The following is a 68837-nucleotide window of genomic DNA, read 5'->3' as shown; positions in this document are numbered from 1 at the left end:
ACTGAGCACGGCCTCGCCGCCGCCTGTCCATCGGAGCCGCCTTCGCCACTGACTGATGCCATGTTTGGAAACCCGCTACGTCTATTTATGTGTGTATGAGACAACGGGACCAAGTCACCGTTGTATTTATAGTGTGAACCATCTGTCTCCATGAATACATTTCACTTCAGCAATTTTAACATGGCGTTGATGACTACCTGTTCCGCTGTAAAACGGTGGGTATCGATAGCCGTCGGCCGCTAAGGAAGGGTCCATCTCGTCAATCCATTAGATGCATAGGTTCGGAACTGCTCTGAGACAATCTTGAGACGGGAAGGAAATTTTTGTGGACGGAAGGAAGAAAACAAAGGGAGAAAACAAGTTTGCACCCTACGCGGAAAAGGAAAGCATCACGAAATCATTCAATAAAGCAGCCGCGGTAATCATACGCTTGTTCTGAGCACAGCATTTCACGCAGCAAAAAAACTATGTCAAAAGCTTCCTTCAGCTTCGTTCTTGTAAGGCATGTTTTCACGTGGACCTAAAGGGCCAGCAGTATGGACTCAATACTATCTACTGAAGGGCTACCACGTGTTCGGCTGGGTCAATTTGGCACTCACAGCTTTTCCGAGAGTAACTTCATAACGGCGTGGCGCAGCAATACCAAGCTTTTTTACAGCCAACTTGTTGGTATTGAAAACCACATATGTCTTATAAGATCGATGATCTGCACAGGTCAAGGGCAAACCACGGCTGTCAGCGCCAGCACTCTCTTAGCAGCGATTTCACGACAATGCAACAGCGGAGCGTTACACGAAATAACGCCATCTTAAGAGGGTGTCAGAGAATTAGAAGCTTGAAATATTTCATTGACTTCGGGCCATGCATAACGGTAAGACCAGTAACAAAACCAAACTGCCTTTTCCGAAAAACTAGCTTCATCGGTACTTTTTGGCGTCATTTCAAATACCTCTATCACGACGTCAAGAGATTGCTGGTTTTCACTTCACAAAGGTCCAAGAAATTCACTGACAGAATATGAAGTATTGCTTGGAGGAACATGTCACCCGAGGTAGATCCTGACGCCCATTGTAAATTAAAACCTAAATATGCAAATAACCTCGTCGAATTTTAGTCACCTTAAGCATCTAAAAATGGGCTAAGGTTACGGACCTGACATGAACACAAGTGACATATTCTTTAAAAAAAACTAGGGTAAAGCCGGTTGGGTGAAGAGGTACGAGGGACGTTTGAAGATCACTCTTGCGTTCCACCTTGTTTCACCCGAAGGTCACGACGTAAAAAACTACAATTCTGACACAAGCGAGTCTACGCACATCCCTACCTACTCCATGAATCTGCTGGTTCTAGCTGTCTTAAGTTTTGTCATATCCGAGGGAGGGGTCAAACTGACCCGCCATCTCAACCGAGTACGTTACATTCAACCGGTTACCCATTCGCCCGCTTTAAGGGGGTGCTCAACATTTGTATGAGGATTTGGGCTGAAAGATCCATCTTAAAGATCATTTGGTGCAGCTCACAGCGCTGACCTTCTTAAGGCCTAACCACTCTAGTTTCCGTGAAACACACCAGCAAACATGCGACACAATTTCATGCAGACTATTTCAAGGTCACCCAGGCATCCAAGACGGGATCATAACGTCGTTCAAATCCGCTATTCCATTGGCCATGTCATTCCATCAAGAACAAGAGAAATATAAGCATCGAGTCTTTTATATCTGGCATTTGTGGGCAGGATTTTATTATATATCGGTCATCAATTGCCCAAACAATACTGTGCAAGGTACGTAATGAATCGATGGCGTATTGAGGAAAGTATTTAGTAGCGAAAGTGTGTTTTCTAAATCAGTCTTCTCCACTTTAAAGTATGCCAATGGCTGAGCGTCAGCGTCTTCTTCGCTTGAGCAGGGTGAGCAAAATTAACTCCTTTCCCCATGAAGCAAAAACAAATATTTTATAAGCTAACATTAAATTAGCTTCGTAAACACAAAACTCCTAGTGTCATTAATCGCTGGCGTATTCCAAAACGGCTTTGAAAAGTACACCATCAACAGTTTTCTTTCATGACCTGCTGCCTGGGATTTACCGCTTCCTTTCTTTGCAACATTTCAACACTTCAGACGTGGAATACTACATTACAAGCTATTCTACAGTCACGCACATGCCCACCACAAAAGCCTATCCAGGACCACGGAGAAGACGTTGGATGGGAACGATGATAGCGGCCCCGAATCACAATCCATTCCGATCACAGTTAACGCATCCGACATCCCGTCGAGGCCGCCTGGGGCGAGTACACCAGGTAGGGGGAGGGGAGGGAGCGACCTCATAACTTGTCCTGACCAGGGTCGACGGGCCACCGTCTCCACTATATAACCCAGCACCGGCCGGGACAGGCCATCACAGCAGCTGCACCTACCGACGAGCGACAGCTCCCCTCCCCATACCACCATACTAATCATGAAGATGGTAAGTCTAAGTGTCATAAACTCTCTCCGGTCTCAACACGAATCTTGGATTGCGAGGTACTGAAGCTGATGACATACTGACCTGCGCCGAGGAAAAATAGAGCACTTTTACACAGGAATCAAGAGGAAACATTACGATGGTCTATTATCCTTTCTGATTTGTCACATATTGCCAAGATCAAACAAAAACCGGATGAACTATGTATAAGATGTTGTTTCAAGCTTCTCTCCAGTGATTTCTAAGCCATCATGTTCCAGCAATCATCATATTATCGCCTGACGCTTCCGTTGCCTTCTTTACTCACAGCTGGCTCTACTGGCGCTGGTGGCCGCTGTCGCCGCCGACTCGCAGCCTCGCACAAGCTACGGCGCCGCCCCGGCCGTGCGTACCGTCGCCGCCCCCCTGCCCCTGGTTCGCATCCTCGAGTCGACCAGCACCAGCGACGACCAGGGCGGCTACGCCTTCCGCTTCCTCTCCGAGGACGACATCCAGCGCCAGGAGGAGGCGGCCGACGGCACCGTGTTCGGCTCCTACAGCTACATCTCGCCCGAGGGCGTGCCCGTCAGCGTGCGCTACGTGGCCGACACGCTCGGCTTCCGGGCGGAGAGCGACGCGCTGCCCACGCCCGTGCCCACCGAGTACCCGACGCCCGAGGTGCCGTCCACCGAGGCGGCGCCCGAGGTGCGCACCGTGCAGGAGGGCTACTCGGCGCCGGAGCGGCAGGTGGTGCGGGCCCAGCAGCCGGCCGTCGAGTACGAGCCCGTCTACGAGTACCGGCCCGTCTCCCAGTGATACTGAGCACGGCCTCGCCGCCGCCTGTCCATCGGAACCGCCTTCGCCGATTGACCGACGCCATGTCTGGAGACACGCCACGTCTATTTATGTGTGTGTGTGTGAGAACGGGACCAAGTCACCGCTGTATTTAAAATGTGACTCATCTGTGTACATGAATACACTTCACTTCAGAAATTTAAACATGGCGTTAAGGACTATTGTTCCCAATGGTGGGTTATCAATACCTGGGAATATCAATACCCTAAGGAAAGCTTCAGGATGTTGAGACTACCGATTGATGAACAAGCAACTAACTGTGGTACGGCAACAAGACCTTAGTGGATGAGGGGAGGAAGGCAACCAGACATCAAATTTACCACGTGCAAGGAAGAGCATCACTATCATCGAACAAGTCGATCATAGTATCTTCATCTTTGTTCTGTAAGCATCATCGTTCGTGAGATGAATGACGGATTCAATTAGGTTATTTAGCGTTGCTTGATGCAGCGCGTTTTAACGTGGAGAAAAGGTCTCCGCGGCCCTTAAAAGGCCACAAGATATAGGGATGGCACGGTCAAGTCATGATTGGTTCTTCCTTTACCATCTCCGCCACCATCCAATATCACAGACGTTAAATCAGCGAGCTACAAACATCCTACAACATAAATCCGTTCATAGACACCACACAGACATGACTTCTCGCGGAACCAAGCCGGGTATCGCGAAGGTGTCTGAGCGTAGAAAGACCTACCCATCAGAACGCCAACTATTTTAGTCACAAAACAGCCCAATAAGTCCCATACCTTCACTTGCGTTTTGAGTCTTGAAGGCATCAGCCAAATCATTTTAGCATTCTCGATTAAGTAGCGCGACTTTTAGTTGAGTCGTTTAGTCATGGTCCCTACTCTGTTCTTCACGAAAGACGGCGATGACAGCAAGCTTCATATCGATACCCAAATCCAAAACCACTGAAAGTTGGTCGATATTTCATGTTCAATGAACAATTATCTGCATGTGCACCACGATAAGTAGTTCAGCGCATTTGCGAGGAGCATTATGCGCATAGAGAAGACAGAAACAACAGCCTTATTCCTCAAAGAAAAACCACGAGAATAGAAATATACATGCGTTGACATTTCGGTAGCATGCCCTTGTCGAAACAAATAGAAGTCAATTTCTATGTTTTTAAAAAAAATCTAATTCAATAAATATTTTCTCTGCTTTTCCTTTCGATAAAGGCGTGTTGCCTCAATATCAGCCCATCTATATTTCCATTCTCCTGGTTTTTCTACGAGGAACAAGTCTATTTCTACTGTCTTATCCATTTGCCTCACATTAAAAAAAGGGAACGAAATAGGGGAGTATCATTAGCGACATTCTCGTACTGGGAAGTATAAACACAACCATTTATATGATTGAGGTTTTAAGGAAACCCAAACATCACTGGTCTCGTGCATTCCATAATGCCAACTTTTACTACCATGATTTTTTTTTGCCACCTCCTGCCATCCCGATAAAGTAACACCGACATTGACAAAGGTCAAAGATGATCAACCCTGACATTGGCAACAGTCACGTCGAACACAAACAGCTGCTGCTTGGATGCCAGGACTTGACATCAATGCCATATCGAAACAAGACATTTTCTGCGACTGAATACCACAACTACATGCGTCGGTAAGAGCTGCTCGACGAAGTGATAAACACCATGGTAATTTTGCAAATATTGTATGCAGCGGCAGAAATTGAAAACGGATAGGCTAGCAAGCTGCACGCAATCCCAAAGGCATTTTTGTATCAGGGAGAGATCTGATCAATGGTGAAGTGAACGGGTATGCACGGAAGGGGGAGGGAGCGATCCTTCTCCCCCCTTAAACTCTCAGGTCTCATATTAGAACAGTGAATGACTGCTCACAGAAAGCCAAAATTGGCGTGATTAATTCTGACTTACTTATGTCATCTTTCCTCTACTAATACCCCCAGCACCCCTGAGTTCGATGTCCCAAAACCCGAAATCTGACACCATCCCACGCGTATATCCACCGATAATGCAGGAGTATAATGGAAGCAAATCGTGTAATGTCACGTTTAATGTGCATACAAACGCCCTTTGTGTGTGTGTGTGTGTGTGTGTGTGTGTGTGTGTGTGTGTGTGTGTGTGTGTGTGTGTGTGTGTGTGTGTGTGTGTGTGTGTGTGTGTGTGCGTGCGTGCGTGCGTGCGTGCGTGCGTGCGTGCGTGCGTGCGTGCGTGCGTGCGTGCGTGCGTGCGTGCGTGCGTGCGTGCGTGCGTGCGTGCGTGCGTGCGTGCGTGCGTGCGTGTGTGTGTGTGTGTGTGTGTGTGTGTGTGTGTTGATATGGATATGGTTAACGGCGGGAGTGGGTGTGCGGTGCATTAACTAATCCTACCAATCAGCGTAAGTTAATATCCTCCATGGAAGTCTTCAGTTCCATGAACGAGCGGAGTCATCCACTGCGTTATCTCTGGCAAATACCTGATTGTCAACCGTTCTCAAAAACCGTTTTGGCCCAGTAACATATTCATAGCAAAGGTGGCCGCACGTCTGGATGACGGAATATTTCGCTACTACTGACACGACATAATGTCTGATGGTGAAAGCCAGATCAACGGCTATATAGTAGCTAGAAAAGATTTCTCGCAAACACCGGTCACTGTGCTAAGAACACTTAAGCGATGAATGTAGCTGTCTTTCATGTAGCAATAAAGAGCTCTGACTGACACATATCTGGATAAAAAGCTTAAGATTTCATGAGTAGTGAACTGGAAGTAATTGGTGGATTCTTTTCTCATCATTACATGCCTTCAGACGTGAATGAAGTAATACAATTCAAGTTACTCCACAACGGCACGCGCACAACCACTAGCATACCCTTGCCTGGATCATGGTGAGACCATGTGATGGAAACGTTGATAGGAGTACTGAATCGAAATCAATTCCTGTCACAGGTGACCCACAGACGTCTTGTGGAAGCCCACTGTGGCGAGCATACCAGGGACGGGCAGGGGGAGGGGGAGGCAGCGACCTCAGAACTTGTCCTGGCCACTGTCTAACCAGGGTCGACAGGCCACCGGCTGCACTATATAGCCCAGCACCGGCCGAGACAGGGCATCACAGCAGCTGCACCTACCGACAAGCGACAGCTCCCCTCCCCATACCACCACACTAATCATGAAGATGGTGAGTCTGACCACTGGTTATGAACATTCTGTGGGTTAAATTTGACGGCAGTGATGGATTGCGAGGACCGTGATCAACTGTTTCATGCTCTGTGCATCAATACAACTCAGCTTTACTGCTCCAGAATAAGATCAACCAAGGACAAAATCTTGCACAATCTTCAACGTCATACCTTGCCAAGGTCAACTAAAGAGAGTGTGGAATGCTACGCGCATCATTTCAAACATTTCAACACTTCTTCAACAACGCCATCTCTGAACGATCACTGTCTGACGCTTCTAAACGCCACTGTTCACAGCTGGTTCTTATGGCACTGGTGGCCGCCGCCGCCGCCGACTCGCAGCCCCGCACCAGCTACAGCGCCGCCCCGGCCGTGCGTACCGTCGCCGCCCCCCTGCCCCTGGTCCGCATCCTCGAGTCGACCAGCACCAGCAACGACCAGGGCGGCTACGCCTTCCGCTTCCTTTCCGAGGACGACATCCAGCGGCAGGAGGAGGCGGCCGACGGCACCGTGTTCGGCTCCTACAGCTACATCTCGCCCGAGGGCGTGCCCGTCAGCGTGCGCTACGTGGCCGACACGCTGGGCTTCCGGGCGGAGAGCGACGCGCTGCCCACGCCCGTGCCCACCGAGTACCCGACGCCCGAGGTGCCGTCCACCGAGGCGGCGCCCGAGGTGCGCACCGTGCAGGAGGGCTACTCGGCGCCGGAGCGGCAGGTGGTGCGGGCCCAGCAGCCGGCCGTCGAGTACGAGCCCGTCTACGAGTACCGGCCCGTCTCCTAGTGAGACCGAGCACGGCCTCGCCGCCGCCTGTCCTTTGGAACCGCCTTCGCCACTGACCAACGCCATGTTTGGAGACACGCTACGTCTATTTATGTGTGTGTGAGAGAACGGGACCAAGTCACCGCTGTATTTATAGCGTGACTCATCTGTGTACATGAATACACCTCATTTCCGCAATGCCAACATGATGTTTGGTGGTTGTTGTTCAAAGGTAGTGAGCATCGCGAGCATCCGGCTTGCTGAGGAAGGCCCCAGCGATTCAAAGATGACGCTGAGAATCGATAGGTTCCTATTGCTAGAAAGCAGTGAACTTCAAGATATTTTGATTCCTTGCGCAAGACTTTTCTCCCTGTCACCTCAATAGATTGGAAAGTCGGCGACTGGTTGGGACGGTGGGAGCCGGGAGCACGGCCTTTGCGACAAATATATGAAATTACATATTTCTCACTGTGCATGCAAGGTGACCGGACACAACTTGGCATCACAGTTAATCGCAGGACGCAGTAAATCCAGGCATGCAATTCTTTGCATCGCAAATGGTCGTGTTCTCATCTTGGTAAGATACCTGTGTTCGACGCAAGTTTTTGGGGTCGGCTCAGGACTGGCATCAGTTATATCGCATGCAACGTGGGCTAGACTGCACTGAACCTGACAGGTGGCAGACTGCACGTGCCATGTGGCAGCCAGGTGCATCCACAGGAAAATAGTCACATTTCCAATAGCCAGTACTAGCCATGCCGTCAGCGATGACATGTCAAAAATTCAACATCGGAATGGAGTTCTTACAATGGCGGTTAGCTGGGCTAGGTTACAAACATATTGTGAACTTACCTGCTTACCTGAACTTAGTAAGTATTACGAATTACGATTGTATTTCCCACAAACAAGCAAAGCAAACATCCACTTCACACGACCCAAGACCCAAGTACACGACCCAGGTCAGTAATGACCTGGACTCAACTGAACTGAACTCTGAAGGACCGAACTAGAGATAGGCATACAAAAGCGCCGAACGTCGTTTTCCCCAGGAGGCCTTGACTCATCTCATCAGGTCACTCTATGACGGATTAGGAGTCAAAACAGGTTTTCGCGCTGCGTAGAGATTAAAGTGCTGAGCATCTTTTTAACCGCATTCCAAGACAATTAAATTGGTAGGTCAAAGTCTCATTTGGAAGTTGCGTGGAAAAATTATTGAAATAATCCCAGGGACGTCACACTTTGCGATGTATCCTCCACATATGAGACGAGACGACCTTGCCACCATTCCTGCTTAATTCATATAGCCCCAGCAATAACATGCTTACGGCTGTTTAAGAGGCATTGGATGAGGGGTCAGGTAGGAATGATTTCATTGCTGTGACGATTGATAAAGGCAAACATGGCTTGCCCTCGGCTTTGTAGGTGCCAGAAAAACTCCCGCAGATTTTAGCATAAGATATACGTTTGCATGATGCCTGTACCATGTCAGCCCGTCTGGTTCTTGGCTGAGATTGGGCAAAGTTCTGTTCAGAATCAGCAATACTGAGAGACTTAACATCTGTTGGCGTCACAAATTGGGTAAAGGAGAATAAACTAAAACCGGAAGGCAGCTTGTCAACACGACGTTAGCAAACCCGCAAACACCCAGTTACGATGCCAAGAGGCCTGTTGAAAACCAGTGCCCTCTGTTGGCACGAGGACGTTACAAACTCGGAGGCTGCTGTGGGCATAAGCTTAACAAGTTCAAATAATGTTTTCACCGCTCAAAGCGTGCCGCAGAGCTGCCCTGTGTGTGCCTACCGATAACGAAGTTTTGCTGGAACATATCCAGCGGCGTGCGGGACCAAAGGCATCATGCAATCAGAAGGTAACACAACACACAAATGCCATCGGCATAGACATGTTGTAATACCATCAAAACGTCTTTAGTCTGCCTCAAATTATGAAAATAATTTTAGGTATGAAGTAGTTGAACCACGGCCAGATGGGGTGCCCAGAAAATACCAAATTATCTTAACATTTCTCTACAACATTTCTGCTGTTAATCTTGACGACTCTCCGTTGAGTCACTTCAATTCCCTTCGGCAGAGTCAATGGAATCTGGGCCCCCAATGGCGATGGTATTCAAGACCAGCATCACTCCAACTACCATGACCTCGTGAACGATGTTCCAAAACAAGACATGTGCGCCCCTTTGTTGACAGCCGTACGTCAATACGATGATTTCAGGCGAGCATTAAACGTTCAGGCGCGGACACGTTTTGTTCTTCTCCACTGGTGACCGGACTAAAAGTCTGCGTCTCCCATCAATGCACGCCATGAACGTAATTTGACGAAGTCACGTTTCTTTGTCCAAAAATAAAAAAAAAACAAATTAAACGGAAAACGTCTTGCAGAGCATGGCTACGATGAAAACGGCCTTCCCAATAAATTTGAAATCATGTTCTGAAATCCTCTTCCCTAGTTGATCTGCAAAAAGACGGCTCAGCTGATCGTTTATCTATAGCTTCACGGCCGCCCCATATCAGCTCAAAAACGTGCCTAATAAGGTTCATATAGTGGTTAGGGCTGAAAGCTGAGTCGTATTTTACTCTGCTCATCGGCGTTGATGTTCGAAACAAGCTTCAATCTTCAGCAATATCCAGTGCGTCAAAACCGTACAAGACCTGACAAACTACACTTCGCAAAGATAGCTTACAGATGCACACGGTGACATAGACGAATTTCTTTACATTAATGGCAGCGGTATCCAAGTTCGGACGAGAGCTGGACGCCCCGCTTCGACCCGTCATTCCTCCTCACCATTTATGCTCACACCTTGCAACAGGCAATGGACGGGAACATCAGTCGTGTGTTCCGAAGCAATCATCCCATGATCAGAGATGACCCACCTCAGGACCAATCAGAGCCGGCTGTGACGTCACAGTCGCCGTCGGCGCTAGGGAGCATCTTGGGGTGGGGAGGGATGGCCCCATAACTTGTCCTATCCACGGTCGAAGGACATCGGCTTCACTATATAAACCAGCACCGGCCGAGACAGGGCACCACAGCAGCTGCACCTCCTGACTGGCACCACCTCCCGTCCCACACACAATACTCAACATGAAGATGGTGAGTGTCACTACGGGTGTTGGTTTCCTCTAAGCTGAATACGATGAAGGTTTTAGATGGCACAGCGATGTCGCCATTTATACCCGGACCTGGGCCGAGGGAGACCATTAGTTTGGTTGCACTAGAGTAAAACCAACATTAACAAACATCCACCATTTCCAAACCCTTTCCAACATGTCAAACATTGCCAGGATCAACTAAAAAAGGATACCTTAGGCAGAGAATGTCACTTAGTGCCTTCATAAATTTCTGTAACTCGGTCCCTTCGAACGATTACGAGCCAACCACACGACGTACACGTCTCCTTTTTTACTCACAGCTGGCTCTTCTGGCGCTGGTGGCCGCTGCCGCCGCCGACTCGCAGCCTCGCACAAGTTACGGCGCCGCCCCGGCCGTGCGTACCGTCGCCGCCCCCCTGCCCCTGGTCCGCATCCTCGAGTCGTCCAGCACCAGCGACGACCAGGGCGGCTACGCCTTCCGCTTCCTCTCCGAGGACGACATCCAGCGGCAGGAGGAGGCGGCCGACGGCACCGTGTTCGGCTCCTACAGCTACATCTCGCCCGAGGGCGTGCCCGTCAGCGTGCGCTACGTGGCCGACACGCTGGGCTTCCGGGCGGAGAGCGACGCGCTGCCCACGCCCGTACCCACCGAATACCCGACGCCCGAGGTGCCGTCCACCGAGGAGGCGCCCGAGGTGCGCACCGTGCAGGAGGGCTACTCGGCGCCGGAGCGGCAGGTGGTGCGGGCTCAGCAGCCGGCCGTCGAGTACGAGCCCGTCTACGAGTACGAGCCCGTCTACGAGTACCGGCCCGTCTCCCAGTGAGACTGAGCACGGCCTCGCCGCCGCCTGTCCATCGGAACCGCCTTCGCCATTGACCGACGCCATGTCTGGAGACACGCTACGTCTATTTATGTGTGTGTGTGAGAGAACGGGACCAAGTCACCGCTGTATTTAAAATGTGACTCATCTGTGTATATGAATACATTTCACTTGAGCTATTTTAACATGGTATTGTTGATGAATGACTGTTCCACTGTAAAACGGTACGCATCAAAGGCCTTGGGTCCTTGAGGAACGGTTCACCTTGTCAATCCATTACATGGATAGGTCCCAAATTACTTGAGATAATCCGAGGCGGCACAAAGACTGTTATAGACGGAAAAGCAGTCGCCGTAATCAAATGTTTGTTTTCAGCACACCATTTAATGCAGCGAAAAATAAGTCCAAAGGTTTGTTCGGCTTCGTTCTGGCGAAGCAGGCTTTCACGTGAACCTAGAGCCAACAATATTGACTCTGTGCGATCTGTTCAATGGTTAATACGCGTTCGGGTGGGTCAATTTGATACCTTTTTTCTTCACGAGACTAACTTCCGAACGACGTGGAGGAGCAATGCCAAGCTCTGTTTAGCGTAGGTAATTGAACAGGAAATTCTTCGGTATTCAAAATTACATATGCCTCATAAGACCGATAATCTGCACAGGGCAAAGTCAAAGCCATACCAAAGCTGTCAGCGTCGGGAATTTCTGAAGGGAGCTTTCAAAATGATGCAAGGACAGAGTTTTACACGAAATAATGCCATTTTGAGTTTCATACAAATAAAAGGTTGAATGTTCCATTCACCGTCGGGTATGGATAAAGGAAAGACCGATAACAAAACCAAACTGCTTTTCTGGAAAACTACCTTCATGCTGTAGTATTTGGCGCTATTCTAAATCCCTCTATCATAACGTCAACAAACTGGTTTCGACTACTTCATAAACGTCCGGAGAATTCACTGACAGAAAATTTATTCTTGCTTTGAGGAACATGCCGCCGGGGATAGATCATAACACCTATTGGAAGTTGAAATACACAAATAAACTCGAGGAATTATGGTCATTTCAACCCTCTAAAACTCAGCAAGGTCACGGGCCTGATTCAACCGGTCGCCAGGTCGTGTGCTTTAAGGGAGTGACCCACATTTGTATGAGGTTTTGAGCTGAAGTAGTCATCTTAAAGATCATTTGGTGCAATTCACAGCCCTCCCCATATTAAGACCTAAACCGTTCTAGTGTCTGAGCTATACGCCTGTAAAAACCGCAAATAATCTCGTCCAGACTACTTCAAAGTTACCCAGGCATCCACGACGTAATGTTAATGCCGTTCAAATCCTGTCATTCCATTGGCCATGCGGCAATCAAGAGCATGAGAAACATAACTGTCGAGCTGCTCATATCTGGCGTTCGTGGGCAAAATTTCCAGACATAATGGCCATCAATTGACTCTCACTCAACGCTGTGCAAGGTGTGATGGCGTCATCAATCAATGGTGTGCTAAGGAGCATAATTACTAAACAGAAATTGCATTTTCTAGATCAGCCTTTTTCACTTAAAAGCATACGAGTTTGAGTGCGAGCGTTTTTTTTTCACGTGAAAACGTGAGCAAAGTGAACTCCTTTCATCGCGAACTGAAAACAAATGTTTATAGCATTATATTAAGCCAAGTCATAGAAAATCAACACACCAAATGCCATTAATCGCTGGCGTATTCCAAAAAGACTTTAACACGCGTTGGGGTGGGGGTGAAACTGACCCTCCGAAGGTTTTTCTGGAATGGTTTTCGAACGGCGCGGCGCAGCCACCGCAAATTTTGCATGATCGTAGATAATTGAATACCGGATCATCTGACATAAAAAAGTTAGATGTACCTGGTACGTTCACTGACGTATGATAGGTCAAAGTCAAGCCATAGTTTCAGCGAAGGCAACTTCCAGGGAATCATTCAATCTGATCCAATAACGGAGTGTTAGGTGAGGCCATACATCTCTGAAATACTTTCTTAGGCAACACAACAATTCAATAAAAAAATTGCATTGACCAAAGGTCAGATCTTAAGGTCAGACAAAAGTGAAAGCCAACCCGTTTTTTTACTCTAGAGCATGCTGTATGGGATAGCTTTTAGTGCCCATTTCGAATTTGCTCATAACGGGAACCGCATTATACACCTTCCACAGACTTCATGAAGGCCAGCATAGGTCACTGACCTAGAATGACCAGGTCAACATTTTGTTTTTAGGAGCATACTGCCTAGCGTAATCCTTGTCGCTTATCCAAATGCAAACCCAAAGCAGTCTTGTTGGACTTTCGTCACTATGACCTTCAAAAGGTCAAACAAGGTCACTGACCTTCGATGATCACGTACATTTTTGCTCAGAACAGTTATCTAGGTTTTAGAAGCTCTTTGGAGACCAACCTGAAATTTAACATCGCTTGACCTTATTTGACCCGAACATCATGATCTAGGAATGTCAGACTTTGACCTAAGTGAGTTCAGGTACAGGTCAACACACCGTCACTTTGGTGCCTCTAGTCCTCTCAGTCCCTGAGATCTCAGGGAGGGGGGGGTCAAAGTGACACCCCACCCCAGCGAATGGTAATCAACCGGCCACCCGGGTGCGTGTTAGTACTACGTTAAAAGTTTGCTTTCATGACCTGTTGCCTGAAATTTATCGTTTCCTTTTTTGACAACATTTTATAACTTCGGACGTGGAATACTGCATTCCAAGCTGCTCTACATAGTCACGTACGTGCCCGCCACGACAACCTACCCAGGACCATGGGGAAGACGTTGGATGGGAACGATGATAGCGGCCCTGAATCGCAATCAATTCCGATCAAAGGTAACGCATCTGACGACCCGTCGAAGCCGCCTGGGGCGAGTACACCAGGTAGGGGGAGGGAGAGGGAGCGACCTCATAACTTGTCCTGACCAGGGTCGACAGGCCACCGTCTCCACTATATAACCCAGCACCGGCAGGGACAGGCCATCACAGCAGCTGCACCTACCGACGAGCGACAGCTCCCCTCCCCACATCACCATACTAATCATGAATATGGTGAGTGTAAGTGTCATAAGCTCTCTCTGGCCTTAACACGAATCTTGGATGGTGAGGTACTGAAGTTAATGACATACTGACCTGCGTCGAGGAAAAATGGAGCACTTTTACACAGAAATCAAGAGGAAAAGTAACGATAGTCTATTATCATTTCTGATTTGTCACACATCGCCAATATCAAACAAAGAGCGAATGAACTATGCATTAGATGTCATTTTAACCTTCTCTCCAGAGATTTCCAGCCATCATGTAGAGGCAATGATTATGTCACCGTCTGACACTCCCGTCCCCTAAATTATTTACAGCTGGCTCTACTGGCGCTGGTGGCCGCCGTCGCCGCCGACTCGCAGCCTCGCACCAGCTACGGCCCCGCCCCGGCCGTGCGTACCGTCGCCGCCCCCTGCCTCTGGTCCGCATCCTCGAGTCAACCAGCACCAGCGACGACCAGGGCGGCTACGCCTTCCGCTTCCTCTCAGAGGACGACATCCAGCGGCAGGAGGAGGCGGCCGACGGCACCGTGTTCGGCTCCTACAGCTACATCTCGCCCGAGGGCGTGCCCGTCAGCGTGCGCTACGTGGCCGACACGCTCGGCTTCCGGGCGGAGAGCGACGCGCTGCCGACGCCCGTGCCCACCGAGTACCCGACGCCCGAGGTGCCGTCCACCGAGGAGACGCCCGAGGTGCGCACCGTGCAGGAGGCCTACTCGGCGCCGGAGCGGCAGGTGGTGCGGGCCCAGCAGCCGGCCGTCGAGTACGAGCCCGTCTACGAGTACCGGCCCGTCTCCCAGTGAGACTGAGCACGGCCTCGCCGCCGCCTGTCCATCAGAGCCGCCTTCGCCACTGGCCGACGCTGTGCCTCGAGACAAGCTACGTCTATTCATGTCTGCGTGGGAGAACGGGACCAAGTCACCGCTGTATTTATGGTGTGATCTAATTGTGTACATGAATACACTTCATTTCCGCAATGCCAACACGACGTTGTTTAGTGGTTGCTGGTGTTCAAAGGTAGTGAGCACCGCGAGCATTCGGCTTGCTGAGGAAGGCCTCAGGGATTCAGAGATGACGTTAAGAATGGATACCTTCTTATTGCTGGAAAACAGTGAACATCAAGATATTTTGATTCCTTCCTTCCTTCTGCTTGTCCACTCAATAGATTGGAAAGCCGGCGACTGGTTGGGACGGTGGGAGCCGGGAGCACGGCCTTTGCGACAAAGATAAGGAAGTACAAATTCTTTGCATCGCAGGTGGTCGTGTTCTCATCTTGGTAAGAGACTTGTGTTCGACGCAAGTTTTTGGGGTCGGCTCAGGACTGGTATCAATCATATCGCATGCAACGTGGGCTAGACTGCACTGAACCTGACAGGTGACAGACTGCACGTGCCATGTGGCAGCCAGGTGCATCCACAGGAAAATAGTCACATTTGCAATAGCCTGTACTAGCCATGCTGTCGGCGATGACATGTCAAAAATTCAACATCGGAATGAAGTTTTTACGATAGCGGTTAGCTATCCTAGGCTACAAACAAGTTGTGAACTTACCTGCTTACCTGGACTTAGTAAGTATTACGAATTACGATTGTATTTCTCATAAAAAACAAAGCAAAAATCCACTTCACACGACTCAAGTCCTCCAGTCAGCAAGGAACTGGACTTAACTAAACTGAACTCTCAGCAACCGAACTGGAGATAGGCATACAAAAGCGCCGAATGCCGTTTTCCCCAGGAGGCCTTAACTCATCTCATCAGGTCACTCTATGATGGATTAGGAGTCAAAACAGGTTTTCGCGCTGCGTAGAGCTTAGAGTGCTGAGCGTCACTTTAACCACATTCCAAGACAATTAAATTGGTAGGTCAAAGTCTCATTTGGAAGTTGCGTGGAAAAATTATTGATAAAATCCCAGGGACGTCACACTGCGATGTATCCTCCACATATGAAACGAGACGACCTTGCCACTATTCCTGCTTAATTCATATAGCCCCAGCAATAACATGCTTACGGCTGTTTAAGAGGCATTGGATGAGGGGTCAGGTAGGAATGATTTCATTGCTGTGACGATTGATAAAGGCAAATATGGCTTGCCCTCGGCTTTGTAGGTGCCAGAAAAACTCCCGCAGATTTTAGCATAGGATATACGTTTGTAGGATGTCTGCACCATGTCAGCCCGTCTGGTTCCTGGCTGAGACTGGGCAAAGTTCTGTTCAGAATCAGCAATACTGTGCTTGCTGCTTAGAAATTTAAATAAAGAACATTGTGCTCGTAGCGCAAAAATATTTATAACCAATGCTGCATGCTGTGCATTTGAAGATACTGAAAAATGACGTCAATTTGCCTACGGCATGCTGGGTTCTACCATGTAGCCATTCCCTTTCAGCCACATGAATCACCGCCACAGCATTGTCAGCAAAGATCCGCTTTCGCTTCAGCTCATGAAATGTCCAAAGAGTGTGGTTCAGCTTACGAGTCAAAGCGGCATTTTTCCTAGCGGGCCAACTCAGCTCACGACTCGCCCCCAAAACCTATTGACTCAAGAGCCGATGCATGATTCAGCTCGAGTCGAAATAGGCCTTCTTGGTACACACACATGCGCACACACAAAGCATGAGTGGAACATCGCATACGTAATGATCTGCACCTCATGTCTTCGGACCGAACATACAGCCCTTCGAATGAATATTATACACACGGCAAACCTTCACACGTCTTTTGGTTTACCATGCGGGGAGGAGACTTAACATCTGTTGGCGTCGTCACAGATTGGGAAAAGGAGAGTAAACTAAAACCGGAAGGCAGCCTGTCAACACAACGTTGGCAAACCCGCAAACACCCAGTTACGATGCCAAGAGGCCTATTGAAAACCAGTGCCCTCTGTTGGCACAAGGGCGTTACAAACTCGGAGGCTCCTGCGGGCATTAGCTTAACAAGTTCAAATAATGTTTTCACCGCTCAAAGCGTGCCGCACAGCTGCCCTGTGTGTGCCTACCGATAACGACGTTTTGCTGGAACATATCCAGCGGCATGCGGGACCAAAGGCACCATGCAACCAGAAGGTAACACAACACACAAATGCCATCGGCATAGACATGTAATACCATCAAAACGTCTTCATTCTGCCTCAAATTATGAAAATAATTTTACGTAGGAAGTAGTTGAACCACGACCAGATGGGGTGCCCCGAAAACAACAAATTATCTTAACATTTCTCTACAACATTTCTGCTGCTAATCTTGACGACTCTTCGTTGAGTCACTTCAATTCCCTTCGGTAGAGTCAATGGAATCTCGGCCCCCAATGGCGATGGTATTCAAGACCAGCATCTCTCCAACCACCATGACCTCGTGAACGATGATCCAAAACAAGACATGTGTGCCGCTTTGTTGACAGCCTTACGTCAATGCAATGATTTCAGGCGAGCATTAAACGTTCAGGCGCGGACTCCTTTTGTTCTTCTCCACTGGTGACCGGACTAAAAGTCTGTGTCTCCCATCAATGCACGCCATGAACGTAATTTGACGAAGAACCGGTTTCTTCGTCCAAAAAACAAAACAAAAACAAATTAAACGGAAAACGTCTTCCAGAGCATGTCTACGATGATAACGGCCCTCCCAATAAATTCGAAAGCAGGTTCTGAAATCCTCTAGATGCTTACAGATGCACACGGTGACAAAGACGAATTTCTTTACATTAATGGCCGCGGTATTCAAGTTCGGACAGGAGCTGAACACCCCGCTTCGACCCGTCATTCCTCCTCACCATTTATGCTCACACCTTGCAACAGGAAATGGACGAGAACATCAGTCGTGTGTTCCGAAGCAATCATCCCGTGATCAGAGATGACCCACCTCAGGACCAATCAGAGCCGGCTGTGACGTCACAGTCGCCGTCGGCGCTAGTGAGCATATCGGGGTGGGGAGGGATGACCCCATAACCTGTCCTGTCCACGGTCGAAGGACATCGGCTTCACTATATAAACCAGCACACACCGAGACAGGGCATCACAGCAGCTGCACCTCCTGACAGGCACCAGCTCCCGTCCCACACACAATACTCAACATGAAGATGGTGAGTGCGACTACGGGTGTTGGGTTTCCTCTAAGCTGAATACGATAAAAGTTCTAGATGACACAGCGATGACGCCATTTACACCCGGACCTGGGCCGAGGGAGACCATTAGTTTGACTGCGCTAGAGTAAAACCAACAATTAATAAACATCCACCATTTCCAAACCATTTCCAAGATGTCCAGCATTGCCAGGATCAATTGACAAAAGGATACCTTAGGCAGAAAATATCATTTAATGCTTTCATAAATTTCGGTAAATCGGTTTCTTCGAACAATTACGAGCCAACCACTTGACGTACACGTCCCTTTCTGCTCACAGCTGGCTCTACTGGCGCTGGTGGCCGCTGCCACCGCCGACTCGCGGCCTCGCACCAGCTACGGCGCCGCCCCGGCCGTGCGTACCGTCGCCGCCCCCCTGCCCCTGGTCCGCATCCTCGAGTCGTCCAGCACCAGCGACGACCAGGGCGGCTACGCCTTCCGCTTCCTCTCCGAGGACGACATCCAGCGGCAGGAGGAGGCGGCCGACGGCACCGTGTTCGGCTCCTACAGCTACATCTCGCCCGAGGGCGTGCCCGTCAGCGTGCGCTACGTGGCCGACACGCTCGGCTTCCGGGCGGAGAGCGACGCGCTGCCCACGCCCGTGCCCACCGAGTACCCGACGCCCGAGGTGCCGTCCACCGAGGCGGCGCCCGAGGTGCGCACCGTGCAGGAGGGCTACTCGGCGCCGGAGCGGCAGGTGGTGCGGGCCCAGCAGCCGGCCGTCGAGTACGAGCCCGTCTACGAGTACCGGCCCGTCTCCCAGTGAGACCGAGCACGGCCTCGCCGCCGCCTGTCCTTTGGAACCGCCTTCGCCACTGACCAACGCCATGTTTGGAGACACGCTACGTCTATTTATGTGTGTGTGAGAGAACGGGACCAAGTCACCGCTGTATTTATAGTGTATCTCACCTGTGTACATGAATACATTTCACATCAGCAATTTTAACATGACATTGTTGATGAATGACTTCCGCTGTAAAACAGTGGGCATCAAAGGCTTTCGGCCCCTGAGGGAGGGTTCATCTTGTCAATCCAGTACATAACGAGGTCCGAAATTGCTTGAGATAATCTGAGACGGCAAAGAGACTTTTATACACGGAAAAGCAGCCGCCGTAATCAAATGTTTGTTTTCAGCATACCATTTAATGCAGCGAAAACTAAGTCAAAGGGTTTGTTCGGCTTCGATCTGAGGAAGCATGCTTTCACGTGAACCTAAAGAGCCACAATATTGACCCAGTGCGACATGTTCAAAGGTTAACACGCGCTCGGGTGGGTCAATATGACACCTTTTTTTCTTCACGAGACTAACTTCCGAACGACGTGGAGGAGCAGTGCCAAGCTCTGTTTACCTGTAGGCAATTAAACAGGCAATTCTTCGGTATTCAAAATTACATATGCCTCATAAGATCGATGATCTGCACAGGGCAAAGTCAAAGCCATATCATAGCTGTCAGCGCCAGCAGTTTCTGAGCAGAGCTTTCAAAATGATGCAAATACAGAGCTTTACACGAAATAATGCCATTTTGAGTTTCGTACCAATAAAAGTTTGAATGTTCCATTCACCGTGGGTTACGCATAAAGGTAACCCCAATATTAAAACCAAACTGCTTTCTGGAAAACTAGCTTCATACCGTAGTCTGGCGCTATTCCCAATTCCTCTATCACAACGTCAACAAATAACTGGTTTCCACTTCGTAAACGTCCGGGGAACTCACTGACTGAAAATTAATTTTTGCTTTGAGGAACGTGTCGCGAGGGATAGATCATGACGCTTATTGTAAGTTGAAATATACAAACAACCTCGAGGAATTGTGGTCCTTTTAACCATCTAAAACTCAGCTAAGGTCACGGGCCTCATATGAACACGAGTGACTGCTTGCTAGAACAAAAACAACTATGGTAAAGCTGGTTGGGTGAAGAGGTCACAGGGGAGTTCAAACATCAATTTTGCGTTTGACCTTGTTCGACCGGAAGGTCACAGCGTAAGAAACTTCGCTTCTGACACAAGTGAGTTCACGTACATCCCTACCTACGCTATAAATTTGCCGGTTTTACCTCTCTTGGTTTTCGAGATATCCGCGGGAGGGCTTAAACTGACCCGCCCCGCGCCCAAGTGCATTATATTCAACCCATCACCAGGTCGTGTGCTTTAAGGGAGTGACCGACATTTGCATGACGTTTTGAGCTGAAGTAGTCATCGTGAAGATCATTTGGTGCAGTTCACAGCCCCGCCCTTATTAAGACCTAAACCATTCTAGTTTCTGAGCTACACGCCGTAAAAAAGCGCAAATAATTTCGTCCAGACTACTTCAAAGTCCCCCAGGCATCCACGACGCAATGTTAAGACCGTTCAAATCCTGCCATTCCATTGGCCATGCGGCGATCAAGACCATGCGACATGTAACTGTCGAGCTGCTCATGTCTGGCGTTCGTGGGCAAAATTTCCAGACATAACGACCATTAATTGACTCTCACTCAACACTGTGCAAGGCGTGATGGCGCGATCAATCAATGGCGTGCTACGGAGCATACTTACTAAACAGAACGATTAGTTTGGGCGCGAGCGTTTTTTCAGGTGAGAACGTAAGCAAAGCGAGCTCCTTTCATTATGAACTGAAAACAAATGTTTTACAACATTATACTAAATCATGTCATGAAAACTCAAAACGCCAAATGCCCTTAATCGCTAGCTTATTCCAAAAATATTTTGATTACCACGCGCTCGGGTGGGGGTGAAACTGACCCTCCGAAGGCTTTTTCGAAATGGTTTTCAAACGGCGCGGCGCAGCCACGCCAAGTTTTGCACAATCGTAGATAATTGAATAGCGGATCATCTGACATAACACATTTAGATGTACCTGGTACGGTCACTGACGTATGATAGGTCAAAGCCAGGCCTTAATTTCAGCGAAGGCAATTTCCAGGTACTCGTTCAATCTGATCCAATAACGTGTTCGATGAAGCCGTACATCTCTGAAATACTTCCTTAGGCAACACAGCAATCGAATAAAACACTGCATTGAGCTAAGGTCAGATCTTAATGTCAGACAAAAGTCAAAACCAACCCGTTTTTTACTCCAAAGCTTGCTGCATAGCATAGCTTTTGGTGCTCATTTCGAATTTACTGATAACAGGAACCGCATTATACACCTTCCATGGACTTCATCAAGGCCAGGATATGTCACTGACCCAGAATGACCCAGGTCAACATTTTGTTTTTAGGAACATACTGCCTGGCGTAATCTTTGTCGCTTATTCAAACGCAAAACTCAAAACAGTCTTGTTTCATTTTGGTCACCACGACCTTCCAAAGGTCAAACAAGGTCACTGACCTTCGATGATCACGTAAATTTTTGCTCAGAACAGTTATCTAGGTTTTAGAACCTCTTTGGAGACCAACCTGAAATTTAACATCGCTTGACCTTATTTGACCCCAACATCATGATCTAGGAATGTGAGACTTTGACCTAAGTGAATTCAGGTACAGGTCAACACACCGTCACTTTGGTGCCTCTAGTCCTCTCAGTCCCTGAGATCTCAGGGGGGGGGGGGTCAAAGTGACACCCCACCCCAGCGAATGGTAATCAACCGGCCACCCGGGTGCGTGTTAGTACTACGTTAAAAGTTTGCTTTCATGACCTGTTGCCTGAAATTTATCGTTTCCTTTTTTGACAACATTTTATAACTTCGGACGTGGAACACTGCATTCCAAGCTGCTCTACATAGTCACGTACGTGCCCGCCACGACAGCCTACCCAGGACCATGGGGAAGACGTTGGATGGGAAGGATGATAGCGGCCCTGAATCGCAATCCATTCCGATCAAGGGTAACGCATCTGACGACCCGTCGAAGCCGCCTGGGGCCAGTACACCAGGTAGGGGGAGGGAGAGGGAGCGACCTCATAACTTGTCCTGACCAGGGTCGACAGGCCACCGTCTCCACTATATAACCCAGCACCGGCAGGGACAGGCCATCACAGCAGCTGCACCTACCGACGAGCGACAGCTCCCCTCCCCATACCACCATACTAATCATGAAGATGGTAAGTCTAAGCGCCATAAACTCTCGCTGGTCTAGACACGAGCCTTGGATTGTGAGGTACTGAAGCTAATGACATACTGAGCTGCGCCGAGGTAGAATATGGTCCTTTTACACAGGAATCAGACCGTAAACTAAGATGGTCTATCACCATTTGACATGTTACACATTGCAAACATCAAACAAAACGCGGATGAACTATGCGTTAGATGTCATTTTAAGTTTCTCTCTAGTGTCTTCTAAGCCATCATGTTCGAGCAATCAGCATACCATCGGTAATGCTTCCGTCCCAATTACTTTTCACAGCTGGCTCTACTGGCGCTGGTGGCCGCCGTCGCCGCCGACTCGCATCCCCCCACCAGCTACGGCGCCGCCCCGGCCGTGCGTACCGTCGCCGCCCCCCTGCCCCTGGTCCGCATCCTCGAGTCGTCCAGCACCAGCGACGACCAGGGCGGCTACGCCTTCCGCTTCCTCTCCGAGGACGACATCCAGCGCCAGGAGGAGGCGGCCGACGGCACCGTGTTCGGCTCCTACAGCTACATCTCGCCCGAGGGCGTGCCCGTCAGCGTGCGCTACGTGGCCGACACGCTCGGCTTCCGGGCGGAGAGCGACGCGCTGCCCACGCCCGTGCCCACCGAGTACCCGACGCCCGAGGTGCCGTCCACCGAGGCGGCGCCCGAGGTGCGCACCGTGCAGGAGGGCTACTCGGCGCCGGAGCAGCAGGTGGTGCGGGCCCAGCAGCCGGCCGTCGAGTACGAGCCCGTCTACGAGTACCGGCCCGTCTCCCAGTGAGACTGAGCACGGCCTCACCGCCGCCTGTCCATCGGAGCCGCCTTCGCCACTGACCGACGCCATGTTTGGAGACAAGCTACGTCTATTTATGTCTGTGTGAGAGAACGGGACCAAGTCACCGCTGTATTTATAGTGTGACTCATCTGTGCACATGAATAAATTTCACATCAGCAATTTTAACATGGCCTTGTTGATGTCTGCCTGTTCCGCTGTAAAACGGTGGGCATCAAAGGCCTTCGGCCGCTGGGCAAGGGCTCATCTTGCCAATCCATTGGATGTGAAGGTCCGAAACTGCTTGAGACAATCTAAGACGGCAAGGAAACCTTCTTGGACGGAAGAAAGGAAGAAAAAGGAAAGTTGCACCCAACACAGAAAAACACATCACGAAACCATTCAATACCGTACCTGCGGTAATCATACGTTTGATTTGAGTATAGCATTCAATGCAGCAACCACTAAGTCAAGAGCTTTGTTCGACTTCGCTGTTGTGAAGCATGTTTTCACGAGGACCTACAAAGTTAACAATAGTGATTCAATGCTAACTGCTGAAGGGTTAATACGCGTTCGGATGGGTCAATTTCACTTCCACAGTTTTGTCCGACAATAGCTTCCGAACGGCGTGGCGCAGCAATGCCAAGCTCTGTTTGGCTGTAGGCGACTGAACAGCCAGCTTTTCGGCATTCAAAGCTACACATGCCTCAGACCATCGATAATCTGCACAGGTCAGCGTCAGGTCATAGCTGTCAGCGACAGCAGTTTCTTAGGAGAGCTTTCAAGGTAATGCAACGACAGCGCGCTAAACGAAATAATGCCGTTTTGAGAGGGTTTCAGAGGCAGGTTGAAGGTTGAACCATTGCAATGACCTTAGGTCACGCGTTAGGGTAAGACCAAGATAAAAACCAAACTGCTTTTCTAGATAACTAGCGCCATGAGGTAGTTTTTGGCGCTGTTCCAAATTCCTCTATCACAACGACAATACATGAATGGTTTTGACTTCATAAACGTCCGGGGAATTTACTGACCGAAAATGTTTTCTTGCTTTGCAGACCATGTCGCCCAGGAGAGATTTTGACCCCTATTATCATCTGAAATATATAAATAACCTCGAGGAATTTTGGTTATTTTTGTCATCTAAAAATCAGCTAAGGTCACGGACCTGATATAAATACGGATGGCCTATTGTTTACGAAAAACGACTGGTAAAGCCAGTTGAGTGAAGAGATCCGAGGTGCGCTCGAGCATGAATCTTGCGCTCGACCTTGTTTGATCCAAAGGTCACGGCGTAAGGAACCATTTTGACACAAGTGAGTTAAAGTACATCCCTGCCTACTCCATGAATTTGTTGGCTGCACCTCTCTTGGTTTTCGACAAATCTGTGGGAGGGGTCAAACTGACCCGCCACGCACGCGAGTGTATTATATTCAACCGGTCACCAGGTATCGTGCTGTACGGGAGTGTTCCACATTTGCATGAAACTTTGAGCCCAAATCGCCATCTTGAATATACTGAGCTCAAACAGCCATCCGAAATGACAGGCATTTCGGGAGAGTTTGAAGGAGGCTGTGGAAGACATTAGTGGCGCCCAGGGGTGGAACTTCGTTACATCTTAAGGGAGACATGGCCCTTAAATGTCGAGCGCCCCCCCCCCCCCGAATGTTGGACTGGGCCCCTTTGTATTTGGCTGAGCCCTCGCTATACTTTGCTCGCCCTCACATGCGAAACTTGACTCCCGATACCAGTTCTTTTCAGTTCTTTAAAGCAAGGAAAATTCAAGATTTTGTGGGGAATCACAATTTGGTATTAAAGAGGACAATTACGCAACACAATACCCAGTAGCTTACGTAAAACGAAACGCACAAGTTGCATTTTGTCAGTCGCTGACGTCACAGTGAATGTGCGTCATTGGGGCCTAACGACGCTTCTGAGACTATATGGCGACGCCTGCCTCTCATCCAGGCAGAAAGGGCGGGCATCACTGGGAATCAAACCCAACAGTGAATGGCTAAACGCAAAAGCGATAGCCTGTACACATTGTCTACTTCGTAATGCTACTCGAGCGACATGTCAAAACGCGAATAGTGAAATGTTGGTGGTCGCAGCGGAAGGCGGCAAAACTAATAAAATTGGTAGATTTTTGATGCAACAGTTTCTTGAAGAGAAAGATATGGCTAACTCCCTAGAGCACGAGCGGCATGTTTTGTGTCGTTAACATGAAAAAAGTCCGATAATGTGCTGCACGTTTTGAGGTCTTAAAGGAGCGAGAAAATTTCTTACATTCAGACCGTGTCAGATGCCCAGGTAAGAAGACCGGACATCTCATACACGACCGACGCAGCAACCCGTCACTGACGCAAAAAGATCTCTTACCCGCACGGGGAGTCCAATGCCTAGCTGTCGCCGAGACACCAATTCGACTCATCGACTCCTGCCTACTGGTTGAAACGGTGCGGAGGGTCCCTCGTTCGGTCTTACGACCTCTGACTGGCACAAGTCGCTGTCTCATTGTGAGCGCAGATCACTGCACCATCATTTTTCACGTCTCATGTCATTAGCAGGAGGGCCCTGAACAACGCAGAAGGCCTTTTGACATTCGAGGCCCCGCTCCTGTCCCTGTTCAGCAAATGCGCCCACGGTCGACTCTGGGCTTATTGCCAACACGGAGCCTTGTTGGGCACCGTCAGCCTTTGACCAGCACACGGGTCAGGCCAACGCACGCTTTTTCGGGTCAACACTTGCAGGCCCGGCCCTACCCCGACTTGGGAAAGAGACCCCATCGCCAAGACCGGCGCGGGACAGTGTTCCGTATTGCCTACTGGCTGATGTCCCTTCATCCCCGGCCTGCCCTTCGGACCCTTCGATCGCACCCTTGACTGTCGCTCCCTTGGGACCCAAAGGGCTACTCGGCACCTCGCAACCTAAGACCTGGGGTAGATAACATGCCCATGTCCTACTGATAGTGGCACCCTTGGTTCCTTGAGTAAATAAAAACATGGATACATTTTTGTGCCCCCTTGATTTTGACACCACTTGAAACTGAAGGGCTTGGTGGCCTTCGTGGTGCCTCGCTAGAAGTGGGCGCCTCTTCAAAATACAAGACGTGGTGCCCGAAATGAAGCCATCGGATATTTCTTTGGCGATATGTCCGACTGAGAATTTCGTCAGGGTGGTAGGCGTAAAAGTTGGGCAGTTCCTGATTTTGGTGCCCTTTGAAAATGAAAATGTGGAGAATCTTTAAATGACCCGTTTGGATTGGCTGCCTACTTAAATTAAGGTTATGGTGCTCCAATATAAGTTTTATCACGTCGGGTCGCGCAGTATAGGCAAGCACCTCTAACAGAACTCTTTTGCTATTTTGAACAATTGCATGAATGAGATTATAGCTAACCAATTACGGGGCCGGACCAGGTTTATCCCCTATACTGGTGGGGGTTAGCGATCATACGCATAGCTGTCATTTACCTAAATGAACGAATAGCTGAATGATATTCATTGAGAAGCAACAACTTAATGACGATAAAGAAATTACACCATATACAAACCGGGAGCCTACTATTCCCAATATGCAAAGAATCTCTATCGTAAACCTATCGAACCAAAAATTTAGGCCATCTCTCACGCATCATTAAAGGCCTTCATGAACATGCCTACTGAAAAAAGTTGAAGAGCATGACTTGTGTGTCACCCGGGAGAAATCGCTCCACTTTTTGTGACACCATTTCAGAGCTTCAGACGTGAATGGACTGGTACGCCGCAAGTTACGTCATGCGGTCAAGCACATAACCAGCAGCATGCATTAGTAAGGATTGTGGAGAAGTGAAATCAGAACGTCCGAAGCGAAATCAATCCCGATCAGGGACGAACCATCGGACGGTCCGCCCCACCCGGCTGACGGGTGGCCGGGGCCGCGGGCTCTGGCCAGAATCCAGGGGGCGGGGGGAGGGAGCGACCTCATAACTTGTCCTGACCAGGGTCGACAGGCGCCGGCTCCACTATATAACCCAGCACCAGCCGGGACAGAGCATCACAGCAGCTGCACCTACCGACGAGCGACATCTCCCGTCCCCATACGGCCATACTCATTATGAAGATGGTAAGTCTGAACGACTTGTAAGCTTTCTCTGGTTTAAATAAGACGGAACGTTTTTGACGCCACTGAATCTACTTACACCATGGCCTGCGCCAAAAGGCAACTGAATTCGCCTGCACGAAAACCTAACGCACACGGAAGACAGTCTTTGACGAGTCTAATTTTCTGGCATTGCTAAGTTCAATCATAAAAACGCGGGCAGTGTCCAAAAATTGTTACTCAAAACCTCCGAAACCTCTCTTTAAGCCGTCATATTTGAGAGGTCATCCGATCCCGTCTGACACTTCCGTTCCCTTGTTATTCACAGCTGGTTCTTCTGACGCTGGTGGCCGCCGTCGCCGCCGACTCGCAGCCCCGCACCAGCTACGGCGCCGCCCCGGCCGTGCGTACCGTCGCCGCCCCCCTGCCCCTGGTCCGCATCCTCGAGTCGTCAAGCACCAGCGACGACCAGGGCGGCTACGCCTTCCGCTTCCTCTCCGAGGACGACATTCAGCGGCAGGAGGAGGCGGCCGACGGCACCGTGGTCGGCTCCTACAGCTACATCTCGCCCGAGGGCGTGCCCGTCAGCGTGCGCTACGTGGCCGACACGCTCGGCTTCCGGGCGGAGAGCGACGCGCTGCCCACGCCCGTGCCCACCGAGTACCCGACGCCCGAGGTGCCGTCCACCGAGGCGGCGCCCGGGGTGCGCACCGTGCAGGAGGGCTACTCGGCGCCGGAGCAGCAGGTGGTGCGGGCCCAGCAGCCGGCCGTCGAGTACGAGCCCGTCTACGAGTACCGGCCCGTCTCCCAGTGAGACTGAGCACGGCCTCGCCGCCGCCTGTCCATCGGAACCGCCTTCGCCATTGACCGACGCCATGTCTGGAGACACGCTACGTCTATTTATGTGTGTGTGAGAGAGCGGGACCAAATCACCGCTGTATTTATGGTGTGAACTATCTGTGTACATGAATACATTTCACTTCAGCGAGCACTCTCAATGCCATGGGTATGGTCATAGTAGAACAACCAGCTACTCTAACGCGCCTAGAGGACTTACAATGAATCTAGAGAGTGGAACTGGGGGCTGTTACGGAACGAAGTCACGTAGGACGTGTGAATCTTGTAGATTAATGGGACATTTCACTCAAATCCCCCTCAAACACTAAGCCTACTCCCAGCACAAATACAAAAGTAAAAACACTATAAATGACCACTTTTCAGGCAGGCTCGAAGGGCGCATTATCCAAACGTAGTAAATGGGTGAATGGCTGAGTGAAAAAGCCAGTGAATGAACGCGTGTGAGAGTCTTTCAGTACAAGCGACTGGGTGCTACGAAGCGGACGAAACATGAGTGATGGAGTGGCATCATCTCGAGCCATTGCGTTGCGTCACGCGTTGACAGCGTAGTATTGCGTACAGAGTTCTCACCGCTGACCTCGATTGACTCGGCAGACAGCATCAGCATATTCTATAACACAATGTCTGACTGTGCTGACTTTTCCGAGAGCTGAACGACGCTAACTTTGAACCATCTGTCTAGGTAGCACACAAAATATGCGCAAGCTTCCTTCGCTCAAAGTGAAATTTCGCGACGAAAATATAGCCACCTCCACCTAATCCACAAATTCGGCATTTCGTTCACGTCATCTCTCCTGGGTTTGACGTCACCCAGCTGTCTCAGAGATGAGTCTGGGCCTCGGGCATACCACCTCTCACCCCCGCGATTACAAGCCCTCTGGTTCCCTGCCCACCATTCTCAGTGCACAGCTTTCCTTGCACGTACACTTTTGTTTTTCGGTGCATGGAAACAGTTCACCAAAAGCAATCCTGCCGTTCAAGTTGAAAGGTTCGATTTACGTCTGCACAACGAAAATGCGATCACATCTCTGGCGTGCGTGGAAGCCTGGGCCGGCCGGACTCCCATGGCACGTTTACTTATCACACCCTCTTAGGTTCCTCTGCATCAGTAACGCTCTGCCCACGTCCGGAGCGCGCGGCTGGGTTCGTCCTCAGCCTGCCTTCTAGCCTTGGCACCGCAGCCGGGAGGGCAGCTCACGTGGCGGGTGACGTGTGTTTACAGCGCGCTGCCGCCTGAATCTGGCGCCCCGACCACGTCATAGTCTACACGTGCCCTCAAGCATCGCTGGTCGAGATGAAGCTGTCTTGTAACGCTGACTGTGACGTCTTACACTTGCGGGACACGTTTTCATATTGTTGCTCTGCTCACTTGTTGGCTTTGCGCGAGATGCGGATGTGTGTGCGGGGTGGGGGTGGGGTGCGGAGGGGGATGCCCTTTTGAGTGTGTATTCTATGCCACTGCGCATGTCGCATGTTTCCATCTTTGCATGACTAGGGTCCATGAAAAGCCCTCTTGGCTTGGACAGTACCACGGGGATGGGACCCCGATGTAACAATAAGTAAATCAGTGAGCAAGTCAACAAGTGAATGAATTCGCCCATTGGTGAATGACTAAATTAAATGAGCGAGTGAGCATTCGATCGTAGCGAGCAAATGGGCGCTGTATTACGATGTAGGGCAAACTATTCTTAATGAACTATGCGCATACAACAATACCATCTGTTCACTTAAACGATATCGTTTCTTGTAAGTCAGATCATGCAAATCTGGACATGAATACCCGATTTTCAGGTCATGCAAGAGTTTTAACAGGCGGTGAATGGCAGAATTCGAGGACGTGAGGTGGGTTAGTGCAAATAAATGGTGGGTTCGAGACTCTCCGAAAGCAAACGTTTCGCCAAACGGAGCCATCTTCACCATCAGGTGTCATGCCATGCAGTGGTACGAGGGTCTGAATATCCCTGAACAATACCTGGCTGACAGACCGGAACAATATTATCTCAATTACGACCATGTGGTTGGCGTGCGTCAGTGTTCACACATTACGCCATGCTTATCTACGGCTGTACCCTCAAAGCCAACAAGGTTTAATCTTTGCGACTAAATGGCACGTGACCTGTAACGTTTGTGAACCACTGGTCCAGCGGCCCACACTGGCTTCGAGCCAGTGTAGGTAGCGCAAACGCAAGTTAGAATTCTCCCCATTTCTGAGCAGGAACACCGTACCAGTAATGCCAAAACGTCGCTCTGATGATCATACGCCTCACTCAGACCCGTAGCCGCTCTGCGCATGTTCCCATGAGATGGACAATCAAATAGGAAATAAATGAAGCAAGTAAACGACATAAACCTTGCACGACTGACCGCAAAACCGGAGCCAAACCAACGAACACATCCGTCTGGTCCAACATCGGAAGCCATTGAGTGTGATCTCACTGTTCCGCCCGAGTCAGAATATTTGCATAGTGAGTCATCATCGCCCGCCAAATCACGACCTTGAAAGCCGCTTCAGGTCCCTCACCATTATGCAAAACCGTCGAACCAAACGCTAATGCTCTCCTTGTTGGTGGCGGCGGCGGGCCGCCTTCAGCGCCGGCCGGCACCGCCTGCCGGACTCGGCACACTCACGACTCGGGCGGGGACAACAGGGGCTACATGACTCGGCCCAGCCGGACTTACTCGTTTTGGGAGTCAGGTACACGCTGATGGCAGTGATAGGATCGTCGCTGGCGTCATGGTACAGCTCCGTCACCAGAAGGTCGTTGTCCTTCATACGCAGCGGGAATTTTTGCATGTCTGCGGAACGGACAGGACGGACTTCGGCAGATTGCCCACGTATACTGAGCTGAGGGGCGCCGAGCGGTGTAAGTGACCAAGCACGTCACTCCAGTCAGCACCCAGCACAGCACTCATCCCCAGTGGGGAGGCGGTTAGCCTTAAATCTAGCCATTATCCTTGAAAGCACGCGTTCAGTGAATTGCCACATAATGTGCTACCCTCGTGGCATAAGGGAAGCATGCTGGACAACTGATCCCGCGGAACTAAGTAACAAAATCCAGGGGCGAGAACGGCGTTTGGCCTCGCTGACGCGGAAAGGTCGACTAGGAGCTGGCAACGTGGTTACACACGGTCCAGCACGGCCGCGTCGTGCCACCGTAGAGCGCGCAGAGCCCTGAACAACTCCCTCTGGCAAAAACGTCGGGAGCGGGATCTCCTAATAAGATGGATCAACAAAAAAAGGCTGGGAAGAGCCGTTGCCGTGTACCGCGACGCTGCTAAGGCGGGACGGCGGCAGAGCGGCAGGTCCACCACTGACCGATGTAGTAGATGGAGCCGTTGGTGCCGCCGAGCAGGAGGAAGCTGCCGGCGCGGTCGAAGCTGGAGATGTGGCCCACCTCCTGCGCCTGCCAGTGGTGCGTCATGGCGTGCCAGACGCCGATCCTACCCACCGACGACAGCCCCACCAGCTGCGGCCCGATGAAGAACAGGTGCTCCACTGGTACGCCCAGGTTGAACTGGCCTGGGGCGCGGCAGGGGGGTGGTGTCACGAGCGGCACAGTGAAGCGCCAGGGGTACGACGTCTGGGGGGAGGACGGCGTCGAGAGACAAGTGGAGTCGAAGCGCGAATGCCTACCTCATATCGTCGTGACACAGAAAATATCAATGGTTTGCGCTCGCTTCGCTGCGCGAAAGGGCAATGCAAGTGGCGCAGGCATCACCGCCATCCGTGACGTAACGTTGAATCGTGTCTCAAAAGCGTGAAGCGGATCTCAGGTATCACTTGTAGCTGTTTTTCATTCCCGGATCACTTGGACGCGTTACCCGCGTAACACCGTTCCGCGCACTAAAGACAACAAAGGAACATTATCTAGTTGTGGTTTCAACTTGCAGAGAGACGGCTTGGTTGTTCCAAGACACATCTATACCCATCAACCGCCGACATGGTTCCAGGTTACAGTGTGAGGCCTGAACCGATGCCAGCCGCCCCACCGACCGCTCGTCGTGCATGGAGGAGCCGCTCCGACGGACCTCAAAACCCATCGCCCTCGCCAAGAGCCGGGAGGGAGCCTGGAGCCAAGGCACGCGCCACTCACCGACGTCCGACTTAGAGCCATCCTCGGAGATGCCCCAGCGGTGTGGACCTCAGTCCCCCGGCTCCCACCCCCCCCCCCCCCCGCCGGGAGCCGAGGCGCGCGCCACTCACCGACGTCCGACTTGGAGCCGTCCTCGGAGATGCCCCAGAGGTGGACGGTGCCGCCGCAGCTGATGCCCAGCATCTTGGTGCTGGTGTCGGCCACAGAGCCGTTCGGCACCACCTTGGCGTTGATCGCCACACGGTCTATGGTGGCCGGGATGTGCGGCGATGTGTAGAACAGGTGCCAGCCCGTGGAGTCCTTCATCCTGGACGGGTCCAAGCGATCACCTTAGCATTCATCCAATGCACCGTGAGATAGGCACTTACACGAACGCCATTGATTCCGTCACGTGTATCAAGTCTGGGAGAAAGGGTTACGCCTCAAGTCTGGGAGATGACTATGACCACCTGTTGGCAGTGATTCACACGCAATATGGGCTGGATACAGCCTCTTTAAAATTCACCGCAGCAAACAATGTGGCACATCTGCAACACATAACAGCCAAATGTCCGCGACTACCACCCGACAAAAAACAGAGCCCATGGCAGTGGGAGAGCTGTGGGAAAGGGACGGCAATCGCGTCAAGTGACCATGCACAACGATAAGTCAACAGTCCTGCCCGAATGACGTGAAACGGGTAATGCGATGCCGTCTGTCCCGTGCCCCGGGCCACGTGCGCCCGAATTCAACCCGGGCGGTCGATCACGTAACCGGCCGGCCGGTTGGGCCACAGAGCCCGACTAGGATTCGTGACACTTCAGTCGGAGTAGCGGCTGTCGGGCAACGGGAGCACCGGCAGTGAGGATATAACAGGAACGAGACCTTCAGAGCTTCCGCACATTCCGACGTCTTTCCGCGACAGGAACTTGGTCAGACCCGGACACCCGCACATAGCAACAGCACTCAAAAGCCCTCCTGCTCGAGGCGTCATAACCAGCAAGCACAGACACCGTGAGCTTATGAGAAACTTGACGCCCGTCCATCACGGTCCTCAGGCATGGGCAGTGTCCGTCACTGTCCTCGGGGATGGACAGCCCTCCTCGCAGTCCTCATGGATGCGTAGCGTCCGGCGTTGTCCTCAGGGATGGGCAGCGTCTATCGCTGTCCCCAGGGATGGGCAGCGTCTATCGCTGCCCCCAGGGATGGGCAGCGTCTATCGCTGTCCCCAGGCATGGGCAGCGCCCGTCGCTGTCCTCAGGCATGGGCAACATCCGGCGCTGTCCTCAGGGATGGGTAGCGTCCGTCGCTGTCCTCAGGGATAGACAGCGCTCGTCGTTGACCTCCCTCTCCCCTAAAAACGCCCCCCGGTGCCGCTGTGCTGGTACAGAGCACCGCACCCGAGAGCCTCCATTGTCCCCTGAGTACAAGCTCCACGAGGACGCCTTTCTCGCCACATCTCGCCACCGGGGTGGTGACCTACCGATAGCAGGAGACGTGGTGCGCGTAGGCGGCCACCAGCCAGTTGTGGTGTCCCCGGATGAGCCGCACGCCGGCCGGCTCGGCCCAGCCGCCGCCAGGCGGCGCCAGCAGCGGCCCAAGGTCGGCGCGCAGAAGGCGGCTCAGGTCGGCAGACGAGCTCCGCGAGTGCGCGTGGCGGAGGTCGAGCGAGCCGCCGCGAGAGTGGCCCGGCCGGGGCAGCGCCGCCGGCGGCCGTGGCGCCAGGCCGGCCACGAACCTGACGACGGATCGAGGGAGGGACGGTGAGAAAGCGTCGAGGCGAGGCAGGAGAGCGGGGGTCGGGTGGGGGACGCGGAAGCTGAGGAGGCCGCGAACCTGACGACCGATGGAGCGGCGGTGAGAGGGCGTCGAGGCGAGGCAGGACAGCAGGGGGTCGGGTGGGGGACGTGGAAGCCGAGGAGGCCGCAAACCTGACGACCGACGGAGCGGCGGTGAGAGGGTGTCGAGGCGAGGCAGGTCACGAGGCCAGGGACGGCGGGGGTTGAACGGGGGACGCGGAAGCTGCGGAGGCCACGAACCTCCCAGCGGACGGAGGGACGGTCAGACAACGGTCAGGGCTAAGTCATGACTCGAGAGCCTGCCAGATGGGGGAGTTAAATAGGGATGTGTTGAGGGGACAAGTCGAGAGCCTGACTGCAGGGGAGAGATGCTCAGGTGGCAGGAGTGGTGGTGACGAAGAAAGTAGTGAAGCGCAACAACTGCCAACCCTCTCACTTGCAGAAGTGAGATGCAAGGGCAGTGGGCCAGAGCGGGAAGACACATAATATCAGGACCAACAGTGGATGTGGTGTGACTAGGCGTGATTATGGTTATCGCTTTTACTCCTAGCTGAAAGCCGTACAGGTGACTAATGCGACGATGCAGTATGACAATCTGGTATACAGTGCAATACAGCTAGTTACAATACAAAACGACAAGAGCAAGTCTGTCCGTAAGTCAATGACAGTCAATCGCAGGAAGTCAGTTAAAACAACTTCCACGACAGCGAACATGGCTTCTATCGATGCTAGTCCAACCTGGGCGGTGCACGATCCGGACCAGTGAGCTCATCAATGACCGAGAGCTGGGTCAACAGTGGTGAGTCACGTGACTCGTCCATGGCCACCGCATTGATCACGTGTCATAAAACTGGCCCAGGCTCAGCGGCTAACTGCACGCGGCCTTCGGTGATAGGCACACCGTGGACACGACCGTCGCCAGTGTCACTGCGTGCGAGTGAATGAAATTCTGTCGACCTCAAGTCATGGGGCTGACTATCTCCTAATGAATTTATCTGAGGTCATCATAGTGACCTGGGGTCATCATACTGATCTGGGGTCATAGTACTGACCTGGGGTTATCACACTGACCTGGGGTCATCACGATGATCTGGAGGGGGTCATCACAACGATCTGGAGGGGGTTACCACACTGACCTGGAGGGGTCACCACACTGACATTGGGTCTCCATACTGACCTAGTGCCATCACACTGACCTGGGGTCACCACACTGATATGGGGTCATTAAACTGACCTGGGGTCATTACATCAACCTGGTGTCACTACACTTACCCTCTGATGACCTCCGCCATGGCAATCCAACTGACCCGACAAAACCAGGGCGTCTTTAGCTTATATAACACTCCTGTGGTCCCCAGTCTGATCCACACCGGTCACTAGTCTGACCAGACAGTGCGGTGGGAAGCCCGCAGCGGGCCGACTGACCTCAGGTCGGCCGAGGACTGCCGGGAGTGGGAGCGCGGCGTCTCCGGCAGGCGGACGATGGAGCCGGGCCGGACCGCCGCCGCCGCCTCCAGCTGCTGCTCCTGCTGATGCGGCGACGGCGGCAGCGCTGCCGACCGGGACCGGTGCGGCGTCGTCAGCCGGGCGGCGGCCATCGCGGCGAGCACCCGACACGGGAGACACCGGGGAGGGCCACGGCAGTACGCGAGGCACAGCAGCGGCTCTTGACGGTCCGCCTCAAAGGCACGCCTTTGTCCAATGACAACGATTGGGGACGAGGGACGAGGGAGGGACGATCACAACTTTCGTTACAGCCGATCGATACTCAGCCTTACACTCTGGCAGCCGTCACCGTTAGCTAAGACCCCCTCTCACGTCGCGCCGAACACGAGACTCCTGATCAGTCTCAGCAGGTCGGTGTGACATCACACAGCAGTGGCCCTGATCAGCCCCGCCGGCGTGGGGCGGCGCCCGCCGGCGCGGGTCGGCGCAGCACACTGACCGGCCGGCGGCAGCAGGCCGTGGAAGAGCACGCTGCCGCAGGTGGGCGCCGCCAGGTCCTGACACAGCGCCAGCCGCCTCACCAGCGGCTGCAGCCCGTAGAACTCGGCCTCGTGCCGCAGCGCGTCCAGCTCCAGCGCGCTGCCGGCCGGTCACGGCGGCGTCAGGAGAGCGGGCCACACAGGGCGCGGCACGTGGGCGGCACCGCCACACGGGCGGCCAGAACGCGCCATGCAGGACGACGTCGGCATGGGTGTTGCAATCTACATCGATCGGAGCATAATTATTGTAGCGTGATTTTGACGATGGCGTGAAGCATGCCACTGTGACAACGGTTGGCTTTTTTGCGCGGACGGTGCACACGCGGTGCTGATCGATTGACAAAAAAAGAGCTGGCTCGTCCCTGGGCCCGACTTGGCCATCACCTGTTAAGTGGCATGATGAACAGGAAGTCGAACTCTCGCAAAGGAAGTTACAATGCATGGTGCGCTCATCGAAATGACGCAGCACATCTATACATTTCGGACGTTAAGTGCATGTAGGTAGCTCACCTTAGGTCAATGTCCCTGGTGCGCAGGTAATTGAGGATGACGCGGAACAGCTTTGGGTCACGATCGATGAAGATGGCGCCGGTTTCATCGCGCATGCTGGAGATCCTGCCACTGAGCAGGGCGGTGAAGAAGGTGTCTTGGATCCAGGTCAGCGTCTGTCTGGACGTAGAGAACCTGCCCAGCCGCGGCCCCCAGTCAGAATCGGTGCCGCCGACGAGCACGCAGGACGTTCTTTTATTTAAAACAATACACGCAATAGCACCATTACAGAAATGACGCACAGAAAAATGCTCTTGACCTTGCAGCACCGACACACGGGCTGAGAGTTTACGCGACAAGTTTTGTAAATGGCCAGCAGAAAAGCCCAACACACAGCAATTCATACCACATATGGATAGAAGGACACATAAATTGGTAATGCTAATTTACATAGAGAGTTAATGTTGATGTATCACTGTCCACTCCTAACATGCTAAACAAACAAAAGGAGCATGGAGGTAACAGTGTGCATCATTGCAACAATGTACATGGAAGTTTCATGAAACTTATGACACACAACTTACCTGACACCCCCCACATTGAGATTGATAATTTCTGAAAGGCTTGCCATTGCTGAATAGTCACTGAAGCAAATCCTGGAACTGAATGCATGACAAGTTCACACCACTGATTGCCATGATGCACACAACACTAACTCAGTTTGTGAAAATAATATGACATTCACTTGCTGAAATGCATAGGTGCTGCAGCCTCTCTGATAACAGCTGAGCTTCACATAGGTAAGCAGAGCTTGTGTGCTAGCCATGCCACCCAAGGCAACATACCACACACACACACAAACTCAAAGCTCACTGCATTTCAGGACAGCCAATTGTGCAAACTGCTGAGATTATGACTCAGTGTAGGACATTGTGCTTCAGAAGAGATACATGAACTTAATTCCTACAGCACAGACCTGTTTGCTTTTGGAAACCTGTAGGCTAGGATATAAGCACATGTGAAAGACAGGTTTGGAGCAAAAGTGTTCAGCAGACTCAATCCCAACTGCTGCCAGCACCAGCAGTAGTAGGAGGGTAGCTGTAATGTACATTTTCCTCTTTTTTCTACTTTGTATCCACCTCATCATGGTGAAGGCCAAAACAATATGCCACCAATGCTTCTGATTTTTGCACTGGCCTACCATTCTCCAACAGTAAGCAGGTCAGCACTATGAGGGCTTAATATCATTTGCCTATTCCAGGGCTTATTGTGCATATGATTAAAACAAAAGTTGTGCCTTACTGAAATGTTGTGAACTCACAAGACATGCAACCTTTTTTGAATGGTAGGGCTTATAAAGATAAGGTTTTTGCCCCTACAAATCACAAATGCATGCAATATTGTGACTTTTATAAGCTGCTTTCAACCAACACTCTGGACTAACACAATATCAATGTCTGTGATATGGTGACTTGGGATCTGTCCTCAGCCAATGCCTTTGACTAAAATATGCATAATTCATTATCACTACCTAAGTATCACAACACACTCCAGCTCCATGGTATTCAGGAATTTATTATCACATAATCTAGTGTAAATGCAAAACATCCAGGACAAATGACAGCACCAATGAATCACCCAGACATATTGTCATGAACACTTACTGAACAAGGTTTAATTGCACCCAGACCTTTTACAGCTCTTGTACAGACCTTAGTAGAATGTCCAGAGCCTATTGAGTCTTATTACTGATGTAAAACACCCTCATACTGCTGTGCTCTGCATAACAAACATAGTCTTGGCAGCAGGATGCACCCCACCACAGCAGGCAAGTGTGCACATGAACCCCAGTGTTCTTGCTTGGGTCATGGGCAGCCAATGACACTGTACAGGGCAATTGCCTGCCCGCTGTACCAAAATTCAATATTAGCTCCATGGGGCTGCAGTGGGAAGAACATGAGAACAACCTGTGTATTCCCTATCCAGTTCAATGTAATGAGGCCCCATTGCCAAGTACTTGGGCTTCCAGCTTCTAGAAATACAGAATATTTTGCTGAAATATGATGCCACTCAGGGTACTATGTAGACACATACTCCATGCCAGCAAGTACAACATGCTTTGCATTTCTCAAGACTGCACAGCATGTAATCTATATGAAAAGGTTTTCTTCTTTGAATACTCATGTATAAGTTCACAAGCACTCATGTAGATAAGCTTTGACAGGCATGTATTTCAATTTCATGTACAGTTTTATAAGATTAGTTCATAGTTATCACACCCAATAAACTAATTAGGTATATATGCATATACATACAAGTGTGTGTGTGTGTGTGTGTGTGTGTGTGTGTATACACATATTCACACAAATGATTTGCCATGGATAAATCCTGCTAATGCTATGACAAGTATTTAATGCCTCTTTTTTACAGCTTGCAGCCAATGATTACTTAGGGCTCTCTATGATGCATATCACAATAGCAGAAATAGGAATGTGACCCACATCATAAGGCACAATGATATAAACATAATGAGTTATGATGCTTCACCATACAAAAATATGGTAACCATGGTCTATAAATTTAAGGCTGGGCATCCAGTGCTTTTGGTTTCATGCATAATCATTCAGCAGCTTGAAAGTTTTGCAGGTAGAACACAATCAAAATAACCAAAACCCATATGTCCTAAGCCTACACATGCTGTCAATAAGCCTGGGCATCTAAATGCACCCACTTGAGTGCTTAACTTTTGTTGAAAAGTGATGAAATGTGTTGCCAAGATAAATTTCCCAGTTACAGGCACTGGCAGTCTGTGTTCTGGAACTACTCCTGTCACAATAAGCCATTGCTGGCACAATGTAAGCTGAGCTATAAGATGACAGCCAATATGTCTCTTGCCTGGAATTGGCTGCATACCAGTATACATATCATAGCAAACATGCAAATGAAATGTTTGGGGCAGACAGAATCCTGCCCAAGAGAGGATAATGAGTTGCCCCATTTAAGGCAGATTTTGTTAATCTTACTTATCCCCAGAAACATGATGTAATATCAAATTTGGTCATTTTCAATGATCTTATTAGGCTCTGCATAGTGGAACACATTATGATGACCAAATCAGTCCGAATTCAATAATTTCTGCCCCATCAATTTGATGGGCTCTTTCAAAGTGGAAGTTGTGCTTCACCGATGTTCCAATGAGATACTCTCAAACTATCACATCTTGATCAATAGGCTGTGTGGTTTCATTTGCCATATACTATAACCATGTCCCTACGTTTCTCAATTGAAAACAAAAAAATTCAGCGAGCCGAAAAATATGTTAAACAGTTCGAGGGAAGAACCGCACCACTGGACTTTACGTGCACACCGTACATCAAGTCTTGAGCAGCGAAACCAACTAATTCTGCAGTGATGTTTGCAACCGATTATCCAGCACTGAATGCATCCAGTTGCCTCACCCCCCCCCCCCCCCCCCACTTACCTTTGCTCACACAAAATGTAGCCCAATGCTGAGTGGAGTGTTTCATTCCCCCTTCTGCTTCAAAACAAATGAAATCCTAAACATATGACAAATATAACGTACAAGAGACACCCTGCTACCAAATTTAGTCTTCGGCATAATTACTGGATATGGCAGTGATTTTTTTGAAAATTTGTGCGCCAACTTTTCTGTGGTTGGTCCGTGGTGTGCTGTGTTCAACCTCTTACAAGTCGTACGTTGCATCAAAAGGTTGCTCGGGGTGCGGATGACTGGTTGCGGATTGTCACGTGGGTCATGTCATCTACGCGATACAACGCCCGCTGGTCCCCATGTTGTTGAAGCGAGGCCATTTATACGTATTGAGTTGCATGCATGTTTTGTCACCTTTGCGCCATAAATGACGTACAAGTGTGCCTTATTTATCTCGTAGAGGTAAATCGGTACGGGTTATATTTGTTCTGAACGTTCATTGTGGTGCAATCATTGCAACGATGCGGTCCGGTGTGGGCAAGAAGGTGTTTATGCAATATATATGAGAGCTGCTTGTGTTGTGTTGCAGTGCATAGCAATAGAGGGCTCCAGGCATTGTGCAAGAACCAAAGCCTATTCCAAAGCATCATCTGGCGGGGTGCTGAAGGACTGCAAGGAAGGTGGTGTCCAATCTCAAAAGGCAACAGGGCATCATTAATTTTGTAAGTAATTTCCAGTGGTTAAGCAAGATTCTATACCTTTCACCTCTTTTTGCCTCACCAAGTGCATAATTGTGCTATTGCCAATAGTGTGTTCACCGAGCTTTATGGGCATGCCCACAGTTGCATTCTAATTTATGAATTCTGTAGTGACCAGGCTTCACATTTAGCTACCTATTGGTTCCCTGTTGTGATACACTGAAGGTTGGGTTACATTAAGAAACCTCCATAGGTGTTCCAGTGAGCATATTTTTTCAGGCTGCTTGATGGCAGCAAATGGAAGATGTGCATAAGGAGTAACATTCATAACTGTTTTCTTGAAGCTTCAATGACAGGACATCATTTTTACATGTCTTTATGAAAATGTCTGAGGACCACTTCCAGCAAAATACATATTTAGTTGTGTTTCATGCACTGGTTGTGCATTACCATCTTGTCGCCATTAATCTGAAAAAGCTTCAGAACATTTCACCAGTGAATGTTTTTAGAATTTGGTTCACTGTTCAATTTTTCATGGTCTTTGCAGTGCTATAGTGAATGCATTCATACAGTATGTTGTTACCCATGCATGAGGTGTCATGGGCTATGGATTTTCTCTGATGCCAGCTTCATGTACCAATGTGTCTGGTCATAATGATGTTTAGATGACATGGTGTTTCTTGTTAATGATTCTTTATTATTTACCTTGAGTCATATTCTTACAAATATGATTAAAGGTAAATATGAGTAAAAGTAAGCCCAAATACCAAAAACCACTTGGAAATAGATATATCTGTAATTGACCCATTAAAATGTGTGCCATTAAAATTCACCAAAATGCTAGGAAATAGTTAGCTTGTGTTATTCTAGTGCACAAATGTAATGCTTTTAGTGGTGTGGAGTAAGCAGGATAAGGTACATTATCATGATTTAGCCTGAGATTTCTTCAAGTCTTATCAGTCATAACCATGCAGGTATGCACACCTAAGATAATGGAGCCAGGCTGCTTTAGGTATAAATACAACTGGCTATGAATAGAGCTTTAGAAGAACTGCTTGATCTGTTCTGATCTGATCTGGTCTTCTGAAGGCACTGTACAAAGGTGTGAACAGAAGTTTCGTGATGTGACCTGCTGATTCACAAGTTACATTTACTTGGAAATTGGTTGGTTGCTTTGGTTATCAAGATCTGACATCAGTTGCTAAAAACACTGGAAAACATATGAATCTGTGTTTTGCACATGAAACTACATGACTGGCTGCAGCATTTTATTCATATTCTGGGGTTTCTCTAAAAAATTTGCTGATATACTGATCCTGTTAGTGGTTGCCAAATGCTGAATAAAGCAATGTTTGGATGTTTCACAAGTGAAGCAAATGATCATGTTGATGATCACCATCATTTCCTGGTGCATTACACTTTTTAATACTAGCATTCCAAAGTGGTCATTAATTAGTTGCCCTACAGTTACTTCAAAGCTTAATGTGACACATTGATTGACACCATGTGGTACCATGGGACACAAAGGTTGAATGGCTGTCTTCATTTACAGCAGTGATATTTTACTGCAAATGACCAGCTGATCATTGAAGATATTTGGACATCATCTGGTGTACTGCCTAGTCCATAATCCCAAGACAGGCTAGAGTCTGCCACCAACTGAAAAAATGTGTGCTTGGTGACATCACTCCATCTATGGTGCTCACTGCTCTCTGACTGCCTTGCTGCTGCCACTTATGATCTCCCTTTCTTCTGGAAAATGAAATTATCATTAGACATCATCTAGTTCATTAAAATAGTGGCACCAGCCATCGACAAGACCCACTAGACAGCCGTCGGCGTCGAGTGGCGCCTGCGCGCTGCATGCGGTGTCTGACGGCGCGCCGTTGCAGACATGATGTCGCTGGGCCGGCTGACGCTGGGCGTGTCTGCTGGGCTGGGCGGCTGGCTGGCCGGCTGGCTGGCGGGCCGGGCCGAGCCGGTGCGCCGCGCGCCTCCCGGCCACCCGCTGTTCGGCACCGTGTCGGCCGCGCTGCCCATACCGAGCGACGCGCAGGCCCCCGACGTGCGCGCCGACCAGCAGCCGGCCAAGAACGCCGGCCGCGTGGCCCAGGTGGGTGGGTTGGCCGGCGTAGAGCTCGGATGGGGTCGGCTGCGCCTGCCGCCGAGCAAGGTCACAGGCTGGCCAGATAGCACAACTGGAGGATGAGTCCTGTGGTGTGGATGTTCGGTGGTTTTGAGTGACCTGGGTGGCAAGTGTGCCTGTGATTACTGTCAGGATGTTGTCATATGGTGCAATGCAATTTATGTGGAAGAAGATTAACCAGTTCTTATTCAGAAGTGTAGTATATGCCACTTCTGTCATCACTTGTCATTATTTTGTATGGTATCAGAGCACTTTCTGCATTGTAATTCAAAAGTGTTTTGCTTTATAAAAAAGTTTAGTAACCACAAGACTTGACACATAAAGATAGTACCAAGAACAAGACACATGTCACAATTGTAAGGCTTTCTCGGAGTCCGTTTTTCAAGTTGTTTCAGGCTAGACAAATTCAGACTCATCCTTTTTTTTGGATCAAGACTTTTTGAAAAGGAGCTTCAAACATGCTATGTGGAGTGTTGGTGGACTGTTAAATGTTTCATTTTAGATAATTGGCACTGCATAAGCTTAGAAGTCAATTGTCCTAATTGAAGTCTCCCTTTAATATGCTGCAAAACCTGGTTGTTGTGCTTGTTGAGATCATGAACTCATGCACCAGCTTTGCTCCCAATCAAAGTAAACACCCATGCATCTTTTTAGCATGTATTTCAATATTAAGTATTTCTGTTCCATACATCACATAAAGCTCCACTTTTAAGCTACTGGTACATTGAACACAGCTTGCTGTTCATGCTACATGACTTACCAGTGTTACAAGCTATTCTACAGTCATTTCTGCCATGTGACCTAGCTACACATACTTTGGTAGAATGCCTTTCCACCATCTGCTGTCTTTACTTCACATTTTACATGCAACTACCATTACAAATGCAAACAAATACTCTTCAACACCTTAGGTGGATGACCTGCATCATGAATGCAGCTTATTCTGGAAGCACTCCTACTTGTAACTGCCAGTTCTTTACATGTTTTTTTTCCCAAGCTCACACTAAGTGTGCGGAGGAACCTTGTTGGCAAGAGTATTATCATTCAGAAGGTTCTGCGATGATGAGAAGAATGGGCGCAGAGATGGCTTTGGTATGGAGGTGATGCTCACTGTATCCATTTCTGGTCCAGAGTCAGACACATACTCAAGCTCATTCAGGAAGTCATCCAGCTCTCCAACTTCATTGGCCAACTTTGGATCAATGTCCTGGTCCTGATCCAGTCCCTGAAGGTCCTCTGAGACCTTGAATCTTTTCCAGATGGTCATGAACTTTTCCTTCAAGTTCCTCTGTCTCATGTTTGACCCAATGTGCTTGATGGATGGGGGCTTTCCTCTGGAATCCAGTACAGGCTCAGAGTCAGAGCCCTCATCATTGGTGCTGTACTCCTCTTCTTCTTCAGAGTCATACCGATATGGTGTGTCCATGTTCTTTGGCATATGCATGTCATCCTGCTCCACAGGCTGGCTGACCAGTGACTCCATGGTCAGAATTGCGGCCAGGTTTTGACGCTCTTTGGGGTCAGAGTACAGCCTCAGGTCCTTATCAACAGATCTTTGCAAAATTTGTGACATATTTATCACACCCACAGCCAGAGTTTTGAAACCCAGAATGGTACGGTTCTTGTAGCGCTTCCGTCTTTGGAGCATGATCTGAAGCTTGTTACCCTCTCCTTTCAAATAGTGAGGGTACTGCATTGAGAAAGTCAGATCCAGCTCAGTGTCCAGGAGTCCTGTGGGCTGCAGTGGGATCTCATTTGAGCGCAGAGTTCTTTTAGCGCTCTGCATCTTGACAGCAATCAGGAGCGACCCCAGATCAGAGCTGAATGGTCGCACAACATTCAGGCGAGCAAGTTTCAGTGTGCATTGTCTTGCAATGCAGATAGGTGATGTCCGCTCCACTTCCCAAGTTGCAAAAAGCCTCATGGGCGTGGGCTTCGCACTAGCGTTGGAAGGGGCCTTGGAAGGTTTCTCTGCCATCTTGATGGTATGGTTCGTCCAAATTTATAAGAAGGAAGACCAGGGATGTGAAGAGACGCACGTATTGCCTACTTCGCCAGCATTTAGACAAAATTCGCCCTCACTTGCGGCGACGCCCCACCCGCCACATTCTGCGCGTATCACGGGCTGATCAATGTCGAGCCGTGCGCAGACTGGATTTGTTTTGGTTGAATGGGTGCGGCTGGGCAAAGAGCACGTGATCAAATGACGTCATATACATTGTGGTGGACATGTAAGGGAAAATTATAAAAAGTGTAAGTTGTCTTGAGTTTTTCACTTCATTGCGTTTCAGTGATAATGAGGAAGCCAGCTTTTTTTGAGTCGTTTCAGCGTGCTTGAGTGTGAAATATTTGTTGTCATGTGACCATTTACTGGCCGTTATGTTAAGCTGCGTCGGTTTTGGCACCCGGCCGAAATCTGGCAGCATAATGATGGGAGTAGTTGCGTAGTATGTTTTTTTGCGTGTGGTACAAAATATGCTATAGTGCGATACAAAATATCCCGGCGTGGACTAGGCTCCTCAGCTGCGCACCAGTGACCGAAGAGGGCAGATTTGCCTCCCTCTCGCTTATCAAGAACGGCGGCCCAGATTCAAAAGTTTAAATTGCAATCGAAAGCGCCGTGGTGTGCGGTCTCAGACCACACAGCAAATTTTAGTTGAAGGATGCGTTAAGGTCGTAGGTCCAGGTCAAAGTCCAAAAGTGTTTCCTTGGGATATCTGACCGCTCCCACAACGCATTACAGTTAGAAACGTCTCTTATGATGTGAAATCATTGCGCCCTGATCAAACATAAGATATAAGAATGTATCCTTCACTACATAACAAGGTATCCGGTGGTACGCGCGGCGTACCGGGCCAAAAGCCAAGGTGGCGTGCTGTGAGAGCTGAGACCTTGGTCTTTGTGTATATTTCGTTCTTTTAGTCCGTCATTTGTGTCATATCATGTCATTATCTGTGATTGGTCTATTTGTTTTTATTTCTGTTCTATCAAAACGCAAGGTGGAGAGGTTTAGCCGCAATTATGGGTATCAGACACGTGAGCAAGACCTATTTCTTGTTCATAAACCGTCTAAGGTCGAGGTCACATGGAAGACCTCGGTGGCGAATAAGCGGCTGGGCTGGTTTCGCATTGTTTTCGACGGTTTCTTTATGCAGGCAGCGCTACCTGAGGCCATCTAACTCCGCCACCAGTCACGTGGTCGTCGGTTGGGGTGTGGGCGTGCACCTGACAAACGGTTTTCTCCGCCCCGGTATCGCCGGTCTGTCGGTCCGACCGATCAGTAGTCATCCGATAACCCATCGGTTGCCAGGCTAGAGATTGGGTATCCTCGGTTTCTTGCGCGCGCGCGGACGTCAGGGCTATCAGTTTGTGCGCAATTGACGTGTGGAGGCTTACATAAAACTGGGACTAACGGGTTTCGCGTAAGGGCGATGAGCAAATGCTGACCTTGTTTGCTCAGTTTTTGCTGCATGACGGGGTACAAACAAAAACCGTACGTTCTCCTTTGGGCCGGTCACGAGTAAATGTATGAACCATATTTTTTTCCGCGGAGACCTATGGGGACCGGGCTATTCAGCACATTTTGTGGATGTCGAGCAGATGCTAACCGGCTTTTGCCTCACTTTTCGCACGGCAACGATCATAAACGGACACCGCTCATTTTTGTCAGCTGACCTCGGTGAAACGATGGCATTTATGCGGTTTTCACGCGGCGACTAATGCAACACTGAGGCACAGTGTGGTTCATCATGCGGACAATAAGCACAATCAACATCACCAGAAGGGCGGAGCCTTGGACCAGACCTGACCGTGGAGGGAGGGTAACCGGTTGACCCAAAAGTTTTACGGTTGGCTTTCTCTTACGACAAGATAAGTGCACACGATGAGCATGACCACTGTTGTGTGGCATGTGTGATACTGGATCGTGAGACGAACACTGGTTGTCACACAGTCAGACCAGTTCATGAATTTCATCAGACCAGTTCAAGACAAGACGGGAAGTTCAAGGGAGACGACTCGTCAGCCGCGGCGGCGCAAATGTGTGAATCCCCTAATTTGCCAGTGCACACAACTGCTCACCAACACTCACGCATGCCTGGTTGGAAGCCCTGCGGCGGGAACTCAGTCCGGCGCCGGCCCCTGACTGCTGACTGCTGACTGCTGACTGCTGACTGCTGAATGCTGACTCTGAGCGGCCCGCGGCCTGCCCGGCAGATCATGCGCTTTGGCTTCCCGGGCCTGGACAACGTCCGCTCCCAGAGCGACTACGTGCTGTCGTACGACCGTCGCGCGCGCGTGCCGATGTGGGTGTTCGAGCACCTCACGGCCGAGAGTGTTCGCCGCAACGACGAGGTGGACCGCGCCGGCTGCGAGTTCGTCGCCGACACCTCCGTCCATCCGTACTTCAGGTGAGCGCCGCAGCGTCGGCCGGTCGCGGCGCGGGACCGGGCCACGAGCCTCGGGCTGGAAGGGAGGCAACAGCCGCCGGTAGGTCGGTCCAGGACTCGGCCCGTGCAGAGATCCTCACGTAGCGATAGTCACGTAGTCATGTAGTAGGTAGTCGTAGTGATGTGCACTACGAAGTGTCGATCTGCGCTGCGGCTCTGGCTCACCAGTGATGCTGGTGTGACGGGATTGGCTGCGGAGATTGGGTCCAGGGCGCGGGCGCCGTCTACCCGAACATCAGCTCGGAGGACAACCGTCATCCGTCCTTGCGGTTGCGTCCCTGATGTCACAGCCAACGCGCCAGCCGACAGCTCTTGTCAGTACGACGATCGATGCTTTCGGAAGTTGCCGGCGTACCGCTGGCTACTTTCATCCTGTTAAAGTTTGAATTCCCGCTGACCACACTTCTTACGCGTTATTAGGCACAGGGCGCTGTGGCCTTACTGCGGGCTGTAACTGGGATGCAACTAGAGAACGCATGTAGGTCAGTCATTCAAGACACGCTAGTTCAGAGGTGGTTCGAATGATGCGTTTCTCTGGTCTCTTTTCTTCGTTCGAGCCCTTCGTTTGACATGGCAGCGGTGGTACCGTAGCGCGCGAGCCGAACAATATTGCACGGAACTCCGTGTCCACCTTCGCTCGATTGCTCGGAGCTGCAGACGGATTAGCATGTGATGTCTGGGACGCGAATACAAATGCATGCGATGTATGCAACGCGATGTCACTGAGTGGGGGAGCAATGGTCTTATCCGACTGTTTTGCTGCGACCTGACAAAGCTGGAGGGTGTCCCGAGATGACTCCACCAGGCGGTGAGACGCAAACTCCCGATTAGTATTATTAATATGTTTGAGCTAAGGAGGAAATCAGTCATAAGACTCTACACAATGGAAGTTGGCTTACCGTCAGCAACCTACATTAATATGCACTGCAGGCACAACCTACACACTTGGGGTCTGCACCGAACCTTTTTTTGTGGCTCAGTGCATCTGGTGTCGTGCTGCTGCACGGTGCTGCGACGGTGCGATGGACGGTGTGATGGATGCGGTGACCCTGGTGACCCGTGTGCGCAGGGCGGACAACAGTGACTACAAGGGGAGCGGGTACGACAGAGGTCACATGGCGGCGGCCGCCAACCACCGGCGCAGCCAACAGGAGCAGCAGGAGACGTTCCTGCTCTCCAACATGGCACCGCAGGTCAGCAGCGGCAGCCGCCCGTCACCTGCGCTGGTGATGAGGATGACAATAAACAAAGGGTGTGGTCGTGATATCGACTGTGGCGATGATGTTAAGTGGTCTCACGCTCAGCGTGGGTTTCTTATGCGAACGCGCGAACACGCGTGAACGCGCGTTGCCTTGGTGACGCCGGGTTGCACTTGTGCAGGAGCGCATGGGGTACTAGTGCAGCGCTACGGGCGTTGCAGACGCCAGACAGCGCGGTGACATGCGGCGCGCCAATCGAGCAGAGGCTGTTACAGCCCGCGCGTCACCGGTCTGACCTGAACCGGTGCGGCCACGTGCCCGCGCGCGGCCCGTCCCGCCGCTCGGCGCTCGACCCGTCCGGGCCTGCCCTCTGGTGGCCGCTGTCCGCCCGGCACGCCAGCGGCCCGTGCACTTTTGCTTTTTCTCGTGCGGTTTGGAGCTACTGCGGTGAAGACAAGGCAGTGCTTCGTGACCGCTCGCCATCGCCAGCCCGAGCTCAGCGCCCGCGCTGTGACCCCAGGTCGGCGTGGGCTTCAACCGCGACAAGTGGAATGACCTGGAGATGCACGTGCGCAAACTGTGCAAGGTGTACCCGAACGTGTACGTCTGCACGGGCCCGCTGTACCTGCCCAGGTACGTCGGTGGTGGTCTGACCAGCGTGTGTGGGCAGCGGGACTGTCGCCTACTGCGGCAGCCCTGGCACCAGTTTGGGGATGGGGACTGCTGCCGCTGCGTCGGATTGCGGAGCATAGGAAGGTAAAGGGTGCGATATGTCGGGTATCCCCATGGAATGGGATCAAATGATTTATTTGCTAACTTAAAAGGGACTGTAGGTAGGTTTGATTTTGCAGTATTCTTACTGGCGAGGTCGGTGACGCTCGATATAAGCTAGGAAGGCCTCGTGCTCCTGTTTTGGGTACGTGTTTGGGGGGGGGGAGGGTATTGTTAGTTGAGAACGACCCCCCTCAGTTATTTTTCAACATAATAACCAATTAAAACCGAGCCAACCTCGTTGTATTTTACGTCACAACGGAGCATCACGCGTGCCGGCCGTCTGCAGCCGAGAGGCGCCGCGGGGGCCTGGGGTGACGTCCAGTCCCGCCGGCAGGCGCGAGGCCGACGGCCGGCTCCGGGTCAGCTACGAGGTCATCGGCAAGAACCAGGTGTCCGTGCCGACCCACTTCTACAAGATCGTCGTGGGCGAGACGGTGGCCGGCGCGCTGGAGCTGGAGGCGTACGTGATGCCCAACCAGGTCATCCCCAACGAGGCGCCCATCACCAACTACCTGGTGCGTGGTCCCGGCCGGCCCGCCTCTCCGCGACGGCGCCGGGCGACCCTGCGGACCTTTTGTGTCACAGTTTGCTTATCCTTGTTGGTATTTGCGGCAATGCAGGCCCAGGTTTGCCTGAGCGCAGTATCCAGGAACACTATCCATGGACGCAGGAACACCCAGGAACACTAGGCCTGTTACCACCTCCGATGGCACCCGGGGATAAACGCTGACACCGAGCACTGTCCCATATTTGTTATCGGTTTGGAGAGTGACACAGCGGAATGCGTTTCTACTCTCATATGTGCCTTTTCATATTCACTATTTGCTCACAAAAATTGCCGAATTGATGCTACGTGGTGGAGCGTGGCACGGTCATGCCGGACCAATGTACGTAGCTGTTCGTACTCTGGCTTCGACAGTCGGCGCGGGCCGAAAGTTGCCACATTATTTGGCCGCGTTTTTGGACGGTTTTGGAGGGTGTGAGCGAGCACCCCATTCGCGGAGTGTTTGGGAATTATTTTAATAGTGGATCGCAGAAGGCACACTGTGTTGCAAATTCATAATCCCGTGTGGTTGGCAAGTGAAGAAAAAGTGACATTTGACTGAAGAGCATTCTGGAAAAATGACTGATGTGCTTTCAGGAGCTGTCTGCTTTCTATCCCATGGTATCTTGCTTTGGTTTGCTCGGGCTCCACTCCGACATTTTAATTTATATTTGATTCCGGAGCTCCGTTCTTCAGTCATCCACCTGTGCAGTGTGACCTCCACTGACCTTCAACCTCGGCTGACCTCCGGTGACCCTGAGGTCAGCCAAGGTTGTCTCCTTTGACCGGCCTCCTTTGGCTCTGGTGTCCTCACCTGACCCACACTGACCCCCTGCTGACCTGTGATCTCGGGTGACCTCGGCGGTAGTGACCTCTGGTGACCTTGGCTGACCTGTACCAGGTGCCGCCGGACGTGATCGAGCGGGCGGCCGGCCTGCTCTTTTTTGACCGGATGGACAGGAGCCGGCTGATGCGGGTCAACGGCCGCAAGACCACCTGGCTGTGAGGAGGGCGGCGCGCGACCCTGCGGCCCTCCCGGCTGTCGGGGCGTGCCCTGCGGCCGGTCCTCCGGCTGTGGCGGGCCGTCGGCTGTAGGCTGCTGGGTGTGGCTCACCTTGACCGGCCGCCAGCGTGGTGGAGTGTTCCTGGCAGGGATGGGGAAGTGACCCAGTCTTTCGGACATCCGGCAGGGAGGCGTGTGATGTTAACGGTGTAAGTTCTACCAGCCGCCCACGCGGGCGCCGACCCTGGTAGTCGTGACGGCCGTCACAGTGTTGAGCGGGTCAGCACAGGTGATATGCAGACGCCCGGTTTGTTTTAGTGTGCTTTGGAACACCCTAGTCCCTGAGTGATTTATGTTGGAGGACGATCGATGGCATCGGATGGGTCTTGCGTGGCTGGTGTTTTCGAGTTTGCAGGCATGCCCGGGGTCCCACCACAGACCCCCGTGCCATGAAAGGTTTTTTACTGTTGTGGTTTGCAGACGACTGTTATGAATTACGGCATTGTTGTGACCATCAGTCGCATTGTTGTTCCACAATCAAATCTGTTAAACACGAATTTTTAATGAGAGGTGATCTGTACTGATAGCTGTGTTCAGACCAACTTGTTGCTCATATCCCAATTGCGACGCGACATTGGAATTTTGAATTGTTTCACAGAGGCGGTTATGTAGTGCGTTTCAGATTTCAATACAGCGGCATTTACCCAGGAGCGGCAGCGTGTTTGCCCTCCTTGTGGGAGAGCCACCCCAGCCTAACCAGGTCCGACAACGCCGCAGTGTAGGATGCCGTCGCTGCGGCATCTGGAAATGCGTATTTTGAATGACGTGTGTATGTCCCCCGTCTGCATGGGCAAGATCACGGGCGTGGGAACAGGAAGCTAAGGGTCCGTGCCTCCCCACTTTTCAGGGACGGGGCAGCAGTATTGATCCCCCCCCCCCCCTCTCTCTCCACACGCGCGCACACACACACTTAGATTTAATTTGTGCTAGCTCAGTTCTATGCTACCTTACACATGCTTGCCAATTTACCTAGCACACTAGCTACCTGGCTCAAATCGCACTTGACGCTCTGAGTAAACCGAATATGAATCCAGAATTAACCCAGCATTGGCTTAGCAGATAAAGTGCACCACACTAGCTCCTCAAGCATCAGTCATGTGACACTCAACCGTTTCAAACGTGCGGCAGGGCGCCGGCATTGTCGACGTTGCGACGGTGACCACTGCTGCTGACAGCGCCGATCAGAAACGTTCAGTTTGTGGGAGGCCCTCCCGAACGATTCCCGTTTCAGGCACATGGGTTTATCAGGTGCGCTCGCCGGGCAGGGGCAAGACAGTGCAGCACCATGCACCATGACCGCCACACAGAGCATGGAGTGGGCTTGTCTAGCTGTTATGATTCATCATTCTGTCAGCATCAAGTAGATTGTGACAAACGGCGAAGTTGAGACGACCAGTTTGTCGATGTCATCAGAAAATTTGGGCTGCAACCGTCGGGTACGTTTTGTTACGTGTCATCAAATGAATTGACATTGTCGCGCCGCCGTATCTTTGAGACCCTTTCGACTCCCGCCAACTGGCATCTGCCAGGTTAAGCAATCAGTTGTCTCAGGAGCCCAGCCCCAGGTGCAGTGTGGGAGGGGGGGGGGGGGGGGGGGGTCTAAACAACTAGGACACAGTTGCGAGAACCGGCATGCATATGGCTATGTGAGTCATGTTTACCTGATGATCGACCACCATATCACAAGCCTGGAACGGCTGAAAACCACACGGTCGGCGTCTGAGGAGTTAGTGCAATAAGTTCTGTCCGCAGAGGCGAAAGGTCGCTGAGCAGTATTGTTCATGTGACTGAACGTCAAACGCGAACTCGCAATGCAAAGCGTTGGCACGGTTTGTCAGCACAGTTTGTCAGTTTGTATCTGGGGCGCTTTATGGAACGCCTAAAAATTGTATATATATATATATATATATATATATATATATGTATATATATATATATATATATATATAGTGTGTGTGTGTGTGTGTGTGTGTGTGTGTGTGTGTGTGTGTGTGTGTGTGTGTGTGTGTGTGTGTGTGTGTGTGTGTGTGTGCGTGTGCGTGCGTGCGTGTGCGTGTGCGTGTGCGTGTGCGTGTGCGTGTGTGTGTGTGTATTTGTCAAAGAAATGAGGTAATTGTAATAACAGAAGGTATCCGCAGCCTGACAGGCATTCGAAATAACTACGGAAAGTTCCGTCAGCGTAATAATGTAATTTTGCACGGAGGCTAAACGGAAATTCCTCAAATGCCGGGCTACACTAAATGCCTACGACGGGTGTAAATCCGCAACTTCTATCAGAAAAGTGTGTACTTTCGTCCTACATGCAAAAGCAGCTCAAGTCGGCTACGTTGTAGGAAGGTGCAATGTAAGGGAAGATAATTCGGAAATACGCAGGTGTCCCATATGCTTTACACATCAATCATAAGCATGCAGCGCAAGGCGGTCTCACGGTCAGTCCGCAGGCAGACGTGCGGAGGATAGCCGGTGCTGGGCGGGGGTCGCCGACGGCGGACGGGAGAAGAGATCATGCCAGGAATATCCGACAGAAGGGCCTTCCTTTTGGGAGTTCTTTCTTACAGGTGAAACCCGGGTTTTAAGGCCTTTGTCATGTTGTTTTTGACAGGTAGCATTTGAAGCTTTCAGGTTTGTTTCTACCTGAAATACCCCGCCAAAGCTATCTCTTGAAAAGTAGTCGACGAAATCCCGGCGCCTGAAAGCTCTGGCGCACTATGGGACATGATTTGAATTCGAGGTTCGAACCATCCTGCGCCCAGTTCGCATTTTGACATCTAAACTGTAATGGCAGATGCTTCCCTAACTACGCAAAACGTCTAACCACTCCTGGAATTTCGCCCTCCAGGGAAAAAACACGTTGAAGTGGACGAATCACTTTGAGAAGCTGGTTAGCCATATTTTCGGAATGGTTCAGATGAGTTGAACAGGTCATATTGTGCACCAGTGAAACACTTCTCCTTCCCCCCGCCCTGCCCGGTCGCCGGACCTGCCTCCCCCTAAAAGTTGCCTGGCTCCCACACTTTGAAACGGTCCTACGCCTATGGGCGAGCTCAAGATCTGACATATCTGCGTTTGATCCAGATCTGCCTGTGTCTGCCTACCAAACATAAATTAAACTCCTGCACACCGCGCTGTTCGACTTAAGACAACAAGCTTTGAGAAACGAGCTCTGGCCTGATGATGTCGCTTCTGTGCTAAAATGTGTACACCATCGGCGGCCACGAGATACGAGTGCATGTAAAACTGTGTGCTGTTTCAACTGCAGCAGCTTGTAGCCTCCGAAATCCCTTGATTGTGGCGTGACACCTCCGAAGTCACCCTTCCAGTGTGGCGCGGCACCTCTGAAGTCACCCTTCCGGTGTGGCGTGACACCTGTGAAGTCACTCTTCCAGTGTGGCGTGACACCTGTGAAGCCGCCCTTCCAGTGTGGCGTGACACCTGTGAAGCCGCCTTTCCAACGTGGCGTGATACCTGTGAAGCCGCCTTTCCAGCGTGGCGTGACACCCGTGAAGCCGCCCTTCCAGCGTGGCGTGACACCTGTGAAGCCGCCCTTCCAGCGTGGCGTGACACCTGTGAAGCCGCCCTCCCAATGTGGCGTGACACCTCTGAAGCCGCCCTTCTAGTGTGCCCTGTCACCCCTGATCTCGCGCTACGAGGGTGGTGCAGCACCTCTGAAGTCGCGCTCCAACTGTGGCGTGATACCTCTGATCTAGCGCTCCAAGTATAGCTCGTCACCTCTGACCTCGCGCTCCAAGTGTAGCGCGGCATCTTTGTTCTCGCACTTCCATTGTGGCGCGGCACCTCTGATCTCGCGCTCCAAGTGTGGCGCTGCACCTCTGAAGTCCCTATCTAAGTGTGGCGCGGTGCCTCCAAAGACGTCTTCCGGGCGTCCTGGCCGAGCCCGGCTCGGCGGCGGGAAAACCGACCCCCCGGCGCCACCCCTGATGGCGCGTGCGACGGTCACTATCAGCCGTGTTCATCTCAGCGGGCGCGCGCCACGAGCGCCCCATCTTGGCCGGGTCACGACTCAGCCGCGGCACCCGTCCGGCGGCCGTGACGCTCGCGCTGTCGTCCGTCAGATTGAACACCGGCAGGTCGACCGCCTACTCATGTCCACCGGCCTGTTAGTCGGCGGCCGGTGCCGGGGAATGTCCACGAGCCGGATTTTTCGAGCCGCTCGTCGCCAAATGAGGCGCGGCATGTCGGCTGCCGCGTTTTAGCTGGATGTCGATGGCATCACTGCGCCGGGCGGTGAGCGCCGGGAAAATGGATGCGCTCTCTCCGAACTTGAGAAGGTCGTTTGGAAGGGGGCGCTGGTCGGGCGGAGTGCACCACGTGTTTGCATTCGCCTGTATATTGATCAGGTGGGGACAGCTGCCAGCTAACGGGCTTCAGGCAAATGCAGCGAAATCATCGTCCAGGTGCTGTGCATCGCAGCATTCGGATATGGAACGCAACAATTAGAGCAATGCGACACTCCTCGAATAACCGGACACATTTGTCCCGCTTTTTCGAAAAGCAGAGTGCAGGTACGTAAACGAATGGTGTGTATGTGTGGATGCTTGTCAGTGGAGACCGGCCTCTCTTAAATGTGCGACGCTGGAGTGAGTTTGCATTGATTCGAATGGAGTTCAATAGTCAGAAAGATGGGAGACAAACCCTTTTCCAGGTAATTAGTTTCCTACATCACCATAGGGATAATGTTAAACCTCAGTTGAAAGTGATGAACAAGGTTTCCTGCCCAGCGTCTCTGCACCATGCGTTATGCATGTATTCAGAGGATGAAGCATCTAAAAGAGATTCCCAGTTTTACCTTTCCCGAAAAGACAGGATTATGATGCCAAAAGTGGCTTGCAACCGGAAGAAGCCAGGAGCAATCCATGTGTTGCCACACCTGAGATTTCGGCTCGTCCGCAGTGTGATGGACTAAAACGCTTGTAGCACGAGGTGATAATTTAAAATAACAGTGGCACTTTGGTGATACTCACTTTCAATCGGGTTGACACTTTGTTCCACATTGTAGCGATGTTTTGGCGTGGAGAGAAAAATGATGGCGAAAACCGAAATACTAAATGATTTAGGAAAGTATGCTGGGCTTTTTCCCATGGCCTTACACACATAAAAAATAACAGCGCCCTCTGAGAGCCATGGAGTCGTAAGTCGTAAATTTTCAAATTTGTTTATTGATGGCAGGGGGGCCGATTTGCATAAACAATTGGAGAAGGTGCTCATCCAAGGGTCTGACGACTTACAGCTTCTCCCCTCCCCTCCCCCCCCCCCCCCCAGACACACACACTGGTGTATTTCTCAGGGTATTTAAACGCACTTTGTTTTAAGGAAATAGTCATTTGATTTCCACTTTGTACATTTCACCAGTCGCTGAATTGAGCAGCATGCCTGTCATGAGCATCAAATTATAGCCAGAGACGGCTTTGAGTGATATCTAATGTTTCCTCAAAGTTCGCAATATTCCTACAAAACGAATATTGGGCGTGAAAACCGACAATGTGGCTCAGATAAACAAGGGTGATGTATCACTCGCAAAACAATACGCATTGACATCCCAGGTCGGTGGCGCTTTCATGCAACCGAGCACGCTTGGTTCTTTGGTTGGATTGTACACCAGACGTGCCTTGCGGAGAGCGCCTTCTAGACGTTATCAGGGACGGACTTGCAGGGTTTTAGGCAAGATTATGTATACAAGATATTGCAAGATTATGAATAGCACTGTTATGCTGCAGCGAGTGTGGAGCATGGATACTGTTGCCATGGATACATTGTAAGAGTACTAAACTTCCAGTTCAGCCATCTTTGCTACCCGGTTGATGTGAGGTAGACCTGATAATGAACTGGCATGGCTTCGGAGGGCGCGAGCGCAGAACACTAATAGGCAGCGTGGCCAAGGTGGTGGTACGGGCAGTGTTAAACACGCTCTCGGTTGCGGATCAATTCCCCCCCCCCCTCCTCCCAGTGGGTTTTTCCTAAATAATTTCTGAACGGCGCAGCGTTGCCATGCCAAACTTGTCATGGCTGAAAGGAGTTGAATAACGGATCTCTTGATATAGATGTGTAATCGTACTTTGTAAGTTTACTGACCTATGCCAGGTCAAGGTCAAGCTATTTCTGTCAGCGAGGAACCTAACATCTCTGAAATAGCTTCTCAGGCGGTAAAATAATTGCCTTAAGAATCACATAAAACTCCAAGGACCTAGGATAAGTTGGGGTAGTTATGAAGGTTAGATTGAGGTCTGAACCAACCTGCTTTTTTACTCTAAGGCTTGCTGTATGGGATAGCTTCCGGTGCTAATTTCATATTCATTGATAATATGGAACGCAACAAATCTATTTTATGGGCTTTTGAAGGGCAGACTAGGTCGCTGATTTAAAATGACCCAGGTTAACGTTTTGTATTACAAACATACGCATAGCGCTATTCTTGACGTTTGGTCAAAGGCAAAAACCAAAACAATCTCCTAGGATTTCTGTTAATATGGCCCCCTTAAGGTGAAAAAGTCACTGGCCTTAAAAACGCCAGCGTTCTTTTGCTTAGACCGGGCATCTAGGTTCAGGGCGGATGCAAGAAGAGGTCTGGGGACACTGCACCAATCTGGGGCTTAACTTTGTTTGACCTTATTTCACCCAAAGGCCATAACCTAAGAACCGCAAAGTTTGACACAAGTGAGCCCACATACAGACAAGCTCACCTGTGAATTTGACGTTTCTAGCTCTTTCATTTTTGAGATCTCAGGAAGGGTAGGGGTGCAAAATAAACCTCCCACCCAAGCGAAGGGCGTTCAAGCTGTCCCCCGGCGCATGTTAACGAAGAAATGCCAAAGGCAGCTGTATTTTCGAGTTGGCTTGTCTGCCGCTGCTACATTCGCACTCCCGTATATTCCAGGGCACTGTGCGCAGACACAGCGATCAGTGCTGTGATCAAGCTGCGAGTACAGGGCGGCTCTTGTATATGGAAGAGCCGTAGCAGTAGAAACTAGCTCAGTTTTATCAAAGCGCACCATTTTGTCCCACTGCCCAAACCTTTCGGATCCCTGCTCCTTTCCTGCCTAGAAGTGCCTACTCGCCTACTAATTCGCTCCCAGGTTTTGTTAGATAAAATCTGTCTCGAGCATTTCGCATGCAAAATGCTGCGTTACCATCAATGGCTACGCAGAGTCTGTTGCTTGTCCGGAGCCCATCGCTTGAAACATGCCAGTCTAGTTCACGGGTACTATTGTCTGCGGTCTTCTTGCCTGTCATATTTTTACATGTTGTGCAGTGCCCGCACGGCTCTCCCAGAACAGGCTGACCCTCTGGCCAGTTGCCAGCTGATTCAAATGCGCGTCCACCCCGAGATTAGTACCTCAATGACTCTAGATTAGGAGCCAAGCTCGCCATGCCACGCGAGCCACGGGTAGTGCGCACAACACTGCTCACTGTTCTGCTCTTCTTGCTCCGCTACACCACTGCTCACTGTTCTGCTCCACTTGCTCCTCCACGCCACTGCTCACTGTTCTGCTCTTGTTGCTCCTCTACACCACTGCTCACTGTTCTGCTCTTGTTGCTCCTCTACACCACTGCTCACTGCTCTGCTCTTCTTGCTCCGCTACACCACTGATCACTGTTCTACTCCACTTGCTTCTCTACGCCACTGCTCGCTGTTCTGCTCCACTTGCTCCTCCACGCCACTGCTCACTGTTCTGCTCTTGTTGCTCCTCTACACCACTGCTCACTGCTCTGCTCTTCTTGCTCCGCTACACCACTGATCACTGTTCTACTCCACTTGCTTCTCTACGCCACTGCTCACTGTTCTGCTCTTCTTGCTCCTCTACGCCACTGCTCACTGTTCTGCTCTTCTTGCTCCGCTACACCACTGATCGCTGTTCTGCTCCACTTGCTCCTCTACGCCGCTGCTCACTGTTCTGCTTCACTTGCTGTGCTACGCCACTGCTCGTGTTCCCAAATACGAATTGAAAGCCCGCATAAGAAAGGCAACACCATCCAGATGCAGATCCTTTATGGATGTACCTTGTGCAGAATCCAGTGCGAATAAACGAACATTTAATCTGTTTAAACCATGCAATGCTCGGAGTCCTACGCCAGAGCACAAACCACCGGCAGGGTCCTCACCACTCAACAGGGAAATCTCCATTTGATGGCTCCATCTCTCTCACTTGGTGTTGGAATCTTGCCGCTGAAGGCAAGCTTGATGGCGATTTCAATGTGGAGTCTTTGAACCAGTAGTTGCATTTACGGTGGTTATTGCACTCAAGAGCGACGCCAAGGGGAGGAGGCACCCGCGCCCTTAGACACTCATTTTTTAGAAATATTTCTCACAGCTGGCTTCTGACGGAAAGCAAAAAGCAAGGGTTTTGTGATCACACTGCCTCCCCTTTCTTCTCTAAAAGAATCCTGGTTGCACTCCTGATTACACCAATACCAAATACCATTTCGCAAAGTGGTCGAGAAACCATTAGTAGCGCTTTGAAGTTATGAGAAGCGGGAGACACAGACAGAGCAAGTTGTGCGTGCTTTAATCTCTTGTTTCATTCGTTCAAGCGTTCGAAGTGTTTTGGACTAGGTGTCCGTTTAATGTGGGCCTGATCCAGGATTTTACGATCATCGAGAGAGGGCGTGCGATGCGATGCGATCGAAAAAGATGCGGAAACGTTTCAAGATGGGCGCCCTGCATCACAAATTATGTATGTTGAAACCCCAAAAGACGGCGTTCCCGTCCCACCAGCCCAATGGAGTTTCCCGTCCCATCCGCACCTACGTAATTGAGGAACTTACGGCCGCACAAGCCGTACCTTGCCTACCTATATGCCTGCCTATCGGTAAGTACTGACCTGGACTATGCATTTAGGGCAATTTGAGAGGCTGGCAGACCGCTGAAAAAGATCTCTGTTCAATAACGTTGCTGGTCTGGGGCACCCTTCCAGGTATCGGAACACGTTTAGCGTATGAACGCTGTGTTAAAGACCCCAGAAGAGCCATGCTGGGACCGAGGGATGTGTTTTCAGGACTGGGACTTCTAGCCTGATATACTTATGAATTGGTCCAAAGTGGCCTTTCATGGCGGAAGGACATATTGGCTAGTTTACAGTCTGGGGATGGAGGCGCTATGTCACGTTTGGGGGGGGGGGCTTTCGGCCTGGGGTGAAGATTTCCAGACCTGAGAGGCGGCTTTTCAGGGTTTTTTGGGGGGGGGGGTCGCCACTCCAGTATAGGTCACCTTCTCGTACATAAACAACGCCTCGCATGCCAAGCAACGCCATTTCATGTCCGATGGCCACATTTTAGGTCTGACGCGCCATTTCAGTCCTCCGTGGCGAGTTTAAGTCCAAGGATGCCTTTCGACATCCAGTAGGCGGCGGCATTTTCAGACATCGCGGGCGGCCCTGAAACAGACTGAAGAGCTCCAGATGATGTGGCCTAGCTCCCACCCCGGACTCGCCCGTGAAACTTTTCCTCGGCTTGGACGACGCTGCTCGTGTGGCTCTGCTTGCGAATAATGTCGATTTTACGCATGCACGGCCTGTAACCAGTCTTCTTGAAATAGAGCTTCCTTATATTTTCTGTAACAAGACGCCATCCTATAAATAGGTGCTTATCTTTACTGTTGTTCCACATCTGCCTATTATTCGTCTCTAACAATGTCAGCACCGAACATGCAACAAGACGTTATCCCATCACGCTCGCTTTCAGACCCTTCAACTATCTTTCAGCTAATACTGACACGGCCCCGCTGAACTCACGATATTTCCCGCCGCTCCGAGCAGGTTCAGACCACTCTTCCCCCGCACTGACCTTCAGGCCCAACCGTATCACTAGCCTTGTCGCACGCTGATCTCGGTCCATTCTTGTGCCCGTCGGGATATCCTGCTCGAGTCCCTCGTTCCATCTAGCACGGACTGATTATAAACGTCACTCAACTCCGGCGCGCATCCTGAAAGTTTCTGTGCCATCAAACGGCGCCCGAAAGCTGCTCACGAGAGGCGACCCGGCGACGCAGTTTGACGCCCCCAGCCGGCACGACGCTGCATACCATACATTGCATGCATGCATGGCGCGTCGAGTCGTGAGCGCGGGACGCGCCATCGCGGCCGCATCTCCTCATCGGCTGCCAGATGAGCCGGCGGACGATCGATGCTGCTGTCCGCGGCCGGAGCCGGCCCTCTGGCCAGCCCGGTCCGGCCGGGCGCGCCGCGGGGGAGCCGGACGCAGCGCGCCGGCTCCGGCCGCCGCCGGGCCAGCCCGACGCCCGGCGCCGGCTCCATCCGCCGGGGCAGCCCGACGCTTGGTGTCGGCTCGGCGTACGGCGCTCCCACATTATGCCGCCGTTTAGTCGACGCCGGTAACCCAAGGCGGATGCCGCGCCGGCTCGAGGACAGACCGCCTGCCGCAAACGCCGCTCCAGCTCTAGGGAATTCCGTCCAGAAGGCGTCGCGCCGGCTGAGCGCAGCGGCTTAATTCGCGTTTTCATGGGTTTGTGTCGTGCGTAGAGTCACGTTTTGTTCCGATGAGCGGTGAAGGGCGGAACTGCTGTGGCGCCACGTGACGCAGGCCTATGTACGGAGCACATCCGGTAGCAACGCAGTTCGCCTGAACCCCAGCCGGACATAATGGCTTCGAGTCGCTAAGTTTTGCAGGTAGCTTTTGGATCTTTGGAAATGGAAGGGTGACATTTTGAGAGCTGAGCTTGCAACATCTTGTACATATTCTGTGAATAGTTTAAGACGCCGCCCTTGACTGGTCAATCGTGCGATATGGTGAATTTGTCGTTAGATGCAGGTGTGCAGTTAAGTTCTGTTTTTGTTGATTCGTTCTATCTTATAATGCGTGAAAAGACTATAAAACAAAGGAAAGCCAGCTGACATGTAGTCGTGCTTGAATGCAGGCGTCCAGAGAACAAAAAAAAACAAAACCATTTTCTGTCTTATGTCTTTGAATTATGAATTGACACACTTTTGTCAAATCAGCTGGCATTTGATACAGTTCCACATTTTTATTCTTCTATAGAAGGGCGTTTAATTTGGTGGATGTGAGAAGGTCGCAAATCCCATGAGCTCGATTAGCTCGATTAGTGTTAGCTCGATTTTAACCATTTGTGTGTTGAATTAGTTGCACACTACATGGCCTTAAACCTAGAACAAGTGTTTTGGAAACTGACAAATATGTGTATGATTTTTGTCTGATGTTATTCGACATTCTGAATTCAGCGGACTTGGTGCCGCGGTAAACATGAAAAGAAGTGTATTTGATTCAGACGTCACGTTTTCCCCCTTACCCTGTAGTTATTTGGACCGGCACAATCCTGTGTAACCGAGGGATCTTTTCTTGCTGACTGTTGACCTGTGTGCCGTTTCGAGGGGTCGATGGCTCGCATAGCACGTTCATCGGCAGGTGCCTCGGTCATGAGCGCGTTGCAGTGCCTCACTCAGAAGCAAATAAAGTTGTTCCTTTTTCGGACATATCTGTGTATGAGCAATGTTTATTAAGCATTGCTGAGGCCATTGATGCGTCGAATAGAATGTGGTGAAGAATGTTATGCAGCTGTTGAACGGTAGTTTTAGGTTGTTAAGGACCGCTGTACTGGACTATGATATGGAGCATTGGAACAGAAAGCGACCATCAGGTGCCTTCATTGTATGCACGTTTTCAGAACATTTCTCTTGAAAACCGCATTACCCATAATGTGAAACGGAGAGGGTGCTGTAATACAGCTGTTCTGTTCCTCAGCAGATGAGGGTAGACTTAGCGAACCGTTCCTGAGGTTTGCGAGGTAGATGGTAGAAGTCCGCTGGACCGAGCGCATGATGCCGAAATAAGCAGCAGCAGATTTTCAATGATACACATTCTGTGGCAATTTGAAAATTATGCCTGTCAGCGGGCACGGGCTGGGACTCAGTTACTTGTCGAGATGTCGTCGGCCGCCCGATCTCTGCGCCTAACAATACGCTCATGCCGTAACAAACGCCTTCTAAAGGGGGTTCCCTTCGCATTGACTTGTCTTCGCCTTTCGTAGCGCATGATGCGTTTTTATGAATTTTATTATATCATTTCATTTGAGGTCGATCTAAGCCGAGCGCATCAAATGAAAACATTTAAGTGTGAATCGTTTGCCTAGGTTAGTTATATCAGTGTGCTACGATTCTTGTATAGGTATGTTGTAATCTGTGCCCTTCGGTTCTGGCCAATATTTTGGCATGCCAAGAACTGTGACCGGTCTCAGAAGGCTGTGATTTCACTTTGCTTTCACGTTTCGGCTTGATTGACCACGCTCGACTCGGCCGGCCCACTCTCTAGAGGGTAATATATTTGCAATCAATCATCTCAGTCTCATGCATTTTTTCAGCTGTAGAAAACGCAATTATTTACGTGTTCTGCTACATAAACCGCGAAGCATTTGCAAGCAAGCCGTCTGATCATGCGGGTTTCCTCGCATTACGGCTATATTACCGCAGGTTCACCATCCTTTTGTGTCAGCTTGAACAACAGGAAAGCCACACGCTGCGAAAAGAAAAGAATAAGGATAATGAGTCGAAAGAGGGCACAGATCTCGACAATACTGCGTGACAGTGGCACAAAACTAACAGACCCTGGCACCGTAAAAAAGGTAACCGCGTTCTCACCACCAGGGTGATTATACAGCTCCGAAAATCATGCATTGGTCTGTGGAGCCTGTCACGCGCCGCAAACATCGAGTCCGCCTGGCGTCAATGACGGCAACAACAGCAGAGGAAGGCGCGACTTGACCTGAACGGTGTGAGTGAATGTACCAGCTACAGCTCAGTACCACGCCTCAAGACTGTTCGACCCACAGGCCCGTCAGTATCCGATCGGAAATCGGCCAAGGTCACCTTTTCGAGACCGATATCAAAAGCAAAGCAATGTGATTTGAGCCAACAAAACGCGTCAATGAAAAGTCGCTCGCAGGTAGGCATGTTTACTATGACAGGCTCCAAACCACCAACAACTGCCCTTTTCTCAAACGTTGGTTACAGTGCCGAGTTATATATGACTGCTGGTCAGTTGGTCTCGTCCACTGATATTGCCAAGCGTAATCAAAGTCGTATCTAGCTTATTTTCAGGCAATCTACGCTACAGCTGTAAGTCACGTACACGCATGCTTAACCCTTACCAGCCGGACGTTTTTCCCATCTTGTTCGGCGGAGACGGCCGCAGAGGTCCCCATCTTAGCCGGTCGAGACAGCTGCAGAGGTCCCCATCTTGGCCGGTCAAGAGGGCCGCCGGGGTCCCCACTTGGCCGGTCGAGAGAGCCGTAGGGGTCCCCACTTGGCCGAACGAGAGCGCCGCAGTGATGTCCATGCTGTCTTGAAAGCCGTGCTGGCAGAGCCAAGCGGGCGGCCTATCGAAGTCTCGAGTAACACTAGACCAATCTCAACGAATATGACAGAAAGCCATCTTTGGTGGATGAAATCGGGTTCATGCGCTAAGATAAAGGAATCTAGGTTTCTTTCCTTGCTTTTGATTTAAGCCATGGTGGTAGGATAAACGGCCTTTTGTATCCCTTTTGACACTGAGCCAAACATTAGGGACAGCTAAATAATCAATGGGCCTACCCGTGCATTTCAAGATGGGCCACGAGGATCGAACGCTGTATGGACATAACTCACCCCACGTTATATCGAAGGCCAGTCATGATATGACAAAGCGAATGACACCTGATGGAGATTGTCAAACCGCATCGAGGCGTTCTTCAGAATTGGTGCTTTAAAACAATGTTGGGACTAAGTACCAAGATACTAAGAACTTTGAAACGTCAGCACCAATCATATATTCATAAATTATAGCAACTGCTGTGCATGACGGTGAGTTTGCATTTCCTTGTGATGATGCTTGGTATATATATATATATATATATATATATATATATATGTATATATATATATATATATGTATATATATGCATGCTTATGCATATGCATAAGGTAGTTGCCTACCTTTCATGGCCAAGGTGTAATTTTAAGCATAATGCTTCACCTTTATTTTAGATTTAAAGGATGCTTATGCGACTTGATAAGCACTTTCAGGCGTCGGCTGTTTCGTTGTTGTGCCATGCTTGATCCTTAATGCATCGCGGAGGCGGGGCTGTTCTACGAAGTGTATTCAGGCTAGCACACTGAAGGTAGCACACTGAAGGTCGATGATAAATGCGGGACAAATCATATGTATATATATATATATATATATATATATATATATATATATATATATATATATATATATATATGCATATGTATATATATATATGCATATGTATATATATATATGCATATGTATATATATATATATATGCATATGTATATATATATATATATATATATATATATATATATATATATATATATGCATATGTATATATATATATATGTGCATATGTGTATATATATATATATATATATATATATATATATATATATATATATATATACATATGTATATGTGTATGAATGGACATAGGTTAAAATCCCAGCGGAGTCAGCCCTAATGATCTTTTTTGATATTTGTTTTCAATACATCTGATGAAAGCTTTCGCTTCTTCTTGATGTTTGTTTAAAGTCGCACTAAAGCTCATGATATAAAGAAGATATAGATCGCCATATTAATGTCACTTTATGATGATATTGTCACGGTGATGATGTCATGATATCATTAAACCTCATATGTACGTGCGAAATGTTGATGAAATTTTGGTAGACATCACAGATCTTACCGCTAAGAACACCCCGAGAGTCGAACGTAAGCATGCATCAGGCCTAAATTTTACCATCCACGGGAGCTTTCGGAATAGAATGAGTTTTTTGAACGCATCAACCAACCCTTCAGACGAGACCTTTGCAACCAGCGTCCACTGAAAACCTACTGGCGCCGGCAAATGCCTGAATATATAGAGCATGTGCCCCGACAGGTACAAAGCCAGTATTATACAGGCGTACAACCAACGAGCCCATGAACATTGCTTGCTGTGGCCTCTTGTACATCAGGAGCTTATTCGAGTCAAGAAGATCCCAGCCAACAACGATTGGGACCTGCGCACTATGGAAGACCAGATCAATGGAACCATGTCTCACTGCCTGAAACCAAAACCAGAAACAGAACATCAGGATATGAACCATCCGTTCTTTGAGAACGTGACGTACCCTGGTTAAAAAACGAACGAAAAACCTCTGCAAAGCATTGTCCATCACAATTGTCAAGACGGTTCCCAGAACATCATCAAACTTGACATCTATTACAAGAGTCCAACTCCATCCTCATTGATTATGCAAAATAACCCTTCACATGATTCGGCTCCACTCAAAGAAAACAACGCCTTACATCACTATATATGCAACATGGGAGACTGTGCGCTCATATCTAATAGTGCATAAGTGGCCGAACTACAGCATTTTCCAGACGTCTGAGTATGCACAAACGAAAAGGCGGCCCATGTACGCACGCAAAACCAAACACAAAACCCACCTGACACGCGAGATATTTCGCTATACCATAAAAGCCATCGCAAGCTTCACATAGAGACGAAGATTCGTCACTCTAAGAGCAATACACATCCGCAAATGGGACCCGCTCATTAACACACAAATGCGCGTGGAACCCTCCATGTGTACGAAGGGCCATCATTAGAGCGGAGAGCGCATGGGCATTGAATGCTTTGCGTGTCGCAGGTGAACGTTGTTACCCGTCATTGATGAGTATATGTGATGCGTAAATGCTTACGTCTGTGATGTGGTATGCATGCAGCATGTTTGCGCCGCACCGGTATTACAAAATCTGATGCATGTAGACATGAGATCTACGTTAGAATAATCACAAGAGAAGTTGAATTTTACACATGCGACTTTGTCTGTTATTGTTACTCTAGAAAATCTCCGGTGAAGGATGAAACGCTGAGAATATAGGTTATACCAGGTCATACAGTATGGGAATCGTTATCTTCTTCGTATCATGAGCTTTGGTGCCATTTTAAGCGAACATCGGGAAGAAGCGGAAGCTGTCATCAGGTTTGTTGAGAAAACATGGAAAAATTGTCAATACTGATTCCGCCGTGATTTTCAACAAAATATGCGTTAATGGTAATCTGCTTCCTAAAGTAACACACACACACACACACACACACACACACACACACACACACACACACACACACACACACACACACACACACACACACACACACACACACACACACACACACACACACACACACACACCACACACACACACACACACACACACACACACACACACACACACACACACGCACACACACGCACACACACACGCACACACACACACACACACACACACACACCACACACACACACACACACACACACACACACACACGCATATATATATATATATATATATATATATATATATATATATATATATATATATACATATATCAGTGCACGTTATTTGGTGCATTTAATCTAACTTCATCCTGGATGGGCTAAGCTATATTTTGCTGAACGGTATCATGTAGCATGACAAAATACAGAAAGCGATGTAGGGAAGTCCTCTGGAATGCATATTTTAGGAAGAACACGCATGTCCGGCGCTGAAATTCGAAATATCACCGACAAGATTTCGACAAACGAGTCATAGCCGATTGGCCAATAGCTAGTCAGCATTTGTTAATTAGGTTTGCTGATTAGCTTAGCTAGAGTCATAGTTGAAAGACGGAGCAGACAAATGCTCCGAAGAAAGCTTCTTAACATTATTTGACAGCGCCTAATTTGGTACCAAATCTGAAGTGAACGAAAAACAGAATAAGCATAATCAAAATCCGCGCACAGTGTACCGTGAATTTTCTACTCCAAAATCGTTTTTGTTTGGCATCGTCGTGTACCTATTCGTTGTTTTATGTTTGCTGTACATCATTATTTGAAATCCGCAAACTAAAACGACGAATTGGGACTTGATGACGAATCAAAAACGCTTCCAAAATAAATTTTACTGGCAATATGGATGGGCCCGGCGACGTGACATGGGATTTGTCCCTCGTCGTCCTATTTTCTGTGTATTTCAGGTGGGTTGGGTGCAGGTGCGGGTGCAGATCAGATGGGATGGGTATCAACTTTGCTCCCTGCCTGAGGTCCCTTACCTGACAAAGGCTAATGTGCGTAAAGACATGGTCATTAGAATTTACAGTATCATGCATTCAGCGGTTTAACAATTGCTCCAGAATGCGTAGAGTCTTTTGGGGCTTATCGTCCCCGGGGAGTGCTCACCGCTTCTGAAAAACTGGACTTGAAGCACAGCGCACTTCAAGAACTATACTCTGAACCGTCAGTCGTCATTTGCGAATGTCAATGTTGGCAAATAAGTTGGTGCAGCACTGGTGCGCCAATTCACAAACAACGTGTCAGCCAGACGAGCCGACCGTGATTTCAACTGAAGAACACGTACACATTATTATCTGGCTATACCGACTAATCATGCACCAGCACGGCGTCAATTTAGCGTTGTGGGCAAGGCGGGGGGAGGGGGGGGGGGGGACAGCTGTCTCCATCCCCAATTCCGGACAACATTAAAAAACCCTATGGTGGTGCAAGAAAAGACGCAAGGTAAAAATTTCATCCTGTCTCAACAAAATTTCCGCCTCCACGCGCTCCACCAACTAAGCATTACTTGAGGTTTACTAAAAAAATCCACCGGATGGCGAGCTTTCCGCCGGAAAAATAATGCCATCCCACTGCATCCGCCAGCGGCAGTGAAGCGTACAAATGTGCACGCTCCTCTGGCCGCGGGTGGCGCGCTATCCCGGATGGCGTCTACACGGGGCGGCGCGAGCCCGCCGGCCTCGGTCGCAGCGCGTCGCCTGCTGCGCTATAAAACCCCGGCTCGCGGCCACAGCGTCACACTCTGCATCATGTCCCGCGCCGCTTACTGCCGCCCGTCGACGATCGTGGCGCTGCTGGTGCTCGCGGCGATCGCGGCGCCAGTGCGCTCCAGACCGGGTTCGCCGCTGAGCGAGCGCGTGCCCCCGCCGCCGCCAGGCGGCGCCGTGCCGCTCTCGTTTTGTTTGCTGGGACGACCGGCGCAGGAGGGAGTCCCGGCGCGGCCCGATGCGCCACCCGCCGCAGGTCAGTTGAGTGGTCAGGTCA

At 50.4% G+C, this 68837-nt stretch overlaps 8 protein-coding genes across 11 annotated transcripts; 7 read left to right on the top strand and 1 right to left on the bottom strand.

The window, feature by feature from the left end:
- Nucleotides 1–2460: 2460 nt before the first annotated feature.
- LOC119100200 (endocuticle structural glycoprotein SgAbd-2-like) lies at nt 2461–3261 on the top strand. The gene is made up of 3 exons (XM_037223313.1): nt 2461–2469; nt 2821–3096; nt 3211–3261. The coding sequence occupies exons 1-3, from the start codon at nt 2461–2463 to the stop codon at nt 3259–3261; spliced, it is 336 nt and encodes a 111-aa protein (XP_037079208.1).
- Nucleotides 3262–6416: 3155 nt separating this feature from the next.
- On the top strand, nt 6417–7221 carry LOC119100189 (larval cuticle protein 16/17-like). Its single transcript, XM_037223303.1, has 2 exons — nt 6417–6440; nt 6739–7221. The coding sequence occupies exons 1-2, from the start codon at nt 6432–6434 to the stop codon at nt 7219–7221; spliced, it is 492 nt and encodes a 163-aa protein (XP_037079198.1). The 5' UTR covers nt 6417–6431.
- A 3066-nt stretch (nt 7222–10287) lies between these two features.
- On the top strand, nt 10288–11296 carry LOC119106152 (larval cuticle protein 16/17-like). The gene is made up of 2 exons (XM_037229752.1): nt 10288–10311; nt 10631–11296. Exons 1-2 carry the CDS (start codon nt 10303–10305, stop codon nt 11132–11134), a joined length of 513 nt encoding a protein of 170 aa, XP_037085647.1. The 5' UTR covers nt 10288–10302; the 3' UTR covers nt 11135–11296.
- A 6914-nt stretch (nt 11297–18210) lies between these two features.
- Nucleotides 18211–19217, top strand: LOC119106160 (larval cuticle protein 16/17-like). Its single transcript, XM_037229766.1, has 2 exons — nt 18211–18245; nt 18566–19217. Exons 1-2 carry the CDS (start codon nt 18237–18239, stop codon nt 19049–19051), a joined length of 495 nt encoding a protein of 164 aa, XP_037085661.1. The 5' UTR covers nt 18211–18236; the 3' UTR covers nt 19052–19217.
- Nucleotides 19218–22304: 3087 nt separating this feature from the next.
- Nucleotides 22305–23227, top strand: LOC119106166 (larval cuticle protein 16/17). Its single transcript, XM_037229778.1, has 2 exons — nt 22305–22328; nt 22631–23227. Exons 1-2 carry the CDS (start codon nt 22320–22322, stop codon nt 23114–23116), a joined length of 495 nt encoding a protein of 164 aa, XP_037085673.1. The 5' UTR covers nt 22305–22319; the 3' UTR covers nt 23117–23227.
- A 3970-nt stretch (nt 23228–27197) lies between these two features.
- LOC119100178 (larval cuticle protein 16/17-like) lies at nt 27198–28154 on the top strand. The gene is made up of 2 exons (XM_037223291.1): nt 27198–27206; nt 27511–28154. Exons 1-2 carry the CDS (start codon nt 27198–27200, stop codon nt 27994–27996), a joined length of 495 nt encoding a protein of 164 aa, XP_037079186.1. The 3' UTR covers nt 27997–28154.
- Nucleotides 28155–30626: 2472 nt separating this feature from the next.
- Nucleotides 30627–39936, bottom strand: LOC119100167 (BTB/POZ domain-containing protein KCTD3). Its single transcript, XM_037223280.1, has 11 exons — nt 39868–39936; nt 36971–37048; nt 36408–36581; nt 35932–35997; nt 35862–35889; nt 35338–35402; nt 33597–33851; nt 32245–32441; nt 31357–31560; nt 30696–30836; nt 30627–30646 (listed from the first exon to the last, which is right to left on the bottom strand). Exons 2-11 carry the CDS (start codon nt 37015–37017, stop codon nt 30627–30629), a joined length of 1197 nt encoding a protein of 398 aa, XP_037079175.1. The 5' UTR covers nt 37018–37048; nt 39868–39936.
- Nucleotides 39937–40047: 111 nt separating this feature from the next.
- On the top strand, nt 40048–51416 carry LOC119110235 (endonuclease G, mitochondrial). 4 transcript variants are annotated; one of them, XM_037234006.1, is made up of 8 exons: nt 40048–40099; nt 40427–40559; nt 42428–42648; nt 46897–47090; nt 48199–48322; nt 48849–48961; nt 49437–49617; nt 50548–51416. In XM_037234006.1, the coding sequence occupies exons 3-8, from the start codon at nt 42430–42432 to the stop codon at nt 50650–50652; spliced, it is 936 nt and encodes a 311-aa protein (XP_037089901.1). In that variant the 5' UTR covers nt 40048–40099; nt 40427–40559; nt 42428–42429; the 3' UTR covers nt 50653–51416. The 4 variants fall into 4 exon arrangements, with proteins under 4 accessions (XP_037089901.1, XP_037089876.1, XP_037089894.1 ...); XM_037233981.1 differs by having other exon boundaries at nt 40051–40116; XM_037233999.1 differs by having other exon boundaries at nt 40065–40126.
- The last annotated feature ends 17421 nt before the right edge of the window (nt 51417–68837 follow it).

The sequence above is a fragment of the Pollicipes pollicipes genome, unplaced genomic scaffold, assembly GCF_011947565.3.
Source record: "Pollicipes pollicipes isolate AB1234 unplaced genomic scaffold, Ppol_2.1 Scaffold_2555;HRSCAF=2994_pilon_pilon_pilon, whole genome shotgun sequence".
Lineage (NCBI taxonomy): Eukaryota > Metazoa > Arthropoda > Thecostraca > Pollicipedomorpha > Pollicipedidae > Pollicipes > Pollicipes pollicipes.
This window is presented reverse-complemented; position numbering and strand designations above follow the sequence as displayed.

What these genes read in the sequence shown, in the direction of transcription:
- LOC119100200 (XM_037223313.1), top strand. An exon ending in GCGACGCGCTGCCCACGCCC is followed by an intron (nt 3,097 to 3,210) that starts GTGCCCACCGAG and finishes CGGGCCCAGCAG; the next exon opens with CCGGCCGTCGAGTACGAGCC.
- LOC119100167 (XM_037223280.1), bottom strand. Translation starts at nt 37,017, where the DNA reads ATGGCAAGCCTTTCAGAAATTATCAATCTCAATGTGGGGGGTGTCAG. An exon ending in CGGCTCCAAGTCGGACGTCG is followed by an intron (nt 31,561 to 32,244) that starts GTGAGTGGCGCG and finishes GCCGCGCCCCAG; the next exon opens with GCCAGTTCAACCTGGGCGTA. An exon ending in CGGCTCCATCTACTACATCG is followed by an intron (nt 30,837 to 31,356) that starts GTCAGTGGTGGA and finishes TCCGTTCCGCAG; the next exon opens with ACATGCAAAAATTCCCGCTG.
- LOC119110235 (XM_037234006.1), top strand. Translation starts at nt 42,430, where the DNA reads ATGATGTCGCTGGGCCGGCTGACGCTGGGCGTGTCTGCTGGGCTGGGC. An exon ending in TCTCCAACATGGCACCGCAG is followed by an intron (nt 48,323 to 48,848) that starts GTCAGCAGCGGC and finishes CTGTGACCCCAG; the next exon opens with GTCGGCGTGGGCTTCAACCG. An exon ending in GGCCCGCTGTACCTGCCCAG is followed by an intron (nt 48,962 to 49,436) that starts GTACGTCGGTGG and finishes TCCCGCCGGCAG; the next exon opens with GCGCGAGGCCGACGGCCGGC.